Source organism: Hordeum vulgare, chromosome 6H (assembly GCF_904849725.1).
Source record: "Hordeum vulgare subsp. vulgare chromosome 6H, MorexV3_pseudomolecules_assembly, whole genome shotgun sequence".
Classification (NCBI taxonomy): Eukaryota; Viridiplantae; Streptophyta; class Magnoliopsida; order Poales; family Poaceae; genus Hordeum; species Hordeum vulgare.
The window spans coordinates 535,541,908-535,613,996 of record NC_058523.1 but is presented as its reverse complement, the minus strand read 5'-3'; positions in this window follow the sequence as shown (position 1 = coordinate 535,613,996).

Genomic DNA, 72,089 nt, shown 5'->3' with positions numbered 1-72,089 from the left:
ATTGAGATGAAACAAGATAGTAACTTGTTGGAAGTGATACATTTTGATGTATGCAGTCCAATGGGTGTTGAGGCACGCAGTGGATATCATTATGTTCTTACTTCAATGACGATTTGAGTAGATACAAGAATATTTACTTAATGAATCACAAGTCTGAAATATTGAAAAGTTCAATTCTGTTTCAGAGTGAAGTTCGTCGTAACAAGAGGATAAACGATCTACGATATGATCATAGAAATGAATATCTGAGTTACGAGTTTTGGTACGCAGTTAAGACAATGTGGAAATTGTTTCGCAGTTCATGCCACCTGGAACATCATAGTGTGATGATGTGTCTGAACGTCATAGCCACACACTATTTGGTATGGTGCATGCTATGATGTCTCTTATCGAATTACCACTATCGTTTATGGGTTATGCATTAGAGACAACCGCATTCACTTTAAATAGGGCACCACGTATTTCCGTTGAGATGACACAGTATAGACTGAGGTTTAGAGAAATCTAAACTGTCGTTTCTTGAAAGTTTGGGGTTTCGACACTTATGTGAAAAAGTTTCAGTCTGATACGCTCGAACCCAAAGCGGATAAATGCATCTTCATAGGATATCCAAAACAGTTGGGTACATCTCCTATCTCAGATCCGAAAGCAAAGTGTTTGTTTCTAGAAACGGATCCTTTCTCGAGGAAAGGTTTCTCTCAAAAGAATTGAGTGGGAGGGTGGTAGAACTTGATGAGGTTATTGAACCATCACTTCGACCAGTGTGTAGCAGGGCGCAGGAAGTTGTTCCTGTGGCGCCTACACCAATTGAAGTAAAAGCTGATGATGGTGATCATCGAGCATCGGATCAAGTTACTACAAGCCTCGTAGGTTGACAAGGTCGCGTACTACTACAGAGTGGTACGGTAACCCTGTCTTGGAAGTCATGTTGTTGAGCAACAGTGAACCTACGAGTTATGGAGAAAGCAATGGTGGGCCCGGATTCCGACAAATGGCTGGAAGCCATGAAATCCGAGAGAGGGTCCATGTATGAAAACAAAGTGTAGACTTTGGAATAACTACTTGATAGTCGTATGACTATTGAGTAAAGATGGATCTTTAAAAGGAAGACAGACGATGATGGTGATAAGTCACTATTAAGAAAAGCTCGACTTGTCGCAAAGATGTTTCCGACAAGATCAAACAGTTGACTATGATGAGACTTTCTCACTCGTAGCGATGCTAAAAGTCTGTTAGAATTATGTTAGTAGTTGTTGCATTATTTATGAAATATTGCACATAGGATGTCAAAACATTGTTTCCTCGACGGTTTCCTTGAGCAAACATTGTATGTGATACAACCAGGAGGTTTTGTCGATCCTAAAGATACTAGCAAGTATGCAAGCTCCAGCGATCCTTCAATGGACTGGTGCAAGCATCTCGGAGTTGGAATGTACACTTTGGTGAGATGATCAAACATTTTGGTTTGTACAAGGTTTATGAGAAACTTGTATTTCCAAAGAAGTGAGTGGGAGCACTATAGAATTTCTGATAAGTATATGTGGTTGACATATTGTGGATCAGAAGTAATATAGAATTTCTGTAAAGCATACAAGGTTGTTTGAAAGGAGTTTTCAAAGGAGTACCTGGATTGCGCTACTTGAACGTTGAGCATCAAAGATCTATGGAGATAGATCGAAAGCGCTTAATGGAAGTTTCAACAAGATCCATGCCTTGACAAGTTTTTGAAGGAGTTCAAAATAGATCAGCAAAGAAGGAGTTCTTGGTTGCGTTGTGAGGTGTGAATTTGAGTAAGACTCAAAACCCGACCCCGGCAGAATAAATAGAATAGACGAAGGTCGTCTTCTATGCCTTGGCCGTAGAATCTGAAGTATGCCATGCTGAGTACCGCACCTGATGTGTGCCTTGCAGCAAGTCTGTTGAGAGGTACAGATAGTGATCCATGATTGAATCACTAGCAGCGGTCAAAATTTATCCTTAGTAACTGATGGACTAAGGAATTTTTCTCGATTATGGAGGTGGTTAAAGAGTTCGTCGTAAAGGGTTACGCTGATGCAAGCTTTGACACTAATCCGAATAACTGTGAGTAGTGAAACGGATTCGTATAGTAGAGTAGATATTTGGAGTATTTCCAAATAGCGCATAGTAGCAGCATCTATAAGATGACATAAAGATTTGTAAAGAACACACGGATCTGAAAGTTTCAGAACCGTTGACTAAAACCTCTCTCACGAGCAAGACGTGATCAAACTCCATAACTATATGGGTGTTGGATTCGTTGGAATCACATGGTGATGTGAACTAGATTATTGACTCTAGTGCAAGTGGGAGACTGTTGGAAATATGCTCTAGAGGCAGTAATAAATTAGTTATTATTATATTTCTTAGTTCATGATAATCGTTTATTATCCATGCTATAATTGTATTGATTGGAAACACAATACTTGTGTGGATACATAGACAAAACACTGTCCCTAGTAAGCCTCTAGTTGACTAGCTCGTTGATCAAAGATGGTCAAGGTTTCCTGACCATAGGCAAGTGTTGTCATTTGATAAACGGGATCACATCATTAGGAGAATCATGTGATGGACTAGACCCAAACTAATAGACGTAGCATGTTGATCGTGTCATTTTGTTGCTACTGTTTTCTGCGTGTCAAGTATTTGTTCCTATGACCATGAGATCATATAACTCACTGACACCGGAGGAATGCTTTGTGTGTATCAAACGTTGCAACGTGACTGGGTGACTATAAAGATGCTCTACAGGTATCTCCGAAGGTGTTAGTTGAGTTAGTATGGATCGAGACTGGGATTTGTCACTCCGTGTGACGGAGAGGTATCTCGGGGCCCACTCGGTAATACAACATCACACACAAGCCTTGCAAGCAATGTGACTTAGTGTAAGTTGCGGGATCTTGTATTACGGAACGAGTAAAGAGACTTGCCGGTACACGAGATTGAAATAGGTATGCGGATACTGACGATCGAATCTCGGGCAAGTAACATACCGAAGGACAAAGGGAATGACATACGGGATTATATGAATCCTTGGCACTGAGGTTCAAACGATAAGATCTTCGTAGAATATGTGGGATCCAATATGGGCATCCAGGTCCCGCTATTGGATATTGACCGAGGAGTCACTCGGGGCATGTCTACATAGTTCTCTAACCCGCAGGGTCTGCACACTTAAGGTTCGACGCTGTTTTATTCGTATTTGAGTTATATGGTTGGTTACGGAATGTTGTTTGGAGTCCCGGATGAGATCCAGGACATCACGAGGAGCTCCGGAATGGTCCGGAGGTAAAGATTGATATATAGGAAGTCCTGTTTTGGTCACCGAAAAAGTTTCGGGCTCATCGGTAGTGTACCGGGAGTGCTGGGAGGGGTGCCGGGGACCATCGGGAGGGGTGTCACGCCCCAAGGGGTCTCATGGGCTATGGGAAGAGATAAACCAGCCCCTAGTGGGCTGGAATAAGTTCCCACTAAGGCCCATAAGGTTTGAGAAGGAAAAAACACAAGGTGGAAAGAGTTTCCAAGTGGGAAGGTGGAATCCTACTCCAAGTAGGATTGGAGTAGGACTCCTCCACCTCCAATTTCGGCCAAACCTTGAGGGTTTGAGGCTGCCTCTTCCCTCCCCCTCCCTCCTATATATACTGAGGTATTAGGGCTGATTTGAGACGACTTTTCCACGGCAGCCCGACCACATACCTCCACGGTTTTTCCTCTAGATCGCGTTTATGCGGAGCTCGGGCGGAGCCCTGCCGAGACAAGGTCATCACCAACCTCCGGAGCGCCGTCACGCTGCCGGAGAACTCTTCTACCTCTCCGTCTCCCTTGCTGGATCAAGAAGGCCGAGATCATCGTCGAGCTGTACGTGTGCTGAACGCGGAGGTGCCGTCCGTTCGGTACTAGATCGTGGGACTGATCGTGGGATTGTTCGCGGGGCGGATCGAGGGACGTGAGGACGTTCCACTACATCAACCGCGTTCACTAAGGCTTCTGCTGTACGATCTACAAGGGTACGTAGATCACTCATCCCCTCTCGTAGATGGACATCACCATGATAGGTCTTCGTGCGCGTAGGAAAATTTTTGTTTCCCATGCGACGTTCCCCAACACCTGCCATATATGCATATAGTATAGATGATTACTTTTTCACCCCTCTCTTATGTGACTTGCCGGCATATTCAATATGCTGACCTACACGGCTGCAACGTCTTATGTTGCATATATTTTTCTTCGACGAGTAAGAGTACGATTCAGGGTTACGGTCTACACTCAACTTGCCGTTGGTGTTTATTGGGACTCCACTCCCTTGAGCGCTTCCCCTGAGATATTTAAGGTATATATATCAGTTTTACGCTATTTTACATGTGATTGCACTTTGATATATACATTAATGTACTGTGTGTGCCAGCATACTGATCCAGGGATGGCACAGAAACACAGAGGCTTGACTCGTCTTGAGTCGGGTCGCTACAGAGATGGTATCAGAGCACATGTTGACTGTAGGACGTGACCCTAGAAACTGGAAATTTCTTAGGAAAGGATCTCTCAAAATTTCTATTTTTCAAGAACACCTTTTACTTCTCATCTCTTCTGATTTCATCAAACGTTCTTTCTCACCTCACATAATTAGACAATGCCCTTACCCCTTTGACGACATGAAGGATCAACGGAGTTCTACTTCAAAGTAAAGAGGATTTCACCATGCATTTGAAGAATTGAAGCTACACCCATTGAAGACTCTCAAGACCCGAAGAACTCGAAGACCCTGAAGTGTCCGAATAATTATATGACCATTAGAAGTCGAAACCCCTGTTATATACCCACGTTAGTTACGATGATTTGTGAGCTGTCATTGGTGTGTGTTTTCCGACGGCCACAACTAAAATCTATTCTCAAAAATATTGTTTGTATTGTGTGTATCTTCCTCCCTCTCTTAACCGTCTCATCCCCAAAACCTCAACCCTACCAGATGGAGTATGAAGCTGGACTTGTAGTCTCTGGACCAATGACCCAGCTGGAGGCTGAAATATGGATTCAGAACATGGAGAACCACTTCGGGAGTAACTTGATCTCAAGGAAGTATGAAGTGGAACACGCTCTCCAGTACTTTACACAAAGTGCTGCAATCTGGTGGAAAATGCATCATGCCATACAAGGATTTAGTGGAGCAGAAAGTTGGGGCGAATTCAAGAACACTCTGTTAAGATCCTGACTTATTCAGAAGTGCTATGATAATCCGAAGAAGAAGACTTGTGCATGCAAGATCTGTGGAGAAATAGGACACACCCAGGAAGAACACAAGGATGGACGCACTCATTGTGAAGAAAATCACCCAGCTGAGGAATGCCCAAGTAGTCAGGTGACTTGTTTCTTGTGTGAAGGAACCACCCACTACCCAGCTCAGTGTCACATTTACCCCAAGGTGCAACAAGTTGTCAAGCAGCAGAAAGATGCAGTGAAGGAAACACTCAAGAAGAAGATTCTAGAAGAACCGGTGATGAACGAATATATTGAAGACCCTGATGGACAAGGTCTGACCAGATTTTTCTCCAATGCATGCTACTCATGTGGAGCAGAAGGACATTATTCACAGGACTGCATGAAGAGAAGCCAAGAGTATCTAGGATACTTCCCGACGGAAGAAGTGAAATTTGATCCACTTGAAATAGAAGAACTGGCCAAAATAAAGGAGTCCGGAAAGAAGAAAAAGTACCCTCGGAGGAACCAAACCTGTGCAGATGTAGACCTGAGTCATGTCAGATGTTACAAGTGTATGAAATTTGGCCACCACAACTACATATGCTCAAGAAGGAAGCCGGGAATCCAAGGAGCAAAAGCAGAAGCTAAGAAGCCTCGAGACTGGTCAGAACTCATTTGCTTTTGTTGCAAGGAAGCAGGACATTTTGCTAGCGATTGTCCACAAAGGAAGAAAGCTAAGAAGGAGTAGTTAAGTTTTGACCATGGCAATAAGTGTAATCTGAAGCACTCTTGTTTTCATGAGATCATGGAGTGAATTTTTTTGTAACAGAAGTCCCTGAGATTGTAATAACATCATGAATAAATGGAATTTATTGTCTCATGATTGTCTATGTTGAAACTGTATGCATTGTTTCTCTTCGAACAAAGATCTCGGAACAATTATGAGGATATGAGAAAATACGGTCTATGCAGGCATGAGTATAATTCATTTAAGTGTGGTAGTAATCAGTAAACCCACAGGATCCACTGAGTAGGAATGTACCATGATTACCAAGGAGACACATACATTCCTCTGAGTACCTATTTACTGGCACCTGCAGATGACAACTCTCTACAAGTCATTCCTCAAGGGCCCAGAAACGATCATGACCCTGACCAGTGATCATGATTACCCGAAAATCCTGAAGGACATGATGAAGCACATTCGTCTTGAAGGAGATGCAGTCTACAAAGGCTACCCATTCATGGAAAATGGAGTGGAACTTTGGTACGTGGAAGTACACCTCCACCATGTGAAAGGAGTTTGTCCAAAGACTATGGGGCAATACTTTTTCATTTCACGTGTACCACGAGCAACCTTCTTTGATGCTGTTCGTGAAGCTGCCATGGAAGCCATACGTCAAATTGGAGAAATACTTGAAGCAAGACTCCGTCATACCCAGGAATACCTGAGTGAGGTACGTGCGGAGATGATGGAGATGAAGCTCGTGACCACCATGATGAAGCAAAATATGGATGATTTCAAGGAGCACCTCGGAAAGTTCCAGTGGAACTAAAGTACCTCCAAGAGAGATAGATTAATAAAGTTGGCAGAAATGTTTGACCATACCGAACAATGTGGATGGCAGCATTTGTAATAAATTACTTTTGAGTTATAATTTTGAAGAAAGCAGGGATGTAATAAAGGATTGATTATGAAATGAATATGATTTATGGAAGAAGCTATGATGGATCAGCAAACATTTTCTTAGGAGCATATGAAAACCTGAGAGTTGTGAAGATACGATAGATGTTTCGTTCAGCTTGCAGAACCAATGGATTATCCGAACTTCGTTCGTGGACAAGAGAAATTCTGCAATGCTTGTGAGGATGCCCAAGTGTTAGAATGCGAGATTCACTAAACCTTATACAGAGAAATGATTTGGGTGCAGAATGGATTGATCACCATGACGACTTACTCTTATCATTGATCTTGCTATTCGGAATGGTAAATCTGAGAGACTTACCCATAGAGAGAGACGGCGTTCTTTGAAGCTTTTATTTAAGCCTTAGAATGGTATAAGAAAAGCCCCATGTACATGGCACTTGTTGTCACGCGTAGGAAATGTTACGGTGAGAATGAAACCAAGACCCTTTCTCTGCAGGATAACCCCAAATGGTAGACCACCATGAGAACCATCGATAGGTTATTTAGAATTGACCATGAGACTGTCAGTTAAGAAGACCCATTGACGGAAGAAGCTTATATCCACGGGAGAGCATCACCAAAGGATTTAATATGAAGACCGTGCGATGTCAGTTGCCAAAACCCCAGAGGATCGTTAAAGCATTTTGAGGGACCAGTATCTCTCATTTTAAGTGTGGTAGCATCCCACCTTGCCGGAGATTGGATTGTTAGAAGACCCCCAAACCCTAACCTTTCTTTCTAGCCTCTTCGAATCTCGAGGACGAGATTCATTTTAAGTGTGGTAGTTTGTAACATCCCAAAATTATAAATTTTGGAATGTTAATATAATTATTAGATTGATTGTTTGTTTGTTTGCTGAGTGATTGAAACTTGTGTGAAATTTGAAACTTTTCGAGACTTTTGAATGAGAGGGAATGAAATGACTTTCCCCTTCTCCGGTGAATTCAAATTCAATCTTTTAAAAGCAACGAGAGAAGATGACATGACTTCTTCAACTATAAAGAATTTGAACGGAGATGTTTGCACTCGAATTTCCTTGCATTTCCATTCGTTTTTCTTCGTGCAACAAAATGCCGGGAAATGCATTCTGTCAAACAGAAAAGAGCGGAGGAACATGACCCTCAAAAATACCCGGGCATTTTGAATGTTATTTGCAACCTCAAACTTAGAGGATCATTTGAAAATTATTTGCAAAAAGAAATAATGCTTTTAGGGATTTTTGGAAAAACATTTTTTTTCTGAAGTTTTTATTTTGCCATGGAAAAATGCCCATCATTTATATTTTATTTTTCTGATGATTTTAGTATATAAAAACTCTTTATTCCGAATTGATTTGATTTCCTTTTCAACGTTTTAGTTTCCTAGTTTTGAAAATAGGAAGGAGATCACTTTTATTAGGAAATACCCCTGGCCCATTAAACACTTTCCTATTCTTGGCCCAAGAAGATCATCTTCTTCCTCCTCTCTCCCTCACGTCACAGGAAGTTTCCTTCCATGGAGAGGAGAATCCCCACCTCCGGGATTCGCGAAGCCCTTTCCTTCCCGGCGCCTCCCGCCACCTCTATAAGAAGCCCCTACCTCTCCTCGTTCCATTCCCGTCGAAAAGTTCACCTCTCCTCGCCCCTAGCTCGTGCCCCACCTCGCCGGAGTTGTCACCAGAAACTCACCGGAGAGCACCAACACGAGCTTCCCTCTCCACCTCGCCGGCCCCTCCACCTCTCCTCCCTCGCGGCACTCCCCTCCTCCACCGCCGCCACCCCTCCACCTCGCCCCCCCTGCTCCACCCCTCGCCATAACCCCTCCCCATCGCCCCTGCTTCCCCATTGCCAGGAGCAGCAGCTTCTCCCACCTCGCCCCCTACAGCCCACCCCTCCACCCTCGCCCCCTCCCCTCCCAGGAGTACCCCCACCCTCGCCCCCTTCCCCACTCCCGCCGACCCCTCCCCTCCCCACCGGCGACCCCCCACCGGAGCACCTCCTCCCCCCATCGCCCCCCATCAGCCACGGGAGCAGCTCTCCCAGCGAGGTAACTCTCTTCCCTTTTCTTTTTTTTCCTTGTTTTGTTTTGTTTTAGTTTTAGCCCTTAGATCTCTAGTAGATGGCTTAGATTAGATCTTAGGTAACCCTTCGGTTTAGTTTAGAAAACCAATGGTTTTTATTTCACTTATTCCTTTAACCAGCAAATTTTGTTAAGCCTAGGCCGTTTGCTCCTAAGTTAGCAGCAAACACCTCCCGCAACCAATAGCAACATGCCACATGTACCCCCTATTTGTAGATAGTTAGCTTCAGTTTTTTCCGTCTAAATTGCAAAAACAGAAAGTTTATGTTTTGTTTTGGCCACAATGTTTTATCACGAAGTCGAATGACATTGATTCTTTCTCCAGTAGCTCACAAATTTCCTGTAGTTTTTAAAAACATATAATTTGTCTGTGTTTGAAATTTTTAAATATAAGTTAGATCAGATTTAGTTTAAACCTTGTTTTGCTTATTCCAGGAGTTTAAAAATAGATTTTAATTTGATTCCTATTGATACTGTTCTCTAGTGATCCTATTTATAAGTGGTAAAAAATTCAGATTTGTTTGAGTATTTTAGCTCACTGTTTCATGTGAAACAATTTCAGTTTCACCGTTTTTAGGATTTCGGCTATTTCATTTTCTACTTTTGTTTTTAAATATTTTCTTTATTATTTCAGAAAGATTATTATTGTTTTGTTTATGTTAGTCAACAGTAGTTTTGCAACAAGTCTTTATTTTATGTTTATTTGTTTTCATGAAACCAATTCTAGCTCCGTAGTAACGTGAAATTGTTTTCATCGTTGTTTCAAATCCCGTTTGGGAATGCTTTCAAAAGGTTTTGTGAAAAACACTTAATTTTATCTTAGTTAAACTTATAACTTAGTTCTTTGTTATTATTTTCTGTTAGACAAAACGATTTAGTGGTTGACGTAGTAGAAGACTCTTTATTTCTATTTGAAGTTTCTTTCGTTTTCTCATTCGCTCTCGCTTTTTTGTTTTGATTGCTAGAATGATTGCTAGTATGAGTGCTTATGTGAATGATATGTTTGCTATATAGATTTCATCGGAGAGTGACGAGTAGTCTATCAAGTTATTTTTCCCGAGAAATTCTTCTTCGTCAACATCACAGGCAAGTCACTTTGATCATACTTTCACCTATGTTTTATGCATTGTAGTTCTACCATCCTATGCCCAATTGCATGCTGCTTAGGTACTTGGAAACTTTAGTGTAAGATGTACCATCATGTGGTAGGAACACAACAACTCCGATACTTGGCCCCGGGACGACAAAGTTATATTTGCTATGCTTGAGTAGGCGGGTTATCGGTTGAGTGTATACCACGAGTGATGCGAGGTTGATATAATAATCAAGACCGGACTAAGACAAGATTTTCAAGACCTCGGACGCAATGCAACTCTGGGTGAAGGACGGTTGATCGGCTCCCTGGAAAACCCAGTGGATGCCCGGGATGCTGGAGAGGCCATGTCATCCTGCGGAAAGCTTCACCCAGGCTCAAAGAGACGGACGGATATTTTCAAGACCCAAGGCTTACCTGCACAGCCACAAGTCATTATGGGCTCTGGCTTGGTTGGACAACGCGGCGACTCTGGACACGCGGTGCTAGGAGATGTAGACGAACGGTAGGAATGGATGGGCACCGACAGGGATTCAGAGGGACCTGTTGAAAGACCATGTTTTGATCATCCGGTCTTCAAACACCCTGAAGTGCGAGGACATACACGGAGGCGAACAAATCTTGTGGGGAACGTGTGCAAAACTCTGCAGAGTACACAAACCTAATCGATTAGCCGTGTCCACGGTCATGGACAACTTGAGCCAAAGGAACTGAAGTTATCTGGATTTCTCAACACCATTAAATATATTTGATGAGGGTAATTATTGACAACTCGGGTACGAGAATTGGTTGGCGGAACCATCTCGTTAACAACCAACAATGTAGTAAAATTTTGCTTTTAGCCCTCTCTTGATGTAGGAGAAAACTTGCTTTTCGCTAAAAACATATAGCCCCACCTGCCATATATGCATATAGTATAGATGATTACTTTTTCACCCCTCTCTTATGTGACTTGCTGGCATATTCAATATGCTGACCTACACGGCTGCAACGTCTTATGTTGCAGATATTTTTCTTCGACGAGTAAGAGTACGATTCAGGGTTACGGTCTACACTCAACTTGCCGTTGGTGTTTATTGGGACTCCACTCCCTTGACCGCTTCCGCTGAGATATTTAAGGTATATATATCAGTTTTATGCTATTTTACATGTGATTGCACTTTGATATATACATTGATGTACTGTGTGTGCCATCATACTGATCCAGGGATGGCACAGAAACACAGAGGCTTGACTCGTCTTGAGTCGGGTCGCTATAACTAGGAAGGAAAGCAAAAGTATGTATGGACGGGAATTCTTTCTCTCAAGCACACTACAAAGTTCTACACAATTCCACCGTGGTGGCTCCGTATATCGTGAGACACAAGAATATTCTACGCTCCGAAAACCCGGGGAAGGCCGACTCTTGGATTAAAGGGGAACACGAGAAGACTTTCGGCAGTTGGTTGCAGACACATCTCATGAATGACGACACCGTTGGAGATGAGCTGTACTGTTTGGCCAGGCCACCATCTTCGACTATATGTACTTTCCAAGGGTATGAGATAAATGGGAATACATTTTACACGGTTGCCCACGATAAAAAGAGCACCAACCAAAATAGTGGTGTCCGCTTTGATGCAACAGACGAGAATGGGCACTGTTTGGAAACATATTACGGGTACATAGAGGAGATATGGGAACTTGACTATGAACCTACTTTTATGATCCCTTTATTTCGGTGCAAATGGGTGAAGCTGACAGGAGGCGGGGTAGTTGTGGACCAAAAGTACGGCATGACAACAGTGGATCTTAACAATCTTGCGTACATGGACGAACCATTTGTCCTAGCCAATGATGTCGCTCAGGTTTTCTATGTGAAGGACATGTCTACATTAACGAGAAAAAGAAATTAGCAAAAGAAGATATCATCCGATGAGCCAAAACGCCACATAGTTCTTTCAGGGAAAAGAAACATCGTGGGAGTAGATGACAAGACAGACATGTCAGAAGATTATAATAAGTTTCATGAAATTCCGCCCTTCAAAGTGAAAACTGACCCAAGCATCCTACTGAATGTTGAAGATTCTCCATGGCTATGACCCAGAAGAAAACAGAAATAGTAGATAGGAATATTGGTGCAATAATGTAATAATGTATTAAACCTTTTATGTAATGCATGTATGGAACGTACTAAATTTCAAACACTTTTCATTTTCATATTATCCATGTAAGAGATGAGTTCTCGTTCGAAACCCTGATACTTCGAGAGAGATTGTCTGTTTTGTACACGAAGTGCATCCAGTTTTTGTCGTAGCCCTCTCAACTTTTTAACACACGCTATGTGGGTGAAATGATGATAGCATGCCAACTTTCAACATTTTCAGAGTTCATTTGTAGTGCTTTTCAATTTCAGGGTCAACTAGCTCAAAAAAAAGTAAATCCACGAAATATACCAAATGAAGTCAGAAATTGTTGAAATTTTCTGGTGTGCCTTTGAATTGTGCATTTTGAACACACAAAAAGTATGGAGTTCAAATAACTTCACAAAAATGAAATCCCTTTGTAAGAGATGAGTTCTCGTTTGAAACCCTGATACTTCGAGAGAGATTGTCCGTTTTGTACACGAAGTGCATCCAGTTTTTGTCGTAGGCCTCTCAAGTTTTTAACACACGCTATGTGGGCGAAATGATGATAGCATGCCAACTTTCAACATTTTCAGAGTTCATTTGTAGTGCTTTTCAATTTCAGGGTCAACTAGCTCAAAAAAAAAGTAAATCCACGAAATATACCAAATGAAGTCAGAAATTGTTGAAATTCTCTGGTGTGCCTTTGAATGGTGCATTTTGAACACACAAAAAGTATGGAGTTCAAATAAGTTCACAAAAATGAAATCCCTTTGTAAGAGATGAGTTCTCGTTCGAAACCCTAATACTTTGAGAGAGATTGTCCGTTTTGTACACGAAGTGCATCCAATTTTTGTCGTAGCCCTCTCAACTTTTTAACACACGCTATGTGGGTGAAATGATGATAGCATGCCAACTTTCAACATTTTCAGAGTTCATTTGTAGTGCTTTTCAATTTCAGGGTCAACTAGCTCAAAAAAAAAAGTAAATCCACGAAATATACCAAATGAAGTCAGAAATTGTTGAAATTTTGTGGTGTGCCTTTGAATGGTGCATTTTGAACACACAAAAAGTATGCAGTTCAAATAAGTTCACAAAAATGAAATCCCTTTGTAAGAGATGAGTTCTCGTTCGAAACCCCGATACTTCGAGAGAGATTGTCCGTTTTGTACACGAAGTGCATCCAGTTTTTGTCGTAGCCCTCTCAACTTTTTAACACATGCCATGTGGGTGAAATGATGATAGCATGCCAACTTTCAACATTTTCAGAGTTCATTTGTAGTGCTTTTCAATTTCAGGGTCAACTAGCTCAAAAAAAAAAGTAAATCCACGAAATATACCAAATGAAGTCAGAAATTGTTGAAATTTTGTGGTATGCCTTTGAATGGTGCATTTTGAACACACAAAAAGTATGGCGTTCAAATAAGTTCACAAAAATGAAATCCCTTTGTAAGAGATGAGTTCTCGTTCGAAACCGTGATACTTCGAGAGAGATTGTTCGTTATGTACACGAAGTGCATCCAGTTTTTGTCGTAGCCCTCTCAACTTTTTAACACATGCTATGTGGGTGAAATGATGATAGCATGCCAACTTTCAACATTTTCAGAGTTCATTTTTAGTGCTTTTCAATTTCAGGGTCAACTAGCTCAAAAAAATAAGTAAATCCACGAAATATACCAAATGAAGTCAGAAATTGTTGAAATTTTGTGGTGTGCCTTTGAATGGTGCATTTTGAACACACAAAAAGTATGGAGTTCAAATAAGTTCAAAAAAATGAAATCTCTTTGTAAGAGATGAGTTCTTGTTCGAAACCCTGATACTTCGAGAGAGATTGTCCGTTTTTTACACGAAGTGCATCCAGTTTTTGTCGTAGCCCTCTCAACTTTTTAACACATGCTATGTGGGTGAAATGATGATAGCATGCCAACTTTCAACATTTTCAGAGTTCATTTGTAGTGCTTTTCAATTTCAGCGTCAACTAGCTCAAAAAAATAAGTAAATCCACGAAATATACCAAATGAAGTCAGAAATTGTTGAAATTTTGTGGTGTGCCTTTGAATTGTGTATTTTGAACACACAAAAAGTATGGAGTTCAAATAAGTTCACAAAAATGAAATCCCTTTGTAAGAGATGAGTTCTCGTTCGAAACCCTGATACTTCGAGAGAGATTGTCCGTTTTGTACATGAAGTGCATCCAGTTTTTGTCGTAGCCCTCTCAACTTTTTAACACAGGCTATGTGGGCGAAATGATGATAGCATGCCAACTTTCAACATTTTCAGAGTTCATTTGTAGTGCTTTTCATTTTCAGGGTCAACTAGCTCAAAAAAAATAGTAAATCCACGAAATATAGCAAATGAAGTAGGAAATTGTTGAAATTCTGTGGTGTGCCTTTGAATAGTGCATTTTGAACACACAAAAAGTATGGAGTTCAAATAAGTTCACAAAAATGAAATCCCTTTGTAAGAGATGAGTTCTCGTTCGAAACCGTGATACTTCGAGAGAGATTGTCTGTTTTGTACACGAAGTGCATCCAGTTTTTGTCGTAGCCCTCTCAACTTTTTAACACACGCTATGTGGGTGAAATGATGATAGCATGCCAACTTTCAACATTTTCAGAGTTCATTTGTAGTGCTTTTCAATTTCACGGTCAACTAGCTCAAAAGAAAAGTAAATCCACGAAATATACCAAATGAAGTCAGAAATTGTTGAAATTTTGTGGTGTTCCTTTGAATGGTGCATTTTGAACACACAAAAAGTATGGAGTTCAAATAAGTTCATAAAAATGAAATCCCTTTGTAAGAGATGAGTTCTCATTCGAAACCCTGATACTTCGAGAGAGATTGTCCGTTTTGTACACGAACTGCATCCAGTTTTTGTCGTAGCCCTCTCAAATTTTTAACACATGCTATGTGGGTAAAATGATGATAGCATGCCAACTTTCAACATTTTCAGAGTTCATTTGTAGTGCTTTTCAATTTCAGGGTCAACTAGCTAAAAAAAAAAGTAAATCCACGAAATATACCAAATGAAGTCAGAAATTGTTGAAATTTTGTGGTGTGCCTTTGAATTGTGCATTTTGAACACACAAAAAGTATGGAGTTCAAATAAGTTCACAAAAATGAAATCCCTTTGTAAGAGATGAGTTCTCGTTTGAAACCCTGATACTTTGAGAGAGATTGTCCGTTTTGTACACGAAGTGTATCCAGTTTTTGTCGTAGCCCTCTCAAGTTTTTCACACACGCTATGTGGGCGAAATGATGATAGCATGCCAACTTTCAACATTTTCAGAGTTCATTTGTAGTGCTTTTCAATTTGAGGGTCAACTAGCTCAAAAAAAGTAAATCCACGAAATATACCAAATGAAGTTAGAAATTGTTGAAATTCTCTGGTGTGCCTTTGAATGGTGCATTTTGAACACACAAAAAGTATGGAGTTCAAATAAGTTCACAAAAATGAAATCCCTTTGTAAGAGATGAGTTCTCGTTCGAAACCCTAATACTTCGAGAGAGATTGTCCGTTTTGTACACAAAGTGCATCCAGTTTTTGTCGTAGCCCTCTCAACTTTTTAACACACGCTATGTGGGTGAAATGATGATAGCATGCCAACTTTCAACATTTTCAGAGTTCATTTGTAGTGCTTTTCAATTTCAGGGTCAACTAGCTCAAAAAAAAGTAAATCCACGAAATATACCAAATGAAGTCAGAAATTGTTGAAATTTTGTGGTGTGCCTTTGAATGGTGCATTTTGAACACACAAAAAGTATGGAGTTCAAATAAGTTCACAAAAATGAAATCCCTTTGTAAGAGATGAGTTCTCGTTCGAAACCCTGATACTTCGAGAGAGATTGTCCGTTTTGTACACGAAGTGCATCCAGTTTTTGTCGTAGCCCTCTCAACTTTTTAACACATGCCATGTGGGTGAAATTATGATAGCATGCCAACTTTCAACATTTTCAGAGTTCATTTGTAGTGCTTTTCAATTTCAGGGTCAACTAGCTCAAAAAAAAGTAAATCCACGAAATATACCAAATGAAGTCAGAAATTGTTGAAATTTTGTGGTGTGCCTTTGAATGGTGCATTTTGAACACAGAAAGAGTATGGAGTTCAAATAAGTTCACAAAAATGAAATCCCTTTGTAAGAGATGAGTTCTCGTTTGAAACCCTGATACTTCGAGAGAGATTGTCCGTTTTGTACACGAAGTGCATCCAGTTTTTGTCGTAGCCCTCTCAACTTTTTAACACATGCTATGTGGGTGAAATGATGATAGCGTGCCAACTTTCAACATTTTTAGAGTTCATTTGTAGTGCTTTTCAATTTCAGGGTCAACTAGCTCAAAAAAATAAGTAAATCCACGAAATATACCAAATGAAGTCAGAAATTGTTGAAATTTTCTGGTGTGCCTTTGAATTGTGCATTTTGAACACACAAAAAGTATGGTGTTCAAATAAGTTCACAAAAATGAAATCCCTTTGTAAGAGATGAGTTCTCGTTCGAAACCCTTATACTTCGAGAGAGATTGTCCGTTTTGTACACGAAGTGCATCCAGTTTTTGTCGTAGCCCTCTCAACTTTTTAACACATGCCATGTGGGTGAAATGATGATAGCATGCCAACTTTCAACATTTTCAGAGTTCATTTGTAGTGCTTTTCAATTTCAGGGTGAACTAGCTCAAAAAATAAGTAAATCCACGAAATATACCAAATGAAGTCAGAAATTGTTGAAATTTTGTGGTGTGCCTTTGAATGGTGCATTTTGAACACACAAAAAGTATGGAGTTCAAATAAGTTCACAAAAATGAAATCCCTTTGTAAGAGATGAGTTCTCGTTCGAAACCCTGATACTTCGAGAGAGATTGTCCGTTTTGTACACGAAGTGCATCCAGTTTTTTTCGTAGCCCTCTCAACTTTTTAACACACGCTATGTGGGTGAAATGATGATAGCATGCAAACTTTCAACATTTTCAGAGTTCATTTGTAGTGCTTTTCAATTTCAGGGTCAACTAGCTCAAAAAAAAGTAAATCCACGAAATATACCAAATGAAGTCAGAAATTGTTGAAATTTTCTGGTGTTCCTTTGAATGGTGCATTTTGAACACACAAAAAGTATGGAGTTCAAATAAGTTCACAAAAATGAAATCCCTTTGTAAGAGATGAGTTCTCGTTCGAAACCATGATACTTCGAGAGAGATTGTCCGTTTTGTACACGAAGTGCATCCAGTTTTTGTCGTAACCCTCTCAACTTTTTAACACACGCTATGTGGGTGAAATGATGATAGCATGCCAACTTTCAACATTTTCAGAGTTCATTTGTAGTGCTTTTCAATTTCAGGGTCAACTAGCTCAAAAAAAAGTAAATCCACGAAATATACCAAATGAAGTCAGAAATTGTTGAAATTTTGTGGTGTGCCTTTGAATGGTGCATTTTGAACACACAAAAAGTATGGAGTTCAAATAAGTTCACAAAAATGGAATCCCTTTGTAAGAGATGAGTTCTCGTTCGAAACCCTGATACTTCGAGAGAGATTGTCCGTTTTGTACACGAAGTGCATCCAGTTTTTGTTGTAGCCCTCTCAACTTTTTAACACATGCTATGTGGGTGAAATGATGATAGCATGCCAACTTTCAACATTTTCAGAGTTCATTTGTAGTGCTTTTCAATTTCAGGGTCAACTAGCTCAAAATAATAAGTAAATCCACGAAATATACCAAATGAAGTCAGAAATTGTTGAAATTTTCTGGTGTGCCTTTGAATTGTGCATTTTGAACACACAAAAAGTATGGAGTTCAAATAAGTTCACAAAAATGAAATCCCTTTGTAAGAGATGAGTTCTTGTTTGAAACCCTGATACTTTGAGAGAGATTGTCCGTTTTGTACACGAAGTGTATCCAGTTTTTGTCGTAGCCCTCTCAAGTTTTTAACACACGCTATGTGGGCGAAATGATGATAGCATGCCAACTTTCAACATTTTCAGAGTTCATTTGTAGTGCTTTTCAATTTGAGGGTCAACTAGCTCAAAAAAGTAAATCCACGAAATATACCAAATGAAGTTAGAAATTGTTGAAATTCTCTGGTGTGCCTTTGAATGGTGCATTTTGAACACACAAAAAGTATGGAGTTCAAATAAGTTCACAAAAATGAAATCCCTTTGTAAGAGATGAGTTCTCGTTCGAAACCCTAATACTTCGAGAGAGATTGTCCGTTTTGTACACGAAGTGCATCCAGTTTTTGTCGTAGCCCTCTCAACTTTTTAACACACGCTATGTGGGTGAAATGATGATAGCATGCGAACTTTCAACATTTTCAGAGTTCATTTGTAGTGCTTTTCAATTTCAGGGTCAACTAGCTCAAAAAAAAGTAAATCCACGAAATATACCAAATGAAGTCAGAAATTGTTGAAATTTTGTGGTGTGCCTTTGAATGGTGCATTTTGAACACACAAAAAGTATGGAGTTCAAATAAGTTCACAAAAATGAAATCCCTTTGTAAGAGATGAGTTCTCGTTCGAAACCCTGATACTTCGAGAGAGATTGTCCGTTTTGTACACGAAGTGCATCCAGTTTTTGTCGTAGCCCTCTCAACTTTTTAACACATGCCATGTGGGTGAAATGATGATAGCATGCCAACTTTCAACATTTTCAGAGTTCATTTGTAGTGCTTTTCAATTTCAGGGTGAACTAGCTCAAAAAATAAGTAAATCCACGAAATATACCAAATGAAGTCAGAAATTGTTGAAATTTTGTGGTGTGCCTTTGAATGGTGCATTTTGAACACACAAAAAGTATGGAGTTCAAATAAGTTCACAAAAATGAAATCCCTTTGTAAGAGATGAGTTCTCGTTCGAAACCCTGATACTTCGAGAGAGATTGTCCGTTTTGTACACGAAGTGCATCCACTTTTCATTGGCGATTCATCTCTATTATGAAATCAAATATATAGAAAAACAATTGCAGAACATATGACCAAATTAATACAAGTTCATCATCACATTAAAGCCAAAGAATAGTAGTGATCAAATGTTATTATTGCAAAAAATAAATACATAAAGTTCTCTCATAAAAACAACATACAACTATTTAAAACATTTAAATGCGACAACAAACGCGATCAAAATCGCAACTAAGGTAACAATTGACCCAACAGCATAATGATACCCAGCCTCTTTATCAATGGCATATTTTCTAATATTCCTAATCTTCAAGCGCATTTCATCCATCTTCAAGCGCATTGCATCCATCTTCAACCGCATCACATCGATCTTCATCTTGCGATCATCGATGACATCGGCGACATGCAACTCTAGTTCCATATTCTCATCCTCGATTATTTTCAATTTTTCTTCAAGTATTTGTTTTCTTTTTCAACCAAATTTAACTTCTCGACAATAATATTTATGTGGGTTGGAATTTCCGGTTCACATACCTCCTAGATTAAAAAAATATATGTCACATTGGTCGTCATAATTGTCATAAACACTAAATAAAACAAATAGTTATAAAAGATAATATATAGCACATCCGAATCATAGACAGGACGAGGGGCGACGGAGGCGGATACCAAAACCATCGCACTATATAATAACAAAAAATAATGAAAGTGAGTAATTTATACAAGTATGTATCTAAATCATACAAGTAAGATTTTTTTGATTTTAAAAAGAAGATAAGAACAAGAGGCTCACCACGGTGGTGCTCGCAGTTGGTGCACGGCCAAACCTAGACAAATATTAAGGAAAATGGAGCTTGGAGGTCGAGCTTGGAGAGGAGAAAGCTTAAGTAGAGTGGCTTGGGCATTTCATCGAACACGTCATGTGCATGAACTAGAGTGGCAAGAGCATGGCATGGTCACACTTCACCAACCAAAAAACAGGGGATATGGTGGCCAGGGGCGAGGGTTTATATAGGCAACACTTTAGTCCCGGTTCTTGCCATGCCCCGGGACTAAAGGCCCCTGCTTCCCGCCATCTGGTCTGCCGAAAAAGGGCCTTTAGTCCCGGGTCGTGGCTCCACCCGGGACTAAAGGGGTGTCTTTGTCCCGGTTCGAGCCACGTCCCGGGACTAAAGGCCCCTGCTTCCCGCCTTCTGGTCAGCCGAAAAAGGGCCTTTAGTCCCGGTTCATGGCTCCACCCGGGACTAAAGGGTCTTTAGTCCCGGATCGAGCCCCGAACCGGGACTAAAGATTCACCTGTATAAGCGGGAGTTAGAAAATTTCGAACCCAAATCGTCCATTTTCTCTTCTTCTTCCTCTCGTTCTCCTGCCCGGCGCGGCAAGCGACGAACTCGACGACGCCGTCAGGCTGCCCGCCGTCCTGCTCGCCGCTGCCTGCCGTCCTCCTTGCCGTCGCCGTCGTCCTGCTCGCCACCGCCATCCTCCTCGCCGCGCGCCGCCCTCCTCCTCGCCGCGCGCCGTCGAAACCTCTGGCTGGTAAGCCCCATGCCCCCTCCTCCCCAACAATCCGGCCAGCACAAGCAAAGAAGAAAAAGGAGAAGAAAGGAAGAAAAAGGAGAAGAAAGGAAGAAAAAAGAGAAGAAAAGAAGAAAAAGGAGAAGAAAAGGAGAGAACGGAGAAGAAAGGAAGAAAAAGGAGAAGAAAAGAAGAAAAAGGAGAAGAAAGGAAGAAAAAGGAGAAGAAAGGAAGAAAAAGGAGAAGAAAGGAAGAAAAAGGAGAAGAAAGGAAAAAAAAGGAGAAGAAAGGAAGAAAAAGGAGAAGAAAGGAAGAAAAAGGAGAAGAAAAGAAGAAAAAGGAGAAGAAAAGAAGAAAAAGGGAAGAAAGGAAGAAAAAGGAGAAGAAAGGAAGAAAAAGGAGAATAAGAAGAGGAGGAGAAGAAAAGAAGAAAAAGGAGAATAAGAAGAGGAGGAGAGGAGAAGAAGAGGAAAAATAGAAGAAGATGAGAGGAGAAGTAGTAGAAGAAGAGGAGAAGTAGAAGTAGTAGAAGAAGAGGAGAAATAGAAGAAGAGGAAAAATTAGTTTAGGGTTACAAGAATAAGAAATATTTTTTTTGTCATTTAATTTTGCTATTGTATAGTGTATATGCTTAAGTGTTAATAGTGTTTCTTAGATTATTGCTTAATTTTGCTATTGTATATGCTTAAGTGTTAATAGTTTAATTTTTCTATTGTATATGCTTAAGTGTTAATAGTTTATTTTTAGCAAGAAAATTAATAGAACTAGTTTAATTTTGCTATTGTATATGCTTAAGTGTCCGGGACTGGGCTCCGCCCGGCTGGTATTTTAGAGTTTAGGTTCTAGCCATGACCCGGGACTAAAGGTCCTCCTATATAAAACGAGCCTTCGAAATTTCCAACCCCTCTTATATAGTTTGTTAGTTTATTAGTTAATAAAATGTCCGTTTTTTGCAGAACTATGGATCCACATATCAGGAACCTCGAAGAGGAAGAACTTCTCGAAGATATAATCAAAGACGGCCCCGACGTTGAACCAGCCGAATCTCCGACGTCATATCTAAACGACTCCGGATATGGAATGGAGGTCGAGCGACACGAAGATGAAGCCGATGGGGCAGGAGATAGGTCCAATGACGGAGAAGGTGATAGCTCCACTGATGGAGAAGCTGGTGGAGAAGCCGGTGAAGAAATAATAAAGTCCGGCGAGGTATACATATGAAGTTCGACAATCACCTGTAATATGTGAAAAATATTGGAGATAGCTCTATATTGTATACATATACATTCATTTGACGAATGTTCCTCCCTCTTAGGCCTCCACATCGAGCAAATCTACGAAACGAGGCCCGACTTGAAAGTTGGATGCACGGACGCATTACACCTTTGAGGTGATAATGCCTACGGGGGAACCCAAGCTTCCTAAGAATGCTGCTGACACATTCAAGAAGCAATGCGGAGTTCTCGTTAGGGATCACGTCCCGATCAGCGTTCGGGAGTGGAACAAGCGCAAAGGGGCAGCCGATAGTGACTATGTCGCCGAAAGGTACAAAGATAATCTTTGGAATGATTTCATGTCACATTTCAACCTGCCAGAATGTGAGAATGAATACGCCGTAGACAAACTGAGGGCCAAAGTCAAGCAGTGGACTCTAAAGAAGATGGCCGAACTGTTCCGTAGCTGGAAGAAGAAGCTATGGAAAAACTATCTGAAGACAAAGAAAGTGCCAGTATTCGAGGGGTATCTAGCCAAGCAGGCGAATCACTGGAAGGAATTTCAAGAGTACAAGGAGTCAGAAGATACCCAGGCATTATCAGAAAAGAACAAGATAAATGCCGACAAGAAGAAATATCACCACAAGCTGGGGCCAGGGGGCTATGAGACTGCCATCCCAAAGTGGGAAAAGAAAGAGCAAGATCTGATAGATAAAGGCATCGTACCTAAACCACTCCGTGATGAGTGGGAATTGAGAGCAAGAAATTGGTTCCTTGCGCATGGTGGGTCGTATGACGAAAAAACAGGGGACCTCATCTGCAATGACAATCTTAGGATACCCAGGGAGAATTGGAAAAGGATAGTGAAAGAAATTAAGGAGGGGCAAAGAAAGTTCACTGCAGATAGAGATAAAGATTTGCTCACACTGGTCCTCGGGAATGACGAACATGGAGGACGAACGCGAGGCTTCGGTCCATCTTACCCGTGGTGGGTTGGGTTTGCCAGAGACCAAGACACTTACAGAAGCTGAGAGAGAGCAAAGAAGCGGCAGCAGGTTGAGGAGAATGACAAGTTCAATCAGTTGCTTGCCAGGATTAACGAGCAACAGAAGCAGATTGATGAGCTTAGAGGAGTACCGCGCCAGGAAGATCCTGCACTTGATATTACCGGCGCCCCATCTAAGCGGAAAAGCAGCATGGCTGAATCCGAGGCTCCGCCCGACGATGAACGAAGAATGATAGAGGGCGGTCCTGGCTACCCCGTGGATGGAATCAAGGATTCAATATCATGTGAACTTCATCAGAAATTCAAGAACATATCCATGAAGGTGGCCGTCGGACAAGCTTTACCTTCTGGCCCTAATGCACGCTGGCATGGCCGTGAGATTCCAGCTGGCTTTGCTAAAGTCGGGGTGGATAAAATCATGACGGGGTTTAATGATATGGAGCTCGACATAGCTGGACCCGAAGATGAGAGGACACTCAGAGAAGTACTGGGTGGAGTCATCCTATGGGACAAGAACTACATCAAGCTTCCAGGCTCGGCCCCAAGGACAACACCGCCTCCGAGTCGTCGCAGGTCACCTACACCTCCATTACCTCCAAGCCCTCCACATGACGTCGACGAGCACAACACGAGTCCATCTCGATCACCGCCGCCGGACTTGGGTCGTCCGTCTCCGCCGCTGCCCGCTCCGGATACAAACCCTGAGCCTGCCACGGATACAAAGCGGGAGCGTGCCACCAAGAACGTTCCGCCGCTGCCCGCTCCGGATACAAACCCTGAGCCTGCCACGGATACAAAGCGGGAGCGTGCCACCAAGAACGCTCCGCCGCCGCCCGCTCCGGATACAAACCCTGAGCCTGCCACGGATACAAAGTGGGAGCGTGCCAGCAAGAACGCTCCGCCGCCTCCCGCTCCAGATACAAAGCCTGAGCCTGCCACGGATACAAAGCGGGAGCGTGCCACCAAGAACGCTCCGCCGCCGCCCGCTTCGGATACAAAGCCTGAGCCTGCCACGGACACAAAGCGGGAGCGTGCCACCAAGAACGCTCCGCCGCCGCCCGCTCCGGATACAAAGCCCGAGCCTGCCACGGACACAAAGCGGGAGCGTGCCACCAAGAACGCTCCGCCGCCGTCCACTCTGGATACAAAGCCTGAGCCTGCCACGGATACAAAGCGGGAGCGTGCCACCAAGAACGCAACGCCGCTGCCCGCTTCGGATACAAAGCCTGATCCTGCCACGGATACAAAGCGGGAGCGTGCCACCAAGAACACTCCACCGACGATTCCTAAGCCACAGAGCACCCCAAAGCGCAAACGGTCGCCCCTCCCAAAGGTACGTCATGCTAATCTTCCTATCGGACCTTATGATCGTACCCCCGAGGAAAACGCCAGGATAGCAAAGGAACATCATGATGCGCAGATGAAAAAGAAGGAACCCGAGCCCCGCCCGGAATACACCGAGAAGCAAATAGCATTTGCAAAATACTTCACGACCCTTCCATCACAGTATGACTTACACCATAAGCCTGATGACTATACACGCACATTGCAGAAGGAAGTGAAAAAGAGCAGATCTCGATCACCGTCGCCGGACTTGGGTCATCCGTCTCCGCCGCCGCCCGCTCCGGATACTAAGCGGGAGCGTGCCACCAAGAACGCTCCGTCGACGATTCCTAAGCCACAGAGCACCCCAAAGCGCAAACGGTCGCCCCTCCCAAAGGTACATCATGCTAATCTTCCTATCAGACCTTATGACTTACACCATAAGCCTGATGACTATACACGCACATTGCAGAAGGAAGTGAAAAAGAGCAGTTCAACTACAAGCAAGAAAAAATCAGACGTTCCTCAGCTTGGACAAGAGGCCAAACAGTCGATCCCACCCCTCAAGGTGTTAACCGAGAATGTTTCCCCTCCGGTGCAGGGGCTAGCTTTAGAAAGAGCAAAGGAGTTGGCGGCTGCATGTGGTATCTCGGTTGAAGAATTGCTGTCTTCCCAAGACGACAAGATACCCAAGGCTGTGGTAGCCCCTAAGCCAAAGTTGGTCATGAGAGAGCCTTTGGTCAGCAAAGATGATCTCCCAACAAATATGCGTTACTTGCATAAATGGTACTTAAGTGAATCAAAGAATGGGAGAACGATATTCGTGCTGAGTGTCCCATAGGAGTACTACGGCCGCCCCGAAGAAATCCATATCGACTTTGATGAACTCTTCCAGATGTACAATGGCGACGCCCTCGACAAATCGCTTATGAGTTGCTATTGTCTGTAAGTTTTTCAATTCGTTGTCTACATATAACTTGTTTAGTTATTTCAATTCATTGTCTATATATAACTTGTACTCTATTATGCAGAATGAAGATTCTGGAGTGTAAAAGTAAGAGCATCATAAATATTGGGTTTATTGACCCAGATAAAATACATATAGCGACGTTAACTGATTATCCCAAGGAGACAGAGGAAAACCTTCTAAGGTTTCTAACAGATCAAAATTTCTGTGACCACATACTGTTTCCATACAACTTCAGGTGAGGGTCTTTACTCTGTTGTGTCCATTCACTTATAAGTGTAATTGATAAGTTACTCACATACACACGCATATATATATATATATACATGTGCAGCTTCCATTGGATTCTGTTGGACATTCAAATTGATAAGGGACGAGTTGATGCCTTGGACCCATTATCAAGACCCTTGGAAGAGTTCCAAAGCCTGCAGGACATGCTTCAAGGGTAATTTCAATCATTCTTGCGCTCTATCGGTCTCTTTCGATGATTTTCTGATATATCAATTAATGAAAAACTTAGCAAATCATTATCCTTGTCGGGCAGGGTTTGGAAGCGGTTCAAGTGCGTGACTCCCGGTAACTTTCCTGAGAAGCTGACCTTTAGAGCGGCTCAGGTAAGTAGTAGTATGATATACTTCTATTTTCAATACATTTATGATGCTAGATTATTATTTTGATTATATATATTCTATTCTCGTAAAGTGCGACCAGCAGCCACGGGGAACGCATCTATGCGGATACTATGTTTGCGAGACCATTCGCACGTTTACCTCTGAGCACAAGGATCACAGATTCGACGTAAGCAATGAACATTCACACCTCTATTTTTACCCGTCATTCTTTGTTATCATGATTGATATTCATATTCATCTCCTCTTCTTAGATAGCACACGATCCATGACGACGAAGGTCCTACCAGAGCAACGCGCGGTTGCTGTTGCAGAGGAGCTTGCGACCTTTCTGAGGACGGAAGCTATAGATGACAAAGGACGATTTAGTGTAGCTAGGGGCCATTACTGATGTTCGTCCATGTAATCGAATAGACGGGCTCTAGTCCCGATAATTCAGATCTCCATATAATTGTATATATATGCTCGCTTGTAAGATAAGTTAATCTTATATATATATATATATATATATATATATATATATATATATATATATGCATAATTATTTCTACTTAAATTATATGAAAACTAATTCCCGAACACCAAACGAGGCATCACGTTAATCTCCCGAACACCTAAACCCTAAAACCCTAAAACCCAAAAATAATTTCATTCAAAAAAAAACCCAAAAATAAGCAAAATCTGAAACTCTTTAGTCCCGGTCCGTGTAGTGAACCGGGACTAAAGGGCCTGCCCCTGGGGCGCTACGAGGCGCCCACGTGGAGCACCTTTAGTCCCGGCTTGTGACAGGGCCGGGACTAAAGGTTAGGCCTTTAGTCCCGCCCCTTTAGTCCCGGTTGGTGAACCGGGACTAAAGCCCCTTACGGGCCGGGGCTATAGGCCCCGTCCCCACTAGTGTATACAATACGTGAAATTTCTTTGAACTTCCATGCTTTCCATAGTAAATTGTAATTTCAAATTTGTTTCTTGAACCAATTATGTTATATATTTTTACATTTGTATGTGCTTGCAACTACATCTTGGATGCAATGGAGCTTCGCATCATGATTATGTTGAATTGTATCATGCACCAGATAATAGTAAGGCCTTAGAGTAATTAGACGGAAGTAGTTCGGAACTCGACATACAAGATCTGCCCCCAAATAAGGAAGAAGTTTGGCAAGAATGAGAGTGCTCTGGTAAGTGGCGTCCAACTCATTGTGGTCTTGGAGTATATCATGTAGAATGTGGACACAATACATATAAAGAGGACATTCCTGCTAGGTTTCGTGGAACACAGACTTGCGGCGGCGGAAAAATTGTTTCTCTCTGATTTTTAGGGTTTCTAGAATATATGTGAATTTATAGGCCAGATAATGAAGCAAGTGGGGCCACCAGGGATGGACAAGCCATCAGGGCGCGTCCACCACCCCCCTGGTCACGACATGTTCACTTGTGCCTCCCTCATGTGGCTTCACATCTCCTCCCGAAGCTTCCAGGTCTTCTTTTAGTCCAGAAAAAATCATAATTTGTTTTGTAGCAATCGGACTTCGTTTGGTACTAAAAACCCGAAAAACAAAAAACACGCAGAAAATAGCAACTTGCACTCGGTTAATAGGTTAGTGGTAAAAAATAATATAAATTGGTGAATTATGACCCAAAAATTATCCTATGATGATAATATAATAGCTTACATACGTTGGAGACATATCAATGAGACTCCACGACAACGGCGCCAGAAATCCTTCCTAATGCTTTTGATATGCGTTGGGTTTTCGGTGAAGAGGAACGGGTGATGCAAGTCAATATAGGTAAGTATTCCCTTCAGTAGAGAAATAAGGTTTATAGAACCAATAGGAGTAACAACCCCCCCTCTTCGGCAACTGCACACAAAAGAAACTAACACTTGCACCCAACGCGGGCAAGAGGGTTGCCAATCCCCTTGTCTCATTATTTGCAAGCAAGTAAGTAGTGCGGTTGAAAGTTGCAAAGTGAAAAGTAAATAACAAGTAATTAAAGGCAACAAAGAAATTGTAGCGTTTGTAAATTTATAAGTGAATAGACTCGGGGGACATAGTGTTCCCTAGTGGCATCTCTCATGAAAGCAAGCATACGGTGGGTAGACAAATTACTATTGGGCAATTGATAGAAAATTGGATAGTTATGCGATATTCACGACAATGATCATGTGTATATAGGCATCACCTCCATAAGTAAATAGGTCGCCTCATGCCTGCACCTATTACTATGACTCCACCCATCGACCGCTATTCATCATGCATCTAGAGTATTAAGTATGACAGAGTAATGGTTGGAGAACGATGACATGATGTAGACAAAGAGAACTTAGTTAATATGAATTAACCCCATCATTTATCCATAACGGCAACAATACAAAGACATATCTTGTCCCTTCTATCACTTGGATATAGACCCGTCAGATTAAACCCACCACAAGACACCTCTCTCACTGAAGAAAGATCAATCTACTTGACCAAAGCAAATCAATAGACCGGAGAAATTTACGAAGCTATGATGATCATGCACATAATAATCATATTTAGAATTCAGAGAAGACTCAAATATTTATCATGAATAATGTGAACATAAACCCACAATTCATCGGATCCTAACAAATGCACCGCATAAAAGAGTTACATCGGATAGATCAAAGCGATGATAATTGTATTGAAGATCCAGAGAGAGAGAGCCATCTAGGTACTAACTATGGACCCATAGGTTTATTGTGAACTACTCACACATCACCATGGGAGCAGCGAGGTTGATGTAGAGGTCCTTTGTGATCGATTCCCCCTCCGGCAGGGCACCGAAAATTGGCTCGAGATGGCCTCACTATGGAACAGAGACTTGCGGAGGCGAAAAGGTGTTTAGGGGTACTTCCTAGGGCTTTTGGGATTAATGTGAATTTATTGGACGAAGAGGTATGCCAGGAGACAACCGAGGAGGACACGAGGCAATAGGGCCAGACCACCCCTAGGCGCGCCATGTTGTGTGGTGTTCCTCTCGCGAGGCGTCTGGCCTCCTCCCGAAGCTTTTAGGTCTTCTTTTGGTCCATAAAAATCACTAAAAAGTTTCGTGGCAATTGGATTTCATTTGGTATTGTATCCTAGAATTCATGTAGAAAACAATAACTCGCACTAGGCACTGGGTCAATAGTTTAGTGCTAAAAAATAATACAATTTGGTGTATAAATATCCAAAAAGTATCTAGAACGATAATATAATAGCATGAAACAATTAAAATTATAAATACGATGGAGTCGTATCACACCGTCACAAAATATGACTAGTACATTTATTGTCATATTGTTTTGCATGATCATGTAGGTGCCACAGTATTTGTGGCAGAGCCACCATTCATCCTTATCATACATGTTATGCTAGATCATTGCACATCTTGATACACTGTGAGAGACATTCATATAGAGTCATATTATTTAGTAGTTTTTCATATCGATTTATGAGTAAATAAAAGTGTGATGATATTCATTAGTTAGGGCAGTGTCTCAGTGATGAAAGGATGATGGAGACAATGATTCCCCCACAAGTCGGGATGTGACTCCGGACGAAAAATAAAAGAAAAATAAGGGGAAAATTGAAAAAGAATTACACACACACACACACATATATGTATATATATAGAAACTCTATTCATCACCGAGGGTGCAGAATAGTTTATTCTTCACCCGAGATAATCTTACGATCAATTTACAAAAAAATTACATTTGAAATACAAATAGTTACATTTATATTGAAGTACAACATAAAATTTGAAAAAATAAAAACAAAAACATAGGTCACAAGACCAGAAAAAATTGAATTTCTTGTATTTTTACACTACTTTTGTATGTTCGTAATTTTACGTAACATAAAATATTTTTACATTGATTATATTTTTTACGGTCTCTTTTTAAGTATAAAATAAGACAAAATTTATGGAACGTAAAATTATGATGCATTGATATTAAAAATAGAGGGAATCAAGAATAACTATTCCTCACCGAGGGTGACGAATAGCGCGACCCTATATATATACATATACATATTAGTGTGGATTTTTTAACACTCGGTGACTATGCCACCCCTCTCGGTGGCAGCGCCACCCCATGCGATCTCCATTAAATTCATGCCTCGTGATCCGTACAAACACTATGCTATTATCATTCTTTCATGGGGATCTAGTTAATGTAGCATGCAAATGAACACACTAATACGGTTCCAACATAGTATGTGTCAAACTAAGGGTAACAAAATGTCACGTCATGAATACTTGAGCAAAAAGATTCCCTAAGAGTATACAAAATAGTATTACTTGCTAACTTTTTGTAAGAGTAAAAAAAATTGGTTGTTGATTAATAGTTATATTCCTAAAATAAATTCTCCATGAACTCCAAAAATATTCCATCAAAAACTATCCTTGCGTATACACGATATCAACATTTAACATTACTAATTCTTAGTGCTAAGAAGTCTTCCGAGTGCAATTAGAAAAATGAAATACTAAACAAGTAGCAAGCCTAAATGATGCTACACGGATATCAAAGCGAGATCAAACAGAAGCGAGAGGGGTGGCAAAGACGTAAGAATCACACACACACACACACACACACACATATATATATATAGACACACACACATAGAGAGAGAGAGAGAGTCTGCTACTACATCCTTTTCCACACTTGTGCCCCAAAGTGACATCATGTTTTTCATATAGAGAGTCTCTTGTTTTGTCACTTCCATATTATAGTGGGATTTTTCATTATAGAACTTGGCTTGTATATTCCGATGACGGGCTTCCTCAAATACCTGAGGTCTTCATAAGCACGCAAGTTGGATGTAGACCCACTTAGCTTCAGTCGAGCTTTCATACACTTATAACTCTAGTTCATGTGTTGCATGACAATCCCTACTCCTTGCATTGATATCTATTGATGGACATCTCCATAGCCCGTTTATACACTGAGTTGACGCGAGACTTTCTTCTCATTTTTACCCGTTTTGAAACCTAGCACCATATTCTATTCCATCTATATGCTATGTCCATGCTTCGCGCTCATGTACTGAGTGAGTAATAAAAGGCTGAAGCATGTTAGTAAGTACATTCCAATTGCCGGGCTTAACACCATGGTGCTTCACATTTGTATTTATGTGGCGAAAACAGAGCCATGCCATGCTAATATGAGAAAATGAATGGGGAGTAAAAAATATTTAAGGATCATATATTTTGAACATTGGGTGATCATATTACTTATGTTCATGGATATTACTATGTTGATGTTTGTTAATCCATTGTTTCTCAATGATCACACCTGCAATAGATTACATGTTGTGTAGCATGTCACATCAAAATTTTTTTATCATTAACCTACTCCAGGACGAGCATGAATTAAGCTTGGGGATGCTAATATGTCTTCAACGTATGTATAATTTTTTATTGTTCCATGCTATAGTATTATCATTCTAGGATACTTTTTGGGCATTTATTTGTTGATTCATATTATTTTTGAGCACTAACCTATTAACCTAGTGCCAAGTGTCATTTGTTGTTTTGTGCAAGTTTTTTTGCTTTTCAGGTTTACAACAGCAAATGGAGTCCAAAAACCACGAAAGTATTTGATGATTTTTTCTGGACCAAAAGAAGACCTCGAAGCTTCGAGAGAAGTCCAAGGCCACACGAGTAAGCGGACCCCGGCGTTCCCAAATTGTTCAGATCGCAGCAGGACCCAAAACCCCTGACTAATAGCATACAAAATTGGCAACAATGGGCCAAAACTGCGAGTTTTGACGAGTTCCCCATAACCGGACCGAGGGTTTCCAAAACATTTGGATCGCACCACCCCAAATCAGTTACTAATACTATAGAAAATTGGCCACAATAGGCCAAAATTCCGAGTTTTGACGAGTTCCCGTAACTGGACCCCGGGTTTCCCAAAACCTTCAAATCGGAACACGACCCAAAATCAATGAGTAATAACATACAAAACTAGGCGGAATAGGCCAAAACTGCGAGTTTTGGTGAGTTCCCCATAACCGGACCCCGGGGTTCCCATAAGTTCGGAACGCAGCATGACCCGAAATCAGTGAGTAATAGTATAGAAAACTGGCCAGAATAGGCCAAAATTGCGAGTTTTGAAGAGTTCCGCATAACCGGGCCCCAGGGTTCCAGAAACATTTGGATCATACTAGGACCCAAAATGAGTGACTAATATCATACAAAACTAGGCGGAATAGGCGAAAACTGCGAGTTTTGACAAGTTCCCCGTAACCGGACCCCGAGGTTTCCGAAACGTTCGGATCGCAGCATGACACAAAATTTGTGAGTAGTAACATACGAAATTGGCCGGAATAGGCCAAAACTGCGAGTTTTGACGAGTTCCCCGTAACCGGACTCCAGGGTTCCATAAACGTTCAAACCGCAGCAGGATCCAAAATCAATGAGCAGTAGCATAGAAAACTAGCGAGAATAGGCCAAAACTGTGAGTTTTGAAGAGTTCCCCATAACCGGACCCCGGGGTTCCCGAAACATTCGGATCGCAGGAGAACCCAAAATCAATGACTAATAGCATACAAAACTGGGCGGAATAGGCCAAAACTGCAAGTTTTGACGAGTTCCCCGTAACCGAACCCCGGGGTGCCCGAAACATTCGGATCACATCAGGACCCAAAATCAGTGAGTAATAGCATACAAAACTGGCCGGAATAGGCCAAAATTGCGAGTTTTGATGAGGTCCTCGTAAGCGGACCCCGGGGTTACCAAAATGTTCGGAATCTTGCGGACCAAAATCAGTGACTAACACCATACAAAACTGGGCGGAATAGGCTAAATTGCGAGTTATGAGGAGTTCCCCGTAAGCGGACACTGGGTTCCCGAAACGTTCGGATCCCACCAGACCCAAAATCAGTGACTAATGGCATACAAAACTAGGCGAAATAGGGCAAAACTACGAGTTTTGACGAGTTCCCCGTAAGCGGACGCCGGTGTTCCCTAATTGTTCGGATGGCAGGAGGACCGAAAATCAGTGACTAATAGCATACAAAATTGGCCACAATGGGGCAAAACTGCGAGTTTTGACGAGTTCCCCGTAACCGGACCCCGGGTTCCCAAAACGTTTGGATCGCACCAGGACCCAAAATCAGTGACTAATAGTATACAAAACTCCGAGTTTTGACGAGTTCCCGTAACCGGACCCCGGATTTCCCGAAACATTCAGATCGCAACAAGACCCAAAATCAGTGAGTAATAGCATACAAAACTAGGCGGAATTGGCCAAAACTGCGAGTTTTGGCGAGTTCTCCATAACCGGACCCCGGGGTTCCAGAAACGTTCGGATCGAAGCAGGACTCAAAATCAGTGAGTAATAGCATACAAAAGTGGCCGAAATAGGCCAAAACTGCGAGTTTTGACGAGTTCCTCGTAACCGGACCCCGGGGTTCCCAAAACGTTCGGATCGCAGCACGACCCGAAATCAGTGATTAATAGTACACAAAACTGGCCAGAACAGGCCAAAATTGCAAGTTTTGAAGAGTTCCCCGTAATCGGGCCCCGGGGTTCCAGAAACATTCGAACACACGAGGACTTAAAATCAGTGACTAATAGCATACAAAACTGGCGGAATAGGCCAAAACTATTAGTTTTGACGAGTTCCCCGCAACCGGACCCCGAGGTTTCTGAAACGTTCGGATCGTAGCAGGACACAAAATTAGAGAGTAATAACATACAAAACTAGCTGGAATAGGCCAAAACTATGAGTTTTAAGGAGTTCCCCGTAACCGGACCCTAGGGTTCGAGAAACGTTCGGATCGCAGCATGACCCAAAATCAATGAGTAATAGTATAGAAAATTGGCGAGAATATGCCAAAACTGTGAGTTTTGAAGAGTTCCCCGTAACAGGATCCCAGGGTTCCCAAAACATTAGGATCACAGGAGGACCCAAAATCAGTGACTAATGGTATACAAAACTGGGCGGAATAGGTCAAAACTGCGAGTTTTGACGAGTTCCCCGTAACCGGACCCCGGGGTTCCTGAAATGATTGGATCACAGCGGGACCCGAAATCAGTGAGTAATAGCATACAAAACTGGCCAGAATAGACCAAAATCGCGAGTTTTGACGAGGTCCTCGTAAGCGGACCCCGGGGTTCCCGATATGTTTGGATCCTTGCGGACCCAAAATCAGTGACTAACAAGATACAAAACTGGGTGGAATAGGCCAGAACTGCGATTTATGACAAGTTCCCCGTAAGTGGACCCCAGGGTTCCCGAAATGTTCGGATCCCACCGAACCCAAAATTAGTGACTAATGGCATACAATACTGGACGAAATAGGGCAAAACTGCGAGTTTTGACGAGTTCCCCGTAAGCGGACCCCGACGTTCCCAAATTGTTCGGATCGCAGGAGGACCCGAAATCAGTGACTAATAGCGTACAAAATTGTCCACAATGGGCCGAAACTGCGAGTTGACGAGTTCCTCATAACCGGACCCCGGGTTTCCCAAAACGTTTGGATTGCACCACGACCCAAAATTAGTGACTAATACTATAGAGAACTTGCCACAATAGGCAAAAACTCTGAGTTTTGACGAGTTCCCGTAACCGGACCCCGTGTTTCCCGAAACGTACAGATCGCAACAGGACCCAAAATCAGTGAGTAATAGCATACAAAACTAGGCGGAATAGGCCAAAACTGCGAGTATTGGCGAGTTCCCCAAAACCGGATCCCGGGGTCCCCGAAACGTTCGGATCACAGCACGACCCAAAATCAGTGAGTAATAGAATAGATAAGTGGCCGAAATAGGCCAAAACTGCGAGTTTTGACGCGTTCCTCGTAATCGGACCCCGGGGTTCCCAAAAAGTTCGGATCGCAGGAGGACCCGAAATTAGTGAGTAATAGTATAGAAAGCTAGCTAGAATAGGCCAAAATTGCGAGTCTTGAAGACTTCCCCGTAACCGGACCCCGGGGTTCCAGAAACATTCATATCACATGAGGACCCAAAATGAGTGACTAATAGCATACACAACTGGGCGGAATAGGCCAAAACTGCGAGTTTTGACGAGTTCCCCGTAACCGGACCACGAGGTTCCCGAAACGTTCAGATCGCAGCAGGATACAAAATTAGTGAGTAATAACTGTTGGAAATATGCCCTAGGGGCAATAATAAATTGGTTATTATTATATTTCCTTGTTCATGATAATCGTTTATTATCCATGCTAGAATTGTATTGATTGGAAACTCAAATACATATGTGGATACATAGACAACACACTGTCCCTAGTGAGCCTCTAGTTGACTAGCTCGATGATGAAAGATGGTGAAGGTTTTCTCGCCATAGGCAAGTGTTGCCACTTGATAACGGGATCACATCATTAGGAGAACGATGTGATGGACAAGACCCAAACTATAAACGTTGCATATGATCGTGTGAGTTTATTGCTACTGTTTTGTGCATGTCAATGTATCTGTTCCTATGACCATGAGATCATGCAACTCCCGGACACCGAAGGAATACCTTGTGTGTATCAAAGGTCGCAACGTTACTGGGTGAATATAAAGATGCTCTACAGGTATCTCCAAAGGTGTCTGTTGGGTCGGCATGGATCAAGACTGGGATTTGTCACTCCGTGTGAGGGAGAGGTATCTCGGGGCCCACTCGGTAATACAACATCACAACAAGCCTTGCAAGGAATGTGACTAAGGAGTTAGTTACGGGATCTTGTATTACGGAATGAGTAAAGAAACTTACCGGTAACGAGATTGAACTAGGTATGGAGATACCAACGATCGAATTTCGGGCAAGTAACAGACCAAAGGAAAAAGGGAACAACATACAAGATTAACTGAATCCTTGAGATAGAGGTCCAACCGATATAGATCTTCATAGAATATGTGGGAGCCAATATGGACATCCAGGTCCCGCTATTGGTTATTGACTGGAGAGTGTCTCGGGTCATGTCTGCATAGTTCTCGAACCCGCAGGGTCTGCACACTTAAGGTTCAATGACGTTTCAGTATAGTTGAGTTATAGATGTTGGTGACCGAAGGTTGTTTGGAGTCCCGGATGAGATCCTGGACATCACGAGGAGCTCCAGAATGGTCCGGAGGTAAAGATTATATATAGGAAGTCCCGTTTTGGTCACCGGAAAAGTTTCGGGCTCATCGGTAGTGTTCCCGAAGCGTCGGGAGCGGTACCGAGGACCATCGGGAGGGGTGTCACGCCTCAAGGGGCCTCATGGGCTATGGGAAGAGATAAAGCAGACCCTAGTGGGCTGGAATAATTTCCCACTAAGGCCCATAAGGTTTGAGAAGAAAAAACACAAGGTGGAAAGAGTTTCCAAGTGGGAACGAGGAATCCTACTCTAATTAGGTTTGGAGGAGGACTCCTCCTCTCCTCCTTGCGCAAGTGAAGAAAGGGCTGCCATAGGGCGCATCCCTCTCCCTCCTCTCCTCCTATATATAGTAAGGGTTTTCAGGGTTTTAGACACAACAGAAAACAGCCACGTGCTGCCCTCTCTCTCTAGATCTGTTTCTCCTCTAGTTTCAACGGTGCTTAGGCGAAGCCCTGCTGGAATAGCACCACCACCACCATCACCACGCCGCCGTGCTGGAGAACTCATCTACCTCTCCACCCTCTCTTGCTGGATCAAGAAGGTGGAGATCGTCATCGAGTTGTACGTGTGCTGAACGCGGAGGTGTCGTCCGTTCGGCACTAGATCTGGATGGATAGTGATGGGATCGCGGGATGGGCTGCGATTTGAATCACGAAGATGTTCCACTACATCAACCATGTTATATACGCTTCCGCTTAGTAATCTACAAGGGTATGTAGATTCACTCTCCCCTCTCGTAGATGATCATTACCATGCATACGTATTGCGTGTGCGTAGGAAAAGTTTTGTTTCCATGCAACGTTCCCCAACAGTGGCATCATTAGCTATGTTCATGCGTAGATGATATCTCGAGTAGAACACAAAAGAGTTTCTGGGTGTTGATATTCAATTTGCTGCCCTCCTTAGTCTTTTCTTGATTCAGCGCTATTGTTGGATTGAAGCGGCCTGGACCAACTTTACTCGTACGCTTACGAGAGACCGGTTTCATTGACTGACATGCAACTTGTTGCATAAAGATTGCTGGCGGGTGCCTGTTTCTTAAACTTTGGTTGAATCAAATTTTACCGAGGCGGTCCTTGGAGAAGGTTAAATATCAATTTGCATATCACCGTTGTGGGTTTGCGTAAGTAAGATGCAATCATACGAGATACCCATAGCAGCCACGTAAAACATGCAACAACAAATTAGAGGACGTCTAACTTGTTTTTGCAGGGTATGCATGTGATGTGCTATGGCCAAAGACATGATATGATATATTGGATGTATGAGATGATCATGTTGTAATAGTTAAGTATCGACTTGCACGTTGATGTTACGGCAACCGGCAGGAGCCATAGGGTTGTCTTTAGACTAACGTTTGTGCTTGCAGATGGATTTACTATATTGCTAGGTAGTATCTTTAGTAGTAATAGCATAGATAGCACGACAACCTCGATGGCGACACAATAATGGAGATCATGGTGTAGCGCCGGTGACGATGAAGATCATGCCGGTGCTTTGGTGATGGAGATCAAGAAGCACAAGATCATGGCCATATCATCTCACTTATGATTTGCATGTGATGTTAATCCTTTTATGCACCTTATTTCGCTTAGAACAACGGTAACATTATAAGGTGATCCCTCACTAAAATTTCAAGATAAAATTGTGTTCTCCCCGACTGTGCACCATTGCGACAGTTCGTCGTTTCGAGACACCACGTGATGGTCGGGTGTGATAGACTCAACGTTCACATACAACAGGTGCAAAACAGTTGCACACGCGGAACACTTGGGTTAAATTTGATGAGCCTAGCATGTACAGACATGGCCTCGGAACACAAGAGACTGAAAGGCCGAGCATGAATCATATATTTGATATGATGAACATGGAGATGTTCACCAGTGAAACTATACTCAACTCACGTGATGATCGGACTTGAGTTAGTGGATTTGGATCATGCGCCACTCGAATGACTAGAGGGATGTCTATTTTGGGTGGGAGTTATTAGTAATATGATTAGCTAAACTCAATTATCATGAACATAGTCAAAAGGTATTTGTAAATTATGTTGTAGCTTGCGTTGTAGCTTGATTGTTTTTGATATGTTCCTTGAGAAAATTTAGTTGACAGATGATAGTGGCAATTATGCGGACTGGGTCCGCAAACTGAGGATTGTCCTCATTACTGTGCAAAAGGCTTATGTCCTTAATGCACCGCTCGGTGTGCTGAACCTTGAGCATCGTCTGTGAATGTTGCGAACATCTGACATACACGTTTTTGATGACTACGTGATAGTTCAGTGCGTAATGCATAACGTCTTAGAATTGAGGCGCCAAAGACGTTTTGAACGTCACGAAACATATGAGATGTTCCAAGAGATAAAATTGCGATTTCATGCTCGTGCCCTTGTTGAGAGGTATGAGACCTTCGACAAGATTCTTTGTGTACAAAGTAAGGGAGAAAAGCTCAATCGTTGAGAATGTGCTCAGATTGTGTGAGTGCTACAATCGCTTGAATCGAGTGGGAGTTAATCTTCCAGATGAGACAGTGATGGTTCTTCAAAGTCACTGCCACCAAGCTACTAGAGCTTCGTGATGAACTATAACATATCAAGGATACATATGATGATCATTGAGCTATTCGCAATGTTTGACACTGCGAAAGTAGAAATAAAGTGGGAGTATCAATTGTTGATGGTTAGTAAAACCACTAGTTTCAAGAAGGGCAAGGGAAAGAAGGGATATTTCATGAAACGGCAAACCCGTTGCTGCTCTAGTGAAGACACCCAAAGTTGAACCCAAACCCGAGACTAAGTGCTTCTGTTATGAGGGGAACGATCACTAAGGCGGAACTACCCTAGATACTTGGTAGATGAGAAGGCTGGCAAAGTCGACAAATGTGTATTGGATATACATGATATTGATGTGTACCTTACTAGTACTCCTAGTAGCACCGGGGTATTAGATACCGGTTCAGTTGCTAAGTGTTAGTGACTCGAAATTATAGCTACAGGTTAAATGTATACTAGCAAGCGTGAGGTGACGATGTGTGTTGGAAGTAATTCTAAGGTTGATGTAATCAAACATCGCACGCTGCCTCTACCATCGGGATTAGTGTTAAAGCTAAATAATTGTTATCTGGTGTTTGCGTTGACCATGAACATGATTAGATCGTGTTTGTTGCAATACAATTATTCATTTAAAGAGAATAATGGTTATTCTATTTCCTTGAATAAATACCTTCAATGGTTTATTGAATCTCGATCGTAGTGCTACACATGTTCATAATATTGATGCCAAAAGATACAAAGTAGTAATGATAGTACCGCTTACTTGATGCACCGCCGCTTGAGTCATGTTGGTATAAATGCATGAAGAAGCTCCATGCTGATGGATCTTTGTACTCACTCATTTTTGAAACGTACGAGACATGCAAACCATACCTATTGGTATAAACGCATGAAGAAACTCCATGCAGATGGATCGTTTGGACTCACTTGATTTCGAATCACTCGAGACATGCAAATCATACCACATGGGCAAGATGACGGAAGGCCTCGTTTTCCAGTGAGATGGAACTAGAAAGTAACTTATTGGAAGTAATACATTTGGATGTATGCACTCCAATGAGTGATGAGGCACGTAGTGGATAACATTATGTTCTTACTTCACACATGATTTGAGTAGATACTAGTGTATTTGCTTAATGAAACACACGTCTGAATTATTGAAAGGTTCAAGTAGTTTCAGAGTGAAGTTGAAGATCGTCGTGACAAGAGGGTAACATGTCTACGATATGATCATAGAGATGAATATCTGAGATGCGAGTTTGTTACACAATTAAGACAAATGTGAAAATTGTTTCACATCTCATGCCACCTAGAACACCATAGTGTGATGGTGTGTCCGAACGTCATAGCCGCGCCCTATTTGATATGGTGCACACTATGATGTCTCTTATCGAATTACCACTATCGTTTATGAGTTATGCATTAGAGACAACTGCATTCACTTTAAATAAGGCACCACGTATTCCATTGAGATGACACTGTATGAACTATGGTTTGAAGAAACCTGAGCTGTTGTTTCTTAAAAGTTTGGGCTGCAATGCTTATGTGGAAAAGTTTCAGCATGATATGCTCGAACCCAAAGCGAATAAATGCATCTTCATAGGACACCCAAAATAGTTGGGTATACCTCCTAGCTCAGATCCAGAAGCAAAGTGTGCGTTTCTAGAAACGGGTCCTTTCTCGAGGAAAAGTTTCTCTTGAAAGAATTGAGTGGGAGGGTGGTGGAGCTTGATGAGGTTATTGAACCGTCACTTCAACCAGTGTGTAGCAGGGCGCGGGAAGTTGTTCCTGTGGCGCCTACGCCAATTGAAGTGGAAGTTAATGATAGTGATCATGAAACTTCGGATCAAGTTACTACAAACCTCGTAGGTCGACAAGGTCACGTACTATTACAGAGTGGTACGGTAACCTTGTCTTGGAGGTCATGTTGTTGGACAACAGTGAACCTACGAGCTATGGAGAAGAGATGGTGGGCCCGGATTCGAGCAAATGGCTGGAGGCCATGAAATCCGAGAGAGGATCCGTGTATAAAACAAACTGTAGACTTTGGAAGAACTACTTGATGGTTGTAAGACTATTAAGTACATATGGATCTTTAAAGGAAGACAGACGATGATGGTGAAAATTCACCATTAATAAAAGCTCGACTTGTCGCAAAGATGTGTCCGACAAGTTCAAAGAGTTGACTATGATGAGACTTTCTCACTCGCAGCGATGCTAAAAGTTTGTTGAAATTATGTTAGCAGTTGCTGCATTATTTATGAAATATTGCACGTAGGATGTCAAAACATTGTTTCCTCGACGGTTTCCTTGAGGAAAGGTTGTATGTGATGCAACGAGAAGGTTTTTTAAATCCCAAGGATGCTAACAAGTAAGCAAGCTCCAACAATCCTTATGTGAACTGCAGCGAGCATCTCGGAGTTGGAATATACTCTTTGATGAGATGATCAAAGTTTTTGGGTTTATACAAGGTTTATGAGAAACTTGTATTTCCAAAGAAGTGAGTGGGAGCACTATAGGATTTCTGATGAATATATGTGGTAGACATATTGTTGATCGGAAATAATGTAGAATTTCTGGAAAGCATAAAGGGTGGTTTGAAAGGTGTTTTTCAAAGGAAAGCCTAGACTAAGCTACTTGAACATTGAGCATCAATATCTATAGAGATAGATCAAAATGCTAAATAGAACTTGCAATGAAATGCATGCCTTGACAAGTTTTTGAAGTTCAAAATAGATCAACAACGAAGGAGTTCTTAGCTGTGTTGTAAGGTGTGAATTTGTGTAAGACTCAAAGCCCGACCACGGCAGAAGAAAGAGAAAGGACGAAGGTCGTCCCCTATGCCTTAGCCGTAGGCTCTAAAGTATGCCATGCTGTGCACCGCACCTGATGTGTGCCTTGCCATGAGTCTGTCAAGGGGTACAACAAGTGATCCAGGATTGAGTCACTGAACAGCGGTCTAAGTTATCCTTAGTAACTAGTGGACTAAGGAATTTTTTCTCAATTATGGAGGTGATTAAAGAGTTTGTCATAAAGCGTTACGTCGATGCAAGCTTTAACACTAATCCGAATAGCTATGAGTAGTAAACCGAATTCGTATAGTGGAGCAGTCATTTGGAATACTTCCAGATGGTGCATGGTAGTAGAATCTATAGGATGACATAGAGATTTGTAAAGCACACACGGATCTGAAAGGTTCAGACCCGTTGACTAAAAACCTCTCACACAAGCAAGACATGATCGAACCCCAGAACTGTATGGGTGTTAGATTCATTACAATCACACGGTGATATGAACTAGATTATTGACTCTCGTGCAAGTGGGAGACTATTGGAAATATGCCCTAGAGAAAATAATAAATTGGTTATTATTATATTTCCTTGTTCATGATAATTATTTATTATCCATGCTAGAATTGTATTGATTGGAAACTCAAATACATGTGTGGATACATAGACAACACACTGTCCCTAGTGAGCCTCTAGTTGACTAGCTAGTTAATCAAAGATGGTCAAGGTTTCCTGGCCATAGGCAAACGTTGTCACTAACGGGATGACATCGTTAGGCGAATGATGTGATGGACAAGACCCAAACTATCAACCTATCATATGATCGTGTCAGTTTATTGCTACTGTTTTCTGCATGTCAATGTATCTGTTCCTATGACCATGAGATCATGCAACTCCCGGACACCGAAGGAATACCTTCTATGTACCAAACGTCGCAACGTTACTGGGTGACTATAAAGGTGCTCTACAGGTATCTCCAAAGGTGTCTGTTGGGTTGGCATGGATCAAGACTGGGATTTGTCACTCCGTGTGACGGAGAGGTATCTCGGGGCCCACTCGGTAATACAACATCACAAAAAGCATTGCAAGCAATGTGGCTAAGGAGTTAGTTACGGGATCTTGTATTACAGAACGAGTAAATAAACTTTCCGGTAACGATATTGAACTAGGTATGGAGATACCGACGATCGAATCTCGGGCAAGTAACATAACGAAGGACAAAGGGAACAACATACGGGATTAACTGAGTCCTTGACATAGATGTCATACCCATAGAGATCTTCGTAGAATATGTGGGAGCCAATATGGACATCCAGGTCCCGCTATTGGTTATTGACCGGAGTGTGTCTCAGGTCATGTCTGCATAGTTCTCGAACCCGTAGGGTCTGCACACTTAAGGTTCGGTGACGTTTCGATATAGTTGAGTTATAGGTATTGGTGACCAAAGGTTGTTCGGAGTCCCGGATGAGATCCCGGATGTCACGAGGAGCTCTGGAATGGTCTGGAGGTAAAGACTCATATATAGGAAGTACTGCTTTGGTCACCGGAAAAGTTTCGGGCTTATCGGTAGTGTACCGAGAGTGCCGGGAGGGGTACCGGGGACCATCGGGAGGGGTGTCACGCCCCAAGGGGCCTCAGGGGCTGTGAGAAGAGATAAACCAGCCCCAAGTGGGCTGGAATAAGTTCCCACTAAGGCCCATAAGGTTTGAGAAGAATAAAACACAAGGTGGAAAGAGTTTCCAAGTGGGAAGGAGGAATCCTACTCCAAATAGGATTGGAGGAGGACTCCTTCTCTCCTCCTTGCGCAAGGGAAGAAAGGTCTGCCCGTGCTGGTGAACTCATCTACCTCTCCACCCTCTTGCTGGATCAAGGTGGAGATCATCATCGAGCTGTACGTGTGTTGAGCGCGGAGGTGCCATCCGTTCAGCACTAGATCGGGATGGATCGTGATGGGATCGTGGGACGGATCGTGATGAGATCATGGGACGGGCTACGATTTGAATCGCGAAGATGTTCCACTACATCAACCGCTTTATATATGCTTCCGCTTTGCGATCTACAAGGGTATGTAGATTCAATCTCCCCTCTCGTACATGATCATCACCATGGACAGGTATTGCGTGTGCGTAGGAATTTTTTTGTTTCCCATGCAACGTTCCCCAACAATAACATACAAAACTAGCCGGAATAGGTGAAAACTGTGAGTTTTGACGAGTTCCCCTTAACCGGACCCAAAATCAATGAGTAATTATATAGAAAACTAGCGAGAATAAGCCAAAACTGTGAGTTTTGAAGAGTTCCCCGTAACCGGACCCCGGGGTTCCCGAAACATTTGGATCGCAGGAGGACCCAAAATCAGTGACTAATAGCATACAAAACTGGGCGGAATAGGACAAAACCGCGAGTTTTGACGAGTTCCTCGTAACGGGACCCCGGGGTTCCTGAAACATTCGGATCACAACGGGACCCAAAATGAGTGAGTAATAGCATACAAAACTGGTCGGAATAGGCCAAAATTGCGAGTTTTGACGAGGTCTTCGTAAGCGGACCCTGGGTTCCCTAAATGTTCGGATCCTTGCGAACCCAAATTTAGTGACTAACAACATACAAAACTAGGTGGAATAGGCCAAAACTGCGAGTTATGATGAGTTCCCCGTAAGCGGACCCCGGGGTTTCCGAAACGTTTGGATCACACCGGACCCAAAATCACTGACTAATAGCATACAAAACTGGCCAAAATAGGGCAAAACCGCGAGTTTTGACGAGTTCCCCGTAAGAGGACCACGGGGTTCCCGAAACATTCGGATTATAGGAGGACCCAAAGTCAGTGACTAATAGCATACAAAACTGGGCGGAATAGGCCAAAACTGTGAGTTATGACGAGTTCCCCGTAAGCAGACCCCGGAGTTCCCGAAACGTTCGGAGCCCACCAGACCCAAAATTAGTGACTAATAGCATACAGAACTAGCCGAAATAGGGAAAAATTGCGAGTTATGACGAGTGCCCTGTAAGCGGACCCCGGCGTTCCCAAATTGTTCGGATTGCAGCAGGACCCAAAATCAGTGACTAATAGCATACAAAATTGGCCACAATGGGCCAAAACTATGAGTTTTGACGAGTTCCCCGTAACCGGATCCCGGGTTTCCCAAAACGCTTGGATCGCACCAGGACCCAAAATCAGTGACTAATACTATAGAAAACTGGCCACAATAGGTCAAAACTCTGAGTTTTGACGAGTTCCCGTAACCGGACCCCGGGTTTCCGAAATATTCAAATCGCAGCACGACCCAAAATCAGTGAGTAATAGCATACAAAACTAGCTGGAATAGGCCAAAACTGTGAGTTTTGGCGAGTTCCCCATAACCGGACCACGGGGTTCCCGAAACGTTCGGATCGCAGCAGGACCCAAAATAAGTGGGTAATAGCATACAAAAGTGGCCGAAATAGACCAAAACTGCGAGTTTTGACGAGTTCCTCGTAACCGGACCCCGGGGTTCCCATAACGTTCGGATCGCAGCAGGACCCGAAATCACTGAGTAATTGTATAGAAAACTGGCCAGAATAGGCCAAAATTGCGAGTTTTGAAGAGTTCCCCGTAACCGGGCCCCGGGGTTCCAGAAACATTGGTTTCACACCAGGACCCAAAATCAACGAGTAATAGCATACAAAACTGGGCGAAATAGGCCAAAATTGTGAGTTTTGACGTGTTCCCCGTAACCGGATCTCGAAGTTCCCGAAATGTTCGGAACGCAGCACAACACAAATTTAGTGAGTAATAACATACAAAACTAGCCGAAATAGGCCAAAACCGCGAGTTTTGACGAGTTCCGTGTAATCGGACCCCAGGGTTCCAGAAACGTTCGGATTGCACCAGGACGGAAAATGAATGACCAATAGTATAGAAAACTGGCGAGAATAGGCCAAAACTGTGAGTTTTGAAGAGTTCCCCGTAACAGGACCCCGGGGTTCCCGAAACATTCGGATCACAGTAGGACCCAAAATCAGTGACTAATAGCAGACAAAACTAGGCCGAATAGGACAAAATCACGAGTTTTGACGAGTTCCCCGTAACCGGACCCCGGGGTTCCCGAAACGTTCGGATCATAGCGAGACCCAAAATGAGTGAGTAATAGCATAAAAAACTGGCCGAAATAGGCCAAAATTGTGAGCTTTGATGAGGTCCTCATAAGAGGACCCCGGGTTCCCTAAATGTTCGGATCCTTGTGGGCACACAATCAGTGACTAACAACATAGAAAATTGGCGGAATAGGCCAAAACTGTGAGTTATGACGAGTTCCCGTAAGCGGACCCCGGGGTTCCCGAAACGTTTGGATCCCACCGGACCCCAAATCAGTGACTAATAGCATATAAAACAGGCCGAAATAGGGCAAAACTGCGAGTTTTGACGAGTTCCCCGTAAGCGGACCCCGGGGTTCCCGAAACATGCGGATCGCAGCAGGACCCAAAATTTGTGACTAATAGCATACAAACCTGGGCGGAATAGGCCAAAACTGCGAGTCATGACGAGTTCCCCGTAAGCAGACACCGGGGTTCCCGAAACATTCGGATCCCACCGGACCCAAAATCAATGACTAATAGCAGACAAACTGGCCGAAATAGGGCAAAACTGAGAGTTTTGACGAGTTCCTCGTAAGCGGAGCCCGACGTTCCCAAATTGTTCGGATCGCAGCATGACCCAAAATCAGTGACTAATAACATACAAAATTGGCCACAATGGGTCAAAACTGTGAGTTTTGACGAGTTCCCCATAATCGGATCCCGGGTTTCCCAAAACGTTCGGATCGCACCACGACCCAAAATCAGTGACTAATACTATAGAAAACTGGCCACAATAGGCCAAAACTCCGAGTTTTGACGAGTTCCCGTAACCGGACCCCGGGTTTCCCAAAATATTTAGATTGCAGCACGACCCAAAATTAGTGAGTAATAGCATACAAAACTAGGCGGAATAGGCCAAAACTGTGAGTTCCGGCGAGTTCCCCATAACCGGACCCTGGGGTTCCCGAAACGTTCAGATCGCAGCAGGACCCAAAATCAATGAGTAGTAGCATACAAAAGTGGCCGAAATAGGCCAAAACTGCGAGTTTTGACGAGTTCCTCGTAACCGGACCCTGGGGTTCCCAAAATGTTCGGATCGCAGCAGGACCCGAAATCAGTGAGTCATAGTATAGAAAACACGCCAGAATAGGCCAAAATTGCGCGTTTTGAACTGTTCCCCGTAACCAGGCCCAGGGTTCCAAAAACATTCGGATCACACCAGGACCCAAAATCAGTGAGTAATAGCATACAAAACTGGGCGGAATAGGACAAAACCGCATGTTTTGACGAGTTCCCCGTAACCGGACCCCGGGGTTCCCAAAATATTTGGATCACAGCGGGACCCAAAATGAGTGAGAAATAGCATACAAAACTGGCCGGAATATGCCAAAATTGCGAGTTTTGACGAGGTCCTCGTAAGCGGACCCCGAGTTCCCTAAATGTTCGGATCCTTGCAGACCCAAAATCAGTGACTAACATCATACAAAACTCGGCGAAATAGGCTAAAACTGCGATTTATGAAGAGTTCCCCGTAAGCGGACACCGGGGTTCCCGAAACGTTTGGATCCCACCGGACCCAAAATCAGTGACTAATTTCATACAAAACTGGCCGAAATAGGGCAAAACTGCGAGTTTTGACGAGTTCCCCGTAAGTGGACCCCGGGGTTCCCAAAACATTCGGATCACAGCAGGACCCAAAATGAGTGACTAATAGCATACAAAACTGGGCGGAATAGGCCAAAACTGCGAGTTACGACGAGTTCCCCGTAAGCAGACCCCAGGGTTCCCGAAATGTTCGGATCCCACCGACCCAAAATCAATGACTAATAGCATACAAAACTGGCTGAAATAGGGCAAAACTGCGAGATTTGACGAGTTCCCCGTAAGCGGACCCCGACATTCCCAAATTGTTCGGATCGCAGCAGGACCCAAAATCAGTGACTAATAGCATACATTTTGGCCACAATGGACCAAAACTTTGAGTTTTGACGAGTTCCCCGTAACCGGATCCCGGGTTTCCCAAAACGTTTGGATCACACCAGGACCCAAAATCAGTGACTAATATTATAGAAAACTGGCCACAATAGGCCAAAACTCCGAGTTTTGACGAGTTCCCATAACCGGACCCCGGTTTTCCTGAAACATTCAGATAGCAGCAGGACCCAAAATCAGTGAGTAATAGCATACAAAGCTAGGCGGAATAGGCCAAAACTGTGAGTTTTGCCGAGTTCCCCACCCCGGGTTTCCCGAAATATTCGGATCGCAGCAGGACCCAAAATCAGTGAGTAATAGCATACAAAAGTGGCCGAAATAGGCAAAAACTGCGAGTTTTGACGAGTTCCTCGTAACCGGACCCCGGTGTCGTGGTTTTGTCACGGCGGATGTCCTCGTGAAAGGACTTAGTGAAGGAGTCATCGCACCTTGGTGGCGATTGAAAGGGGGTGAGCGAAAGCGAGACTCACATTTACCCAGGTTCGGCCCCTCGTGTGAGGTACAAGCCTACGTCCTGCTTTGTGTAGATTGATGATGGTTTGATTACAAGGAGGGCAGAACTCATCTGACCTAGCTCTCGATGATTTTTTACTTGCCCTATCTCCCCCAGGGACTCGCCTTTATATACAAGTCGAGGCCCTAGGGTTTACAAGAGTCCTAGACACGCTACAGATCGTGGTTTTCCATGTCTCTAAGTCGCCGTGCTTTCCAAGACTGGAAATCTCCTTGGCGGCCTATCCTCTGCATCGCTCCTGAACCGCCATCTGGCTCCTGGGCCCCTGGACCAAGGCTTGCATTACCAAAGGATGAATCGCCCCTTTAGTGACCCGACCCAGTTAGGGCGGGTTACACTGCAGGTAATATCCCCAACATTAGGCCTCAGATTGACTTGAATTTATTCATGCTAATGAACTTCTACTCATTTTGGGGCGACTTGTATCACTCCTATCTTTTGACGAACGACAAGCCGCCATCCATCATGAATTGTTTGAGCCGCCAAGCAGTTTTTGATGATATCACCTTTTCCCTCAAATTTCAGGACTTAATGATGCAACCACCCAACGGATCTTTCTGTCCGCCATTTGGGTATCCCGAAAATCAAGGCGCCATCGTTGCAAATCTTCAATCTGTCGCCTCTATTCCCGTGCGTGCCGCATTGTTTCCAGCGCCCGGCCTTTAAATAACCGCTGGGGGAGTGGGGGCACCGTCACCTACCCCCACTTCTTCTTCCTTGCTAGCTTCTTCTTCCTCACGCTTGTGCCTTTGTTTCTTCGCGTTCCCGAAGCTCCGTCGCCAGCCATCATGGTTCGGAAGCCTCTAGGCCAACCGAAGGCACATGATCCGCTGCAAATCTTCCGCATGCTCCTCCGAGGATCGTCCTTCTTTCTCAGGTAAGCACCTTTCCCCCATTAGGGTTAGACCTCTCTGCCATGTTCGTCTAGGTTAGCTTCGGAATGCAACGATGACCCCCCTTCTATTTTAGATCCATCAATCATACTTCCGATGGATCCTCCATAGTAGTAAAGCACGGTAGCATCACCGCATCTGTTGGTCATTTCGATGTTTTTACTTGATAGATTCATACGCCACCCCTGTCGCATTCTTGCATCCGTAGTCTTTGCAGTTTCCTCAAGCATTATCTCTTTAATTTATCCACCAGTAGATCTGTATTTCATTGCTTGCTTTTAGAAACTTGTTTATCCTACTCCCGAGAATATCCCTAAGGAAAAAATCCTTTCTGAATCGCCACTCGCCATCTTTCACCACAGCGAGTTAGAACATTTCCGAGGCTACGCCTTTGATTGCCGAAGGGCGAGTCACAACGCCTTTGTAGACATACCATAAATCTCTAAACTGGCGAGTTAGAATATCCTCATATCCATGCCTTTGGTCACCTAATGGCGAGTCATAAGGTCCCTACAGACATATAGTAGATCTCCAATTGGCGAGTTACCACGTTTTATGGTCCTTAATGGGTCGCCTCGTTCCTTCTTTTTTGTAGTCATGGTCAGCATCTCGACATGTAATTGGCTAGCAACCAAGATTAATGACGCCGTTGTCGAGAAATATGTCAAGGCGGGTTATCTTGATCGTAAGGAAGTTATTTGTTGGCAGACCGCCCCACGCGAGGTGACTCCCAATCCCGCCGAGGGGGAAGTAGTTGTTTTTATTGATCATCTTGAACGAGGCTTCAAACCGTCCGGGTCAAAAAAATAGAGAAGCTCTGCATTTCCTCAATGTTCACCCTCAGGATCTGGGACCCAACTCCATTAGTAACCTTTGTCAATTCCAAGTATTTTGCGAGGCATATCTGTAGGTAGAGCCGACAGTTCCATTAATTTGGAACTTCTTCCATCTAAACCGCCAGACCGAATTTACCAACGGGCCCAACTTGGAACTCGGGGGGGGGGGGGGGTCAACATCCAGCGGCGCCGCGAACGTGGGTTTCCGTCTGTCCTCCTGCCCAGCCATCCCAAAGGCTGGGCCGAGTCTTGGTTTTATTGTCGTGACACTTCTACTCCCGGTGAGAACCCACTTCCGGGTTATAGAGAAGATCGCTTACCCATGGACTACAAGCTGCCAGATAAACTTACCGAAGAAGAAGAATCGAAATTCATCCCCATCTTCTTCGAGCTGCAGTCTTTGACCAATAATGGCCTCACCGGGGTTGACCTATTCCGTTGCTGGGTGGAGTGGAATATTCTTCCTCTGAGTCACCGGGATGGTCTGATGTGCGAGTACGATGGCAACGTGAACCATCCCCAATGCTTTATTCATAAAAGACTCCCCGAGCAAGACATTGTCGACATAATCAAGAAGTTGACTAGCGAGTCCTTGGAAAACTGTGCCCACGTCAGGCTCAAGCCTTTCTACCTCTCCAACCCGGCTCCACCGGTAACAATCTAAGTCGCCTCCTTTTACCTTTTTCAACATATGTGCCAATGTTCCAGGTTTGAAATTTGATTCTATCCACCAGAAAGGTGATGCATTTTGGTATCGAAGGCCAAAGGTGACTGCCTAGAAAACAACTAAGCCGCCACCGAAGAAGAAGAAGAAGAGCAAGGGCAAAGCCGCCGTCAAGGAGTCATCCGTCATCGGCGAGTCCCGAGCCGGCGAAGAACAGTTAGAGGTAAAAATTTACCCTTTTGTTTGTCATCATTATGTTCCGACTTATGCTTATGTCTGGTTACCTTTGTGCATAGGACGATGGCTATGAGAACCAAGATGACGTGGTCAAGGTAATTTCTATTTCTTCCGACTCAACTTCCTCTTCACCTAGGCCGCCCAGGCGGATTTGTGGAAAAGTTCCCATGTCTCACCCAAATGCTTGTCTGGACCCTGATTTCCTTTGGAAGAAGGCGAAGTATGCTCCCAAACATAAAACCCGAAGCCGTTCTCGCAACTTAGTTTCTGGGTTACGTGAAAAGACAACCAGTCAGAAGCGCACAAGTGAGGTATACTCCTGTTGAACACACTCTCCTCCTTGTAGAAAATGTGATTCACAACTCATTTACTCCTTGAAATTTTATTCTTTCAGGTCTCTCCTCCTTCATCTGGCAACTCAGTGATGTCAGCTCTTCCGCCAATGATTCGTGTACAGGGTAAGTTCTTTTATTAACCTTTTGCCTTCTCAATAATGATATTTTCTCTAACTTTGATATCTTCATCTCAGAGCACAAGCAAAGAAGAGAAAAACTGGCGACTTGTCTTCTGCTCCTAAGACGACTGAAATGTTAGGCATGAGTACCTCTGCCCGAGAGTTTGATGAAGACCAAGTGGCGGCTCATGATGATTGTGTGAATGACATTCCTGACGTCCGGATCGACTCTCCAAGCCCTCTAAAGGAAACCACAGAAAATGTTAACCCGCCGAGCTCTTCCAAGGCGACCAAAGATCCCGATACCGTAATTATTCCTGGTACTGGCTACTCCAAACCTGCTGCAGCGGTGTTATCCAAACATGCATCAAAAGAGTGCCCTCCTTCCGCAGAACAAGATATCACTAAGCTGAAGCTTCCCCATTATGAGAAGCTCGAATTTGAAAACTCTGCTCTGGCTTCGTAAGTCGCCTGTAGACGAGTTCTGAAATGGAGAAGAGCTTGATCAACATGATGAGAGTCTAACATGAGGTACGTCCTTTATTATGCGTTCTTCCACCCATCAGACTTCCACGAGACTAGTCTTGCTTGATGAAATTATGTTTGTTGCAATATTTGGTAGACCCACGTCTGTCCATAGCTCCCAAGGGCCGGGTCATCTTTTGAAAGATGAGCCGGGTCTTGAATTGATAAAAAAACTTGAACCTGTAGCCCCCAAGGGCCGGGTCATCTTTTTGAAAGATGAGCCGGGTCTGGTATTTAAATGAAAACTTCAATCTGTAGCCACCAAGGGTCGGGTCATCTTTTGAAAGATGAGCCGGGTCTTGAATTTAGATAAAAACTTCAACCTGTAGCCCCCAAGGGCCGGGTCATCTTTTGAAAGATGAGCCGAGTCTTGTATTAGATAAAAACTTCAACCTATAGCCCCAAGGGCCGGGTCATCTTTTGAAAGATGAGACGGGTCTTGTATTAGATAAAAACTTCAACCTATAGCCGCCAAGGGCCGGGTCATCTTTTGAAAGATGAGTCGGGTCTTGAATTTTGTATGACTTCGAAAAGAATCATACATTAGCCCCCAAGTGTTAGGGACGTTGCTTGCAACAGTTCTGAAACTTGTCTCCCCAAAATTTGTTTGCAGGAATCTATGACCCGGGCTGAGTCATCCCTTGCTAACTTGAAGAAAAGCTTAGCCGAACAGGAGGATGCTCGGACTACATCTGAAGAAAAATATTGGTTGGCCCTGGCTGATATGGAGAAAATGAAAGCCGACCACATAAAATTTGAGAAAAAAGCCAATGCTGATCAAGCCGCCATCTTGAAGCGGGTGGAACAAGCCGAGGTAAAGCTAAAAGCCGCCCTACGGGAGCTCTCTGGGCTAAAAAAGCAAGTCTCCAACATGACCCAAGCCATCTTTGGTAAGAAGAAATTCCCGTGTTTAGAAAGAAAAGTCAGAATTTAGTTTGCAAATATTAACTGTCATTGTTTATCCTTTGTAGGTCCTCGAGCCACCAACCTTCAAAGTGACTGCATCGTGAAGCTGAAAGCGGTTTACACCTTTACAGAGTAGTTGTATACGGGGAGCATGATGACGGTAAAGGCAGTGATGGGCAAACAGGAGCCAATTAAGTCCATCAAGAATATGTTGGGTTGCTTGTCAACGTTGCCACCGCAAGTAGATGAACTAAAGAGGCCAGCCGCCCGCAAGGGAGCTCTAACCACCCTAAGTCGGTGCCTGGCCTATGCCCCTGAACTCAAGCCAGAGGAGGCAGCAACTGGTTACCCTGAGCTGAAGGACGACGAGTCGGAGTTCACCGAAGACGATTATCACCGGGTTGTGAAAGAGTCCTGTGCCGCGGCGACTCAGCTGGCGGCCAGTTTGGACTTGAACAAATACCACGCTGCGTATGATGACAACAATAAAAAGGTGACTCCTCCTTCGTTCGGAATTACCAGCCTGACTCCTCGCCGGCACATGAATCCCTTCGACTTTGAAGAAGACCTATCTGTTTTTCTGAACGACGAAGATGAATTCGTTGCCTTGTTCAAGTGCAACTGGAAGCTCGGCGACTTACAAATTGAAGATGGAGAGAGCTCAAGGCAAGGCGACCCGGAGGTCGCTTAAGTCTAACCAGGGTATAATCATTTTGTGAAAAACAATATGATCTTTTCTTGATCGGGAGATGACGCCCGGTATGGCCAAGTGAGCCATGTAATAGTCGTTAGGCTTCACGGAAACAATCTTCCATCCATGCCTTTTGCTTGACATTTCTGAACTGTTATCCTTTTTGCGAATCATGAGTCTCCTTTACCAGTCATGATGGTTGATAGTTTAGGAAGTGTCATATTTTTACAAGAAAAACTTCTTCAACCTGTTTGTCAGGGAAAAAACACCATAGGGCGACTCAATGAGTTGTGGCAAGAAATAAACCAGCCTAGTGAGTCATGGCGAGTTATAAGCAAGGAGCCGGCTCAGTGAGTCGCGGCGAGTCATGAAAAGGTTTACGAAACCTTGCAGCAGTGCCACGAAGATAGTCGTAAAAATTTGTCGGCTCGATGATCTACGACAGGATAGGACGAGTTTGCAGAACTCTAGTGCTTCCCAAAGAAGGCTTTTGCAACAACCCAAGTTTTTAGACCGGCTGATCAGGCGCGAGTCAAGCTTCGGTGAAGCAGGTTCAGTGAACCAATGGTTTTTCTATTTTCCATGTGTGGCTCTGGCCGGTACCTTTCATGTTTTAACCAAGGCGAGTTCAGGGTCCAAAAAAGCGGATTGACTAGCCAAGATTGCATGGGTCCATAAGGCGACTCGTCCAACACATAGTCCAGTATAACCATTTGTAATGCGGTAATTTTTTGCTAGCTAAGAGGGTATTCAGGCTGAACTCAGTGAGTGGAAGCCCCCAAGTGACCTATGATTAGGGAAAAGTCGGACATAGGATTGCAGAAGCGTTTTACGCTCTTATTGCAAAAAGACTTGGGAACTAGTAGCCCCCAAGTAAGCTGGCTTAATTCTCAGAACCATATAAGGCGCCCATGTTTGAACCGTGCAACATGGCAACTTTGGTCCTCTTTGGCTTATCAGATCCAGTTTTGAAACAAGTGCAGCGTGGCGACTTATGCTCTTTGGTACTAATAGCGTCCATGCTTGGACGACTCATAGAACAATAAAGACTCATGCTTTCCAGAAGCTTAAACGACAACGGACCCCGAAGTTCATGGGTGCAGGCTTTATTGCTTTATAAATAAAAGATTACAAGTTCTGAGATTTGTAGAAAAGAAAGGAGCCCATGGCTCTAGGTGTAGTAAGGCCGCAGGTGGGCTATATTCCAGGGGCGAGTTGTCTCAACCTTTGTAGTTGGCCGATCAGGGCGAAGATCCACCAAGTAGTATGAACCGTTCCGAAGATTCTTGCTGATGACAAACGGTCCTTCCCATGGAGGTGATAACCTATGCATACCAGTGTGGTCTTGAATCAACCGGAGCACTAAGTCGCCCTCTTGAAAAGTCTGGCTCTTGATGCGGCGGCTGTGATAGCGTCGAAGTCTTGTTGATAGATCGCCGATCGCGATGCACCCAAGTCTCGCCCTTCCTCCAAAGCATCCAACGAATCTTGTCGTGCCAACTCGTTGTCCTATTCCACATAGGCGGCGACTCGCGGTGAATCGTGTCTGATATCACTTGGCAAAACTGCCTCTTCCCCATAGACCAGAAAGAAGGGGGTAAAACCCGTGGAGCGATTTGGGGTGGTCCTGATACTCCATAACACAGAGGGAAACTCTTCCACCCAATATCCTGGAGTACGCTCCAGAGGTACCATAAGTCAGGGCTTGATTCCTCGCAATATTTCCCGATTCGACCTTTCTGCCTGTCCATTAGACTTGGGGTGTGCGACTGCAGAAACGTCAAGCCGGATATGCTCTCGTCCGCAAAACTCTTGCATTGTGCCCTTTCATAGATTAGTATATCCGAACCGGAAGATCAACTTTTTCAAGAATTTGTCAGCCGTGTCTGCATCACAGCTACTAACGGGTTCTGCTTCAACCCACTTAGTGAACTTGTCAACCGCCACCAATAGGTGAGTCTTTTTATTGGACGACATTTTAAAAGGACCAACCATGTCCAGCCCACAGGCCGCAAATGGCCAAGTAATTGGAATCGTCCGTAATTCCTGAGCCAACACGTGCATCTGGCATCCAAATTTCTGGCAACCATCACATCGGCGAACTATCTCTTCCGCATCTGCATGAGCCGTCAACCAGTAAAATCCATGCCTAAAGGCTTTGAAAACCAGGGAGCATGACCCGGCATGATGAGCACAGTCGCCTGCATGAATTTCGTTGAGAATCATACATCCTTCCTCGGAAGAGACACACCTTTGAAATACCCCTGAAGTGCTTCGTTTATGCAACTCGCCGTTATGTATGACCATAGATTTTATCGACGGATGATTTGGCGAGCCAATAACTCATCCGTGGGTAACTCGCCTCGCATGAGATACGCCATGTAGGGAATTGCCCAATCCGGGGTAGCACGAAGAGCCGCTACAAGTTGAGACTCAGGGTCCGGCACCGCCAAATCTTCCTATGAAGGTAGTTTCACCGAGGGGTTATGTAACACATCCAGAAAGACATTGGGGGGAACCGGCTTACGTTGTGAACCAAGGCATGAGAGAGCATCTGGTACTTCATTGATTCGCCGATCAATGTGATCCACTTGATAACCATGAAAATGACCCGCCAGGTCTGACACAGCTCGTGTGTAAGCCGCCAGCACGGGATCTCTGGAATCCCAGGTGCCGAAAACCTACTGTGCCACTAGATCTGAGTCGCCCAAGCATCTGACTCGGGTGAGGTTCATTTCCTTGGCGAGTCGCAGCCCATGGAGTGGAGCTTCATATTCTGCTGCATTGTTGGTACATGGAAACATGAGTCGGAGGACATAGCAGAATTTGTCACCCTGAAGCAAAGTTAACACCACACCAGCCCCCGAGCTTTCCAATTACCCAGATCCATCGAAATGGATGGTCCAATATGTGTGATCGGGCCTATTTTCTGGAATCGGTAACTCGGTCCAGTCGTTGATGAAATCCACTAGTGCTTGAGACTTAATGGCTGTACGGGGAGTATATCACACTGTTGGAATTATGTCCTAGAGGCAATAATAAATATAGTTATTAATATAATTCCTGTATCAAGATAGTCTTTTATTATCCATGCTATAATTGTATTGAATAAAGACTTGTATACATGTGTGGATACATAGACAAAACACTGTCCCTAGCAAGCCTCTAGTTGGCTAGCCAGTTGATCAAAGATAGTGACGGTCTTCTGATTATGAACAAGGTGTTGTTGCTTGATAACTGGATCACGTCATTAGGAGAATCACGTGATGGGATAGACCCAAACTAATAGACGTAGCATGTTGATCGTGTCATTTTGTTGCTACTGTTTTCTGCGTGTCAAGTATTTGTTCCTATGACCATGAGATCATATAACTCACTGACACCGGAGGAATGCTTTGTGTGTATCAAACATCGCAACGTAACTGGGTGACTATAAAGATGCTCTATAGGTATCTCCGAAGGTGTTCGTTGAGTTAGTATGGATCGAGACTGGGATTTGTCACTCCGTGTGATGGAGAGGTATCTCGGGGCCCACTCGGTAATACAACATCACACACAAGCCTTGCAAGCAATGTGACTTAGTGTAAGTTGCAGGATCTTGTATTACGGAATGAGTAAAGAGACTTGCCGGAAAACGAGATTGAAATAGGTATGCGGATACTGACGATCGAATCTCGGGCAAGTAACATACCGAAGGACAAAGGGAATGACATACGGGATTATATGAATCCTTGGCACTGAGGTTCAAACGATAAGATCTTCGTAGAATATGTAGGATCCAATATGGGCATCCAGGTCCCGCTATTGGATATTGACCGAGGAGTCTCTCGGGTCATGTCTACATAGTTCTCGAACTCGCAGGGTGTGCACACTTAAGGTTCGACGTTGTTTTATGCGTGTTTGAGTTATATGGTTGGTTACCAAATGTTGTTCGGAGTCCCGGATGATATCACAGACGTCACGAGGGTTTCCGGAATGGTCCGGAAACGAAGATTGATATATAGGATGACCTCATTTGATTACCGGAAGGTTTTCAGAGTTACTGGGAATGTACCGGGAATGACGAATGGGTTCCGGGTGTTCACCGGGGGGGGGGGGGGGGGGCAACCCACCCCGGGGAAGCCCATAGGCCTTGGGGGTTGCGCACCAGCACTTAGTGGGCTGGTGGGACAGCCCAAGAAGGCCCTATGCGCCATAGGAAGAAAATCAAAGAGAAAAGAAAAAAAAGAGGAGGTGGGAAAAGGGGGAAGGACTCCTCCTTCCAAACCTAGTTGGAGTCGGTTTGGAAGGGGAGGGTTGCCCCCCTTAGCTCGGCCGAACACGTTGGGGGTCCTTGGACCCCAAGGCAAGGCTCCCCCTCTTCCCCCTATATATACGGAGGTTTTAGGGCTGATTTGAGACAACTTTGCCACGGCAGCCCGACCACATATCTCCACGGTTTTACCTCTAGATCGCGTTTCTGCGGAGCTCGGGCGGAGCCCTGCTGAGATTAGATCACCACCAACCTTCGGAGCGCTGTCATGCTGCCGGAGAACTCATCTACCTCTCCGTCTCTCTTGCTGGATCAAGAAGGTCGAGATCATCGTCAAGCTGTACGTGTGCTGAACGCGGAGGTGCCGTCCGTTCGGCACTAGATCGTGGGACTGATCGCGGGACGGTTCGCGGGGCGGATCGAGGGACGTGAGGACGTTCCACTACATCAACCGCGTTCACTAACGCTTCTGCTGTGCGGTCTACAAGGGTACTTAGATCGAATACGTAGATGGACATTACCATGATAGGTTTTCGTGCGCGTAGGAAATTTTTTGTTTCCCATGCGACGTTCCCCAACAGTGGCATCATGAGCTAGGTTCATGCGTAGATGTCTTCTCGAGTAGAACACAAAAGTTTTTGTGGGCGGTGATGTGCGTTTTGCTGCCCTGCTTAGTCTTTTCTTGATTCCGCGGTATTGTTGGATTGAAGCGGCTTGGACCGACATTACTCGTACGCTTACGAGAGACTGGTTTCATCGCTACGAGTAACCCCGTTGCTCAAAGATGACTGGCAAGTGTCAGTTTCTCCAACTTTAGTTGTATCGGATTGACCGAGGAGGTCCTTGTATAAGGTTAAATAGCAATTCATATATCTCCGTTGTGGTGTTTGCGTAAGTAAGATGCGATCCTACTAGATACCCATGGTCACCACGTAAAACATGCAACAACAAAATTAGAGGACGTCTAACTTGTTTTTGCAGGGTATGCTTGTGATGTGATATGGCCAATGATGTGATGTGATATATTGGATGTATGAGATGATCATGTTGTAATAGATAATATCGACTTGCACGTCGATGGTACGGCAACCGGCAGGAGCCATAGGGTTGTCTTTAAACTAACGTTTGTGCTTGCAGATGCGTTTACTATTTTGCTAGGATGTAGCTTTAGTAGTAATAGCATGAGTAGCACGACAACCCTGATGGCGACACGTTGATGGAGATCATGGTGTGGCGCCGGTAACAAGAAGATCGTGCCGGTGCTTTGGTGATGGAGATCAAGGAGCACGTGAAGATGGCCATATCATGTCTATTATGAATTGCATGTGATGTTTAAACTTCTATGCACCTTATTTTGCTTAGAACGATGGTAGTATTATAAGGTGATCTCTCACTAAAATTTCAAGACGAAATTGTGTTCTCCCCGACTGTGCACCGTTGCTACAGTTCGTCGTTTCGAGACACCACGTGATGATCGGGTGTGATAGACTCAACGTTCACATACAACGGGTGCAAAACAGTTGCAGACGCGGAACACTCGGGTTAAGCTTGATGAGCCTAGCATGTGTAGACATGGCCTCGGAACACATGAGACCGAAAGGTCGATGATGAATCATATAGATGATATGATTAGCATAGGGATGCTTACCACTGAAACTATACTCAACTCACGTGATGATCGGACTTGATCTAGTGTAAGTGGATCATGAACCACTCAAATGACCAGAGAGATGTACTTTTTGAGTGGGAGTTTAGCGAGTAATTTGATTAAGTTAAACTCTAATTATCTTGAACATAGTCTAAGTACACTTTGAATATATTTGTGTTGTAGATCATGGCTCACGCGACAGTCACCTTGAATTTTAATACGTTCCTAGAGAAAGCTAAGTTGAAAGATGATGGAAGCAACTTTGTAGACTGGGCTCGTAATCTTAAGCTAATCTTATAAGCTGGGAAGAAGGATTATGTCCTTAATGCTGCGCTAGGAGACGAACCACCCGCTACGGCTGACCAGGATGTTAAGAACGCTTGGTTAACACGTAAGGAGGACTACTCAGTAGTTCAATGTGCAGTCTTGTATGGCTTAGAACCCGGACTTCAACGTCGCTCTGAGCGTCATGGAGCATTTGAGATGTTCCAGGAGTTGAACTTCATCTTTCAGAAGAATGCCCGGATCGAGAGGTATGAGACCTCCGATAAATTCTATGCTTGCAAGATGGAGGAGAACTCGTTTGTCAGTGAACATGTGCTCAAAATGTCCGGGTACTCAAACCATCTAGCTGAGCTGGGGATTGAACTCCCGCAAGAGGATATCATTGATAGAATCCTTCAATCACTGCCGCCAAGCTATAAAGGCTTTGTGTTGAACTACAACATGCAAGGGATGAACAAGTCACCCCGCGAGTTGTTTGCGATGCTGAAAGTCGCAGAGTCTGAACTCCGTAAAGAGCATCAAGTGTTGATGGTGAATAATACCACTAGTTTCAAGAGAAACGGCAAAGGCAAGAAGGGTAATTCAAAGAAGAGCGGCAAGCCTGTTGCCAATCCGACGAAGAAACCCAAAGCTGGACCTAAGCCTGAAACAGAGTGTTACTATTGCAAGGGTATGGGTCACTGGAAGCGCAACTGCCCCAAGTATCTGGCTGATAAGAAGGCGGCCAAAGAAAAATCAGGTATATTTGATATACATGTTATTGATGTGTACTTAACCGGCTCTCGTAGTAGTGCCTGGGTATTCGATACCGGTTCTGTTGCTCATATTTGCAACTCGAAACAGGAACTGCGGAATAGACGAAGGCTGGCGAAAGATGAAGTGACGATGCGCGTAGGAAATGGTACCAAGGTTGATGCAATCGCCGTCGGCACAGTTTCACTTCAGTTACCATCAGGATTAGTTATGAACTTGAATCATTGTTATTTAGTGCCTGCGTTGAGCATGAACATTATATCTGGATCTTGTTTATTGCGAGACGGTTACTCTTTTAAGTCAGAGAATAATGGTTGTTCTATTTCTATGAGTAACATCTTTTATGGTCATGCACCCAATGTGATAGGATTGTTCATATTGAATCTTGATAGTGATACACACATACATAAAATTGAGACCAAAAGAGTTAGAGTTAACAATGATAGCGCCATATTTTTATGGCACTGCTGCTTAGGTCATATTGGTGTAAAGCGCATGAAGAAACTCCATGCTGATGGACTTTCGGAGTCACTTGACTTTGATTCACTTGACATGTGCAAACCATGCCTCATTGGCAAGATGACTAAAACTCCGTTCTTCGGAACAATGGAGCGTGCAAGTGACTTGTTGGAAATCATACATACCGATGTGTGCGGTCCGATGAGCGTAGAGGCACACGGCGGATATCGTTATTTTCTCACCTTCACTGACAATTTGAGTAGATATGGTTATGTCTACTTAATGAAGCACAAGTCCGAAACATTTGAAACGTTCAAGCAATTTCAGAGTGAAGTTGAAAATTATCATAACAAGAAGATCAAGTTCCTACGGTCTGATCGTGGGGGTGAATATCTGAGTTTCGAGTTTGGTGCTCACTTAAGACAATGTGGAATTGTTTCATAGTTGACACCGCCTGGAACACCACAGCGTAATGGTGTGTCCGAACGTCGTAATCGTACTTTATTAGAGATGGTGCGATCTATGATGTCTCTTATCGATTTGCCGTTATCGTTTTGGGGTTATGCATTAGAAACAGCTGCATTCACTTTAAATAGGGCACCATCAAAATCCGTTGAGACGACACCATACGAACTGTGGTATGGCAAAAGGCCAAAGTTGTCGTTTCTTAATGTTTGGGGATGTGATGCTTATGTCAAAAAGCTTCAGCCTGAAAAGCTGGAACCCAAAGCGGAAAAGTGCATCTTCATAGATTATCCAAAAGAGATAGTTGGGTATACCTTCTATCTGAAATCCGAGGGCAAAGTGTTTGTTGCTAAAAACGGAGCTTTTCTCGAGAAGGAGTTTCTCTCGAGAGAATTGAGTGGGAGGAAGATAGAACTTGATGAGGTTGTCGAACCTCTCATCCCTCTAGATGGTGGCGCAGGGCAAGGGGAAACCTCTGTCATTGCAAGGCCGGTTGAGGAGGAAGTTAATGATGATGATCATGAAACTCCGGTTCAAGTTCCTGTCGAACCACGCAGGTCGACGAGACCACGTGCTGCTCGAGAGTGGTACGGTAATCCCGTTTTGTCAATCATGTTGTTAGACAACAATGAGCCTGCAAGTTACGAAGAAGCAATGGTGGCCCCAGATTCCAATAAATGGCTAGAAGCCATGAAGTCCGAGATAGGATCCATGTATGAGAACAAAGTATGGACTTTGGAACTACTACCTGAGGGCCGCAAGGCTATTCAGAACAAATGGATCTTTAAGAGGAAGACGGACGCTGACCGCAATGTGACCGTTTATAAAGCTCGACTTGTGGGATAGGGTTTTTCACAAGTTCAAGGAGTTGACTACGATGAGACATTCTCACACGTAGCGATGCTTAAGTCCGTCAGAATCATGTTAGCAATAGCTGCATTTTTCGATTATGAAATCTGGCAGATGGATGTCAAAACGGCGTTCCTTAACAGTTTCCTTAAGGAAGAGTTGTATATGATGCAACCCGAAGGTTTTGTCGATCCTAAGAATGATAACAAGGTGTGCAAGCTCCAACGATCCATTTATGGACTGGTGCAAGCATCTCGGAGTTGGAAGAAATGCTTTGATGAGGTGATCAAAGCATTTGGGTTTATACAAGTGGTTGGAGAATCTTGTATTTACAAGAAAGTGAGTGGGAGCTCTGTGGCGTTTCTAATATTATATGTGGATGACATATTGCTGATTGGAAACAACGTAGAGTTTTTGGAGAGCATAAAGGATTACTTGAATAAAAGTTTCTCTATGAAGGACCTAGGAGAAGCTGCTTACATTCTAGGCATTAAGATCTACACGGATAGATCAAAACGCCTGATAGGACTTTCACAAAGCACATACCTTGATAAAGTTTTGAAGAGGTTCAAAATGGAACAGTCCAAGAAAGGGTTCTTGCCAGTTTTACAAGGTACGAGATTGAGTAAGACTCAGTGCCCAGCAACTGATGAGGATAGAGAGCATATGAGCACCGTCCCCTATGCTTCAGCCATAGGTTCTATCATGTATGCAATGCTGTGCACTAGACCGGACGTTAGCTTGGCCATAAGTATGGCAGGCAGGTTCCAGAGTAATCCAGGAGTGGATCACTGGACGGCGGTCAAGAATATCCCGAAGTACCTGAAAAGGACTAAGGAGATGTTTCTCGTGTATGGAGGTGACGAAGAGCTCGCCGTAAAGGGTTACGTCGATGCAAGCTTTGACACAGATCCGGACGACTCTAAGTCGCAGACCGGATACGTATTTATTCTTAATGGGGGTGCGGTAAGCTGGTGCAGTTCCAAGCAAAGCGTCGTAGCAGATTCTACATGTGAAGCAGAGTACATGGCTGCCTCGGAGACGGCTAAGGAGGGTGTCTGGATGAAGCAGTTCATGACGGATCTTGGAGTAGTGCCAAGCGCACTAAATCCAATAACCTTGTTCTGTGACAACACGGGTGCCATTGCCCTAGCAAAGGAACCACGGTTTCACAAGAAGTCCAGACACATCAAACGATGCTTCAACCTCATCCGTGACTACGTCGAAGGGGAGGACGTAAATATATGCAAAGTGCACACGGATCTGAATGTAGCAGACCCGCTAACTAAACCTCTTCCACGGGCAAAGCATGATCAACACCAGAACTGTATGGGTGTTAGATTTATTACAATGTAATTCGCATGATGATGTGAAGGCTAGATTATTGACTCTAGTGCAAGTGGGAGACTGTTGGAATTATGCCCTAGAGGCAATAATAAATATAGTTATTATTATAATTCCTGTATCAAGATAATCGTTTATTATCCATGTTATAATTGTATTGAATAAAGACTTGTATACATGTGTGGATACATAGACAAAACACTGTCCCAAGCAAGCCTCTAGTTGGCTAGCCAGTTGATCAAAGATAGTCAGGGTTTTCTGATTATGAACGAGGTGTTGCAGCTTGATAACTGGATCGCGTCATTAGGAGAATCACGTGATGGGCTAGACCCAAACTAATAGACGTAGCATGTTGATCGTGTCATTTTGTTGCTACTGTTTTCTGCGTGTCAAGTATTTGTTCCTATGACCATGAGATCATATAACTCACTGACACCGGAGGAATGCTTTGTGTGTATCAAACGTCGCAACGTAACTGGGTGACTATAAAGATGCTCTACAGGTATCTCCGAAGGAGTTCCTTGAGTTAGTATGGATCGAGACTGGGATTTGTCACTCCGTGTGACGGAGAGGTATCTCGGGGCCCACTCGGTAATACAACATCACACACAAGCCTTGCAAGCAATGTGACTTAGTGTAAGTTGCGGGATCTTGTATTACGAAACGAGTAAAGAGACTTGCCAGTAAACGAGATTGAAATAGGTATGCGGATACTGACGATCGAATCTCGGGCAAGTAACATACTGAAGGACAAAGGGAATGACATACAGGATTATATGAATCCTTGGCACTAAGGTTCAAACGATAAGATCTTCGTAGAATATGTAGGATCCAATATGGGCATCCAGGTCCCGCTATTGGATATTGACCGAGGAGTCTCTCGGGTCATGTCTACATAGTTCTCGAACCCGCAGGGTCTGCACACTTAAGGTTCGACGTTGCTTTATGCGTATTTGAGTTATATGGTTGGTTACCGAATGTTTTTAGGAGTCCCCAATGAGATCACGGACGTCACGAGGGTTTCCGGAATGGTCCGGAAACGAAGATTGATATATAGGATGACCTCATTTGATTACCGGAAGGTTTTCGGAGTTACCGGGAATGTACCGGGAATGACGAATGGGTTCCGGGTGTTCACCGGGGGGGGGGGGGGGCAACCCACCCCGGGGAAGCCCATAGGCCTTGGGGGTGGTGCACCAGCCCTTAGTGGGCTGGTGGGACAGCCCAAGAAGGCCCTATGCGCCATAGGAAGAAAATCAAAGAGAAAAGAAAAAAAAGAGGAGGTGGGTAAAGGGGGAAGGACTCCTCCTTCCAAACCTAGTTGGACTCGGTTTGGAAGGGGAGGGTTGCCCCCCTTGGCTCGGCCGAACCCCTTGGGGGTACTTGGACCCCAAGGCAAGGCTCCCCCTCTTCCCCCTATATATACGGAGGTTTTAGGGCTGATTTGAGACAACTTTGCCACGGCAGCCCGACCACATATCTCCACGGTTTTACCTCTAGATCGCGTTTCTGCGGAGCTCGGGCGGAGCCCTGCTGAGATTAGATCACCACCAACCTCCAGAGCGCCGTCACGCTGCCGGAGAACTCATCTACCTCTCCGTCTCTCTTGCTGGATCAAGAAGGCCGAGATCATCGTCGAGCTGTACGTGTGCTGAACGCGGAGGTGTCGTCCGTTCGGCACTAGATTGTGGGACTGATCGCGGGACGGTTCGCGGGGCGGATCGAGGGACGTGAGGACGTTCCACTACATCACTCGCGTTCACTAACGCTTCTTCTGTGCGGTCTACAAGGGTAGGTAGATCGAATACCCCCTCTCGTAGATGGACATCACCATGATAGGTCTTCGTGCGCGTAGGAAATTTTTTGTTTCCCATGCGACGTTCCCCAACACACACGTGATGCGGTCCTAACTCGATGGCCCACTTAGCAATCTGTCCAGTCGCTTCGCGATTTTTATAATGTCACCTAGGGGGGCAGAACTGACCACTGTGATGGGATGCTCCTCGAAGTAGTGCTTCAGCTTCTGACTCGTCATAAACACCCCAAAGACCAGCTTTTGCCAATGCGGGTAGCGTTGTTTGGAGAGGGTCAGGACTTTGCTAATAAAATATACTGGTCTCTGAACTGGATATTCCTTCCCTTCTTCCTTCCGCTCGACGACCACTGCCACACTCACTGCCTTAGAATTAGCCGCGATGTATAAGAGCATAGGCTCCTTGTCCGTCGGAGCGGCCAATATTGGCGGCTTAGCCAGTTGTTGCTTCAAGGCTTCAAAGGCTTCGTTGGCTTCATCCGTCCGAACAAAATGATTAGTTTTGTTGAGCAACTGATAAAAGAGGGATGGCTTTTTCCCCAAGGCGACTTATAAAGCGACTTAGAGCCGCGATACGACCCGCCATGCGTTGGACTTGATTGATATTGGCCGGCTTTCCTAGCGAAGTGACCGCTTCAATTTTGTCCGGGTTAGCTTCAATGCCAAGTTCTGACACCAGAAAACCCAACAACTTTCCTGCAGGAACACCAAACACACACTTGGTGGGGGTTAAGCCTCATCTGGTATACACGCAAATTGTCAAAAGTCTCCTTGAGATCCTCGGAGAGCGATTTTTTCTTTTGAGATCTGACTACTATGTCGTCAACATAAGCGTGGACATTACGTCCGATCTGGTTATGCAAACAATTCTGGATGCAACACTGATAAGTCGCCCCCGCACTCTTGAGCCCGAACGGCATAAACATATAACACAAGGCTCCGTAGGGGGTTATGAAGGACATTTTCTCCTGGTATGCCACAACCATCTTGATCTCGTGGTATCCTGAGTAAGCATCCAAAAAACACAAACGCTCGCAACCCGTCGTCGAGTCAATGATTTGATCGATGCGGGGAAGGGCGAAGGGATCCTTTGGACAAGCTCTCTTGAGGTCGGTGTAGTCGATGCACATGCAGAAAGTGTCGTTCTTTTCGAGAACCAGGACCGGGTTAGCCAACCATTCAGGATGGAAAACCTCGATGATGAATTCGGCGACCAAAAGTCGGGCGGCTTCCTCTCCAATCGCCTTACGCCATTCCTCATTAAACCTGCAAAGATACTAACGAACTGGCTTTACTTTGGGGGTCAATATTAAGATGGTGCTCAGCGAATTCTCTCGGTACACCTGGCATGTCAGAAGGTTTCCACGCAAAGATGTCCCGATTCTCACGGATGAATTCGATGAGCGCGCTTTCCTATTTGCGATCCAGACCCGTCCCAATAGTGAACTGCTTGGTTGAGTCGCCAGGCGTGAAGTCTATCACCTTCGTGTCATCCGTTGGTCTAAAATTGAGGGGCGGCTCAGAGTCGATTGTTGGCCTCTTGAGCAGTGTCATATCTGCCGGGTCAACATTGGCTTGGTGAAATTTGAGCTCCTCGGCCGCGCAAGCCGTCTCTGCGTAAGCTGCGTCCCCTTCCTCGCACTCTTGGGCTATTTTCCTGTCTCCATTGATAGTGATAGTCCCCCTAGGACCAGGCATTTTAAGCTTGAGGTAAACATAAAAGGGAGAGCCATGCATTGAGCTTAAGCCGGCCTTCCAAACAATGCGTGGTAAGGGCTCTTGATTTTGACCATCTCAAACATGAGTGACTCGCTCCTGTAATTGGACTCTGTGCCGAAAGCCACGTTAAGTTTAATCCGCCCAATTGGATACGCCGACTTACCCGAAACGATGCCGTGGAAAACCGTGGATGATGGCATCAAGTCTTTCTTTGAAAAGTTCATCCTTCGAAAGCTATCGAAGTATAAGATGTTTATGCTGCTGCTACCATCCATAAGGACTTTGGAAAGGGTGTATCCTCCGACTTGGGGAGCCACGACCAAAGCCAAGTCGCCAGGGTTGTCAACTCAGGGCGGGTGATCTTCCCTACTCCAGGTGATGGGCTGCTCGGACCAATGGAGATACCTAGGAAGCGCCGGCTCAGACACGCTGAAAGTTCTATGTTTCACCTTCTGGTCCCGTTTGCAAGTGCTGGTGGAACACATGATACTGTCCACTGTTCAGCTGCTCAGGGTTATTCTGAAAGCCTCTATTGTCATCTTGCCGCATGGGATCTCCTTGCGGGCGCGGTTGCTGAAACACTCCCTGTGGGTTATACCGTTGTTGATTATGAACTTGGTACCGTCCACTATTAGGCAGCGACCCGCCCTGTGGGGCCGGGTTAGGAAAACCACCGAACGGGCTCTGGCGTGACCCGGGCACGCCGAACTGTTCATGTCGCCCGCTTTGATCACCTCCTTGGCCTTTTTTGAGCAGCTCATCTCGGAACTCCTGCATCACATAGGAATCCTCCCAGGAGTAGGTAGCCGGTCCTTCAGCAGTGGCGTGCTGTGGGCAGGGGCCTTTGAGCATCTCATGATAGTTGCACAACTTCTTCCCGCTGAAGCCCCGCTTCTTCTGGCGTTGGTTCCCGTTGCCGACATTTGTATTGGCGACGAAGTCTGTGGGACCTTCCTGGTTGTGGTTACCCCGCCCCTGAAACTGGGAGTTGCCTTTTGACGAATCGCCTCTCCTCGCGGTGCTAACCTTATCGTCATCCTCCCCAGAATCCTTAGTGTCGTCTGACTCTGCATACCTGGTCGGGGTGTCCATCAAGTCGCTCATGTCCTACACCTTACGCTTGAGTCGCCCAAGCTTCAACACCAAAGGATCGTAATGGCAATTTTTCTCGAGAATCAATACTGCCTGAGCCTCCGAGATGTCGTCCGATGAATGAATAACTTTTGCAACTCACCGAGTCCATTGATGGGCCGACTCATCCGGCCGCTGAATGCAGTGTTGTAAGTCGACGACGGTCATTGGGCGTTTGCAAGTCCCACGGAAATTCTTAATGAACCGCTCCTTTAACTCTACCCAGGTGTTGATGGAGTTGGGCAGCAGGTTCTTCAGCCACGTGCGCGCCGTTCCTTCAAGCATCACAGTGAAATACTTGGCGCAAACCGCCTCATTCACGTCGAGCATGTCCATCGCAAGCTCGTAACTCTCGATCCATGACCCTGGCTCGATATCAGGTGTGTAATTGGGTACCTTCCTCGGTCCTTTGATATCCTTCGGCATCCGCTCATTGCGCAGAGCGGGCATGAGACAGGGCACCCCAACGTGGCTGCCACCGGCTTCGAGCAGTGCGGGAGGTGTATGGGTATAAGCCGAATAGCCCTGACCCGCCGCGACCGATGTCTCCATCAGGCGCGTGGCGCGCGCCGCATCCACAATGTCTTGGGCTTGAGTATCATGCACCCCGGGCGGGTTGGTCCGAGCCAAGCGCCGTTGCCCACTGGTCACCGCGGGTTGGTCCTCATGGCGACTCCTGGTGTGACTCACCTGGGGTGTGGAGTGTAACCGGTCAAGGCTGTGTGAGTATTGCACGTGTTGAACCACTGCTGTCTTCAGCATCTCGATAGCGTTTCTTGCCTCCACTTCGGCCGGGGAGTTTCCATAGATCGGGAGTGACTCCAAGTGGCGGGTTGCCGTCAGCACATCTTTAAGTCCTTTCGTAATATCATTGGGTCGACTTTTGTTCATAACTCGCCACGACTCATTGGGCCAATTTTTAACTGCTATTTGCCATAACCCAAGGGGCTGGTTTATCTTTTGCCATAACCCAGGTGCTGGTTTGTCCTTTGCCATGTCTCACTGAGTCGGCTCATGTTTTTCCTGATACACAGGTTGAAGGCTTTTATGTCAAACCGTGACGCTTCCTCGCTTATCAAAGCCGAAGAATTTTAAAGGGAGATTCATGAATAGACTAAAGGGATAAGTTATTCAGGGCTGTCAATCAAAAGGCACGGGTGAAAGATTGTTTCCCTACAAAATCTAACAAACTATTACATGGCTTGCATGGCCAAGTCGGGCATCATCCCTCGATAAAGGAAAGATCAGATTGTCTTTTAAAGGCAATGATTACATCTTGAGAAGACTCAAGCCGCCTCCGGGTCACCTTGCCTTGAGATCTCTCCACCTTCAATTTGTAAGTCGCAGTTTCCAGTTACACTTGGATAAGGCGACGAACTCATCTTCATCATTATGGAAGATGGACAGATCTACGTCAAGGTCAAAGGGATACTTGGGGCGGCGAGGAGACAAGATAGTAATTTCGTACGAGGGAGGAGTCACCTTCTTGTTCTTGTCATCATATGCGGCTTGGTATTTGTTTAAATCCAAGCCGGCTGCCAGCTGAGCCGCCGCAAAGCGGGATTCCTTGATTACTCGGTGGTAGTCGTCCTCGGTGAACTCCGACCCGTCGTCTTTCAGTTCAGGATAGCTGATACGTCTCCATCGTATCTACTTTTCCAAACTCTTTTACCCTTGTTTTGGACTCTAATTTGCATGACTTGAATGGAACTAACCCGTACTAACGCTGTTTTCAGCAGAATTGCCATGGTGTTGTTTTTGTGCAGAAAGAAAGTTCTCGGAACGTCCTGAAAATTTACGGAGAATATTTCTGGAAAATATGAAAAATACCTGTGCAAAGATCCACCGGAGGGGGTGAGCCAGTGGGCCACAAGCCCTCTGGCCGAGGCCACCCCCGAGGCCGCGCCGTCAGGGCTTGTGGGGCCCACGTGGCTCTGCCGCCCCCAAACTCAGCTCTATTTATTCCCTTTCGTCCCGGAAAAAAATAAAGAGAGAAGATTTCATCGCGTTTTCGATCCAGAGGCGCCGCAACATCTTGTTCTTCATCTGGAGGGCAGATCTGGAGTCCGTTTGGGCTCTGGATCAAGGAGATCGTCGCCAACGTCATCATCAACCTTCTTCCCTCTCCAATCCCATGAAGCTCTTCATCGTTCATGAGCAATCTAATCATAGGCTCGTTGGGCGGTGATGAGTAGGATGAGATCTATCATGTAATCGAGTTAGTTTTGACGGGGATTGATCCCTAGTATCCACTATGTTCTGAGATTGATGTTGCTACTACTTTGCCATGCTTAATGCGTGTCACTAGGGACCGAGTGCCATGATTTCGGATCTGAAATTATTATGTTGTCACCATTATATGTGTGTTTTAGATCCGATCTTGCAAGTTGTAGTTACCTACTATGTGTTATGATCCGGCAACCCCGGAGTGACAATAACCGGAACCACTCCCGGTGATGACCATAGTTTGAGGAGTTCAAGTGTTCACCAAGTGCTAATGCGTTGGTCCGATTCTTTATTAAAAGGAGAACCTTAATATCCCGTAGTATCCATTTGGACCGTGCTGCCACGGGAAGGATGGACAATAGATGTCATGCAAGTTCTTTTCCCTAACACGTATGACTACACACGGAATGCATGCCTATATCACATTGACGAACGGGAGCTAGCCACATATTCTCCGTGTTATAACTGTTGCATGATGAATGTCATCCAACAAATCACCAATCCATTGCCTACGAGTGTGTCCCACTGCTACTGTTACTTGCTCTGCTGCTACTGCTGCTACTGTCACTTGCTGCTGTTGTTACTTGCTTTGCTTTGCTACTGTTACTTGCTCTGCTGCTACTGCTGTTACTAGTGTTGCTGGTACTGTCACTTGCTGTTGCTGTTACTTGCTCTGTTGCTGCTACTTTTACTTGTTGCTACTATCACTTGCTTTGTCCTGCTGCTGCTGCCACTACTGTTGCTACTACTCTTACTTGCTACTGTTGCTACTTGCTACTGCTGTCACTACTGCTGTTACTCGTTACACTGCTGCTACCTGCTACAATACTTTTCTCGCGCCATTGATACAACAACTAGGAATAGTCTGCCTTGTCAACAGATCGTTTCTGGCACCGTTGCTATCATACTACCTTTGCTGCTTATATCCTGCTTGCAGATACTAATCTTTCAGGCGTGGTTGAGCTTACGCCTCAACTGCTAATACTGGAGAATATCCTTTCATTCCCATCGTGTCGAACCAACAAATTTGAGTTGAATACGCTACCCTCGAAAACTGCCTCGATCCCACACGCTGGTGGGCCATTGCAAGACAATTGCTAATTGTTGAGCAACTGGGGAGCAGCTCTTTTCTGGCGTTGTTGCCGTGGAGGCATAAAGTCAGGAATAGTTGCACGTCAACAACATTTTTCTGGCGCCGTTGTCGTGGAAGGATAGCTATATTCTGTGAGTCACTTGGGATTTATATCTGCTGATCACTATGAAGAATCTGAAAGATCCAAGAACCAAAGTTTTGCCCTCAACTACGAGGGGAGGTAAGGAACTGCCATCAAGCTGTGCACTTGATTCACCTTCAGTTATGAGTAAGTTTGCGACACCACCTCCTGCTAGAAATCTTGATATGTCGGCTGTGCTTGATGATGCTTATGATGCTACTATGCGTGATACTGCTAGAGATGCTATGCCTGATACTGCTAGAGATGCTATGCCCGATATTGCTAGAGTTACTGCCAATGCTCGTGATGCTTCCGAAACTGCCGATACTATTGACATAGAACATGCTTTTGCTCCTGCTAGATCTAGCTCTCCTAGATATGAATTGCTTGATATACCTGAGGGTTATGTTATGGAGGGAGAGATAGCTGAGGATTTTCTTGCGTGTAAGGATGCCTATGAAGCTGAGAAATTACTTCTCAAGTGGAAGGAAAAATCTCTGAAAGCTAGGATGAAATACGACCCGAAGTTTGCCACCTCACCTATCTTTATCTCCGATGAGGATTATGAATTCTCTGTCGACCCTGAGATATTCTCTCTAGTCGAATCTGATCCTTTCCACGGTTATGAGTCTCAGACGGTCGTAGCCCATCTTACCAAACTACACGATATAGCCACCCTTTTCACTAGTGAGGAGAAGATCCGCTACTACTATATCCTTAAGCTGTTTCCTTTCTCTCTAAAGGATGACGCTAAAGCCTGGTTCACTTCTCTTGCTCCTGGATGTGTGAGTAGTCCCCAGGATATGGTCTATTACTTCTGTGAGAAACATTTCCCTGCCCATAAGAAGCAAGATGCCTTGCAGGAAATATACAACTTTGCTCAACTCAAAGAAGAGAGTCTCCCACAAGCTTGGGGGAGGCTCAGCCAACTACTGAATGCTTTGCCTGATCACCCTCTTAAGAAGAACGAGATACTTGATATCTTCTATAACGGACTTACCGATGCTTCTAGAGACCAC